This window comes from Nicotiana sylvestris, chromosome 7, assembly GCF_000393655.2.
Source record: "Nicotiana sylvestris chromosome 7, ASM39365v2, whole genome shotgun sequence".
Taxonomy (NCBI): Eukaryota; Viridiplantae; Streptophyta; class Magnoliopsida; order Solanales; family Solanaceae; genus Nicotiana; species Nicotiana sylvestris.
The window spans coordinates 116,693,038-116,765,126 of record NC_091063.1 but is presented as its reverse complement, the minus strand read 5'-3'; the positions used below and the strand labels follow the sequence as shown (position 1 = coordinate 116,765,126).

At 36.9% G+C, this 72,089-nt stretch overlaps 3 protein-coding genes across 5 annotated transcripts in view; 2 read left to right on the top strand and 1 right to left on the bottom strand.

Moving 5' to 3' along the window:
- LOC138873663 (uncharacterized) overlaps window positions 1–23,045 on the top strand; it is a 24,131-nt gene extending 1,086 nt beyond the window's left edge. Inside the window, exons 2-4 of the mRNA XM_070152139.1 lie at window positions 2,192–2,298; window positions 21,936–22,112; window positions 22,614–23,045. Coding sequence (XP_070008240.1) covers window positions 2,192–2,298; window positions 21,936–22,112; window positions 22,614–23,045 — 716 coding nt within the window. The remainder of the gene's footprint in view (window positions 1–2,191; window positions 2,299–21,935; window positions 22,113–22,613) is intronic.
- A 23,645-nt stretch (window positions 23,046–46,690) lies between these two features.
- Window positions 46,691–48,534, top strand: LOC104244083 (short-chain dehydrogenase reductase ATA1). 3 transcript variants are annotated; one of them, XM_009799390.1, is made up of 4 exons: window positions 46,691–46,810; window positions 46,950–47,323; window positions 47,432–47,884; window positions 48,187–48,534. In XM_009799390.1, exons 1-3 carry the CDS (start codon window positions 46,749–46,751, stop codon window positions 47,854–47,856), a joined length of 861 nt encoding a protein of 286 aa, XP_009797692.1. In that variant the 5' UTR covers window positions 46,691–46,748; the 3' UTR covers window positions 47,857–47,884; window positions 48,187–48,534. The 3 variants fall into 3 exon arrangements, with proteins under 3 accessions (XP_009797692.1, XP_009797694.1, XP_009797691.1); XM_009799392.1 differs by having other exon boundaries at window positions 48,242–48,533; XM_009799389.2 differs by lacking the exon at window positions 48,187–48,534 and having other exon boundaries at window positions 47,432–48,166.
- A 13,561-nt stretch (window positions 48,535–62,095) lies between these two features.
- Window positions 62,096–70,353, bottom strand: LOC138873661 (uncharacterized). The gene is made up of 5 exons (XM_070152138.1): window positions 69,662–70,353; window positions 68,868–69,188; window positions 68,670–68,754; window positions 68,441–68,576; window positions 62,096–62,430 (listed from the first exon to the last, which is right to left on the bottom strand). Exons 1-5 carry the CDS (start codon window positions 70,351–70,353, stop codon window positions 62,096–62,098), a joined length of 1,569 nt encoding a protein of 522 aa, XP_070008239.1.
- Between the last annotated feature and the right edge of the window lie 1,736 nt (window positions 70,354–72,089).

The following is a 72,089-nucleotide window of genomic DNA, read 5'->3' as shown; positions in this document are numbered from 1 at the left end:
TTTGTTCGTCTATATGTTTATGTGGATTTGTCCGTCTAAATGTTGATTTGAATTTATCCGTCTATATGGTGATATGGATTTGTCCGTCTATATAGTAATACGGTTTGTCCGTCTATATGTTGATATGAATTTGTCTGTCTATATGGTGATCTGGATTTATTCGTCTACATGGTGATATGGATTTATCCGTCTGTATAGTGATATGGATTTAGCCGTCTATATGTTGAGGTGGATTTATCCGTCTATATGATGATGTGGATTTATCGCCTATATATTGAGATGTATTTGTCCTTCTATATGTTACCTTCTATATGTTGTTGTAGATTTGATCATTTATATACCATCAAGAATTTATCTTTCTTGCTTGACCTAAAAAAAAAATGAAAGGAAGGCATAGGAAAAAAACTTTACCTGTCAGAGACGAATTCGAGCAGGTTTGCAAGTTACAAATTGATGCTTATTGCTTAATAAACGGATAAGCATAGGTTTATATAGATGATAAAAAACCGTTGTTGAGAGCTAAATATCGATGTGGGATGCTGCTATAATCGTCTTCTAAAAAGGATAGGACTCTATCGAGAAGGAAAACTTGTGAAAGTATCGTTCATAGTTCTAGTAGAATAAGGAAACGATTTTTGTTGATTGGCGTGGAGGAAATCAATTCCTTCTCTGACTTAAAGTCTTTTGACAATTGAATTACATGAAAGGCATCATTAATTTCACCAACTATTTGAAGTCCTTTGTATTTTCAAAGGTTATATATGTGATAAGGTTTATAACGTGTCTCCAAAATGGAGGACAACCAAGGAAAAAGACATAATATGATACATTGAAGCAAATTAACCAAGTATGTCAAAAGATCTTAACTAGTCATGATGATAATTGACTGCTATCCAATTTCCACGTGCTATTCAAATTTAGTTGAAGTTTGAAATGGAATTAGGAAAATGGATTTCTCGGAAAATGTCATACAGAAGGGGCGGACGCTAGAAGTATTATTGATTTTTGGTACCAATCTATTCGGCATTATAAGAATCAAAATTCAGTCACAAGAGTGTACACAGAAAGTCTCAAGGAAATATCCGAGGTGTGCTCAAGTCGTTTTATTTTACTTATACTTCAAGCCTCGTCTTTGAAACTCAACAAATTTATACTTCGACAGGTCTTGAAGTAGGGGCATTTGTAGGCATACAAAATTTATTAAATTTAAATTCAATAAAATAATTTAGACTATATTTTAAATTCAAGATATATTAGTTTAAATAAATATTATGGGCTAATATAATTGAATTAATTATATAAGTCCAATATATATGGGTTAAATAAAGGGAATTTTTCATAAAGCACCATCTTTTTGGTCTAATTAGCCATTTATAGATACCCTTTGCTATATTACGTGTTATAGATACCTTTTATATTTTTATACAATGTATTTCATGTATTTAAGTTGTTGTATTCATTAATACAACCAAAAATATAGGCGTAAAATCTGGAATTCCAGCTAAGTTTGACATGTATTTAGCTGTATTCAAGCGACATTAACATTAAATACAGTAACGTATTTGCGTTAAAAACGGAAGGAAATAAAATCACATGATATTCTCCTAATTTAACTCAATGAACTAAAACGATCCCTCATTAATCTGTATTTGAAAGATACATAATAAAGATTATAGCTGAATAAAGAGAAATGCATATGAATAATACAGTTGAATACAACAAAATACACCTTAATTCATCTGAATAAAACACTTGAATACAACAAAAATACAACTGAATACAGCTGAATAAACTCTTGAATGCAACAAAATACAACTAACTTCTGCTGAATAAAATAGTTGAATATAACTAACTACAACTGAATACAGTTGTATAAAACACTTGAATACAACTAACTACTGCTGAATAAAATAGTTAAATACAACTGATTAAACCTGAATACAAGTGAATACAGCTGAAGAATACATTCGAATACAACTGAATACAAATAGGCGATTTGGGCGATCTAGAGAGAGAAACAGGCCTATGGCTTCGCCGGCCGGCGGCCATCCATTAATTCCGGCTGGTCAGCCCCGTAACACATCTACAAAAACCCTTTGTTGGGTTTAGGTTTTCAAGGGACATCTACAAAAACCCTTTGTTGGGTTTAGGTTTTCAAGGGACATCTACAAAAACCCTTTGTTGGGTTTAGGTTTTCAAGGGATGCATAAAGCATTGGAAGGCTTTCTCAAAATGGAACCCGTCGGACAGTGGCCTATCCTCTTTTCCCTTTCTGCTTCTGCAGCTATGGCGTCTACAGTAAGTCGTAGATTTACAAACAAACTTCTTAAAAATCCTTCTTTTTTTCTTCTCCACTTTCATTCCTCAGCCTTGTTATGACTTATTTAAGGTTTTCTGATGATAACGTTGGTGACACGGAGCAGAAAATTGAGAATTTGGGTGGGAGAAGAGTTAAGAAACTAGCGTTTGTGGGAGAAGAGAGTCTGGTTGTATGCAAACAGAGAGAGATTGTATTGGGGTTTGCAGATACGCAATAATTATGTGAGAGAAAATACAAAAAGGGAGAGAGAAAAATAATATTTAGCATATATGGTGCCTTAATTGTAGGATGTAACTATATTTAGATTTTTTGCTATAAAGGATAAAAGGTATTTATAGGATGTAATATTTTAAAATGGTATTTATTTAAAATAAATAGGGTACTAAGGTTTTCTATAGGGTGTAAAAATTCCTTAAATAAATAAGTCCAAATCTATTGGGCTAGCCCATTTAATTAGGCTACAAGTGATGAGCCCATTTTATTAGGCCAAATATGCCATCTTCGTAGAGGCCCAATTTGGTGTCACGTGTCAAATGACGTGGCACACCAAGTCAAACGGGAAAAGCTAATAGGATCATGCCACGTGTCAAAATGACAAGGCATGCTAAGTCACATAAAAAGGCCAATGAAATCGCGCCACATGTGCAAGTGACATGTTCTGGCTAATCAAATGCGACCTTGTCATGCCTCAATCTGATTGGTCGGAAAGAGCTTGTTCTCATCATAACTCTTCCCTTCCACAACTATAAATAGGGGTCTTCATAACTCAGAAAAGATACCAGACGTTATAACAAGAAGCAAGAGACAGCTCGTGGATCAAACGCCGCAAATTTCTCTTCAAGTTTCAGGCTTCAAGCAACCAAGTTCAAGTTCAAGAACGAAGAACAAATGAAGTTCAAGTTCAAGAACGAAGAACAATTCAAGTATTCAAGATCAAGAACGAAGTCAAATCAAATACAAGGCCTTCAAGATCAAGGCTACTTGTTCGTGATAAATTCGTGGCAACAATCAAAGTGTTCACGACGGATAAATCAAATTCAAATTCAAGATCAAGCTCGAAGGCCCTTGAATTTATACTAGAAAAGTAGAATCAGAGGAATCATAGAGATTGTAACACTTAAATATTTGAAATAAAATACTATGATTGTTGCAATATTTTTCTGTCTTGATTTTATTTTCTGACGCAATTTTATTGTCTACAAGTACTTCTTCTTTGAAAAATTTATCAATAATTACTAAAAATAGTATGTCTTCTTTTAATAATACCATTCTTAAACATATTTATCAAAATTTTCCACAAGGATCCAAATATCCAGATCATAGGAGAAAATGCGGTGAAAAGCAAAGTGGATGAACTCTTTGATTCTCAAATACTGGTGAATCAGTGTATTAATGGTCAAAGACATGACCAGAAAGTACATGTCATATATAAATGACGCATCAAAGCAATGGAAGAAAGTGATAAAACCAGGTTCTACTTTCTTTACTTTTCTTTAATTATCAATCATCTCTTATTTATAAAATTTAATATCTGACTGTTCGGATAGTGGTCATGATCTCATAATTATTTTGTATCTTTCATATATGTTATGGTTAGGGATAATAAAGGTTTTTTTTTTTGGTAACGAAGATATTTATTCCGCTCTATTTTAAGAGTTATTACAAATTGGAACCTTTTTAGGATCAAAGTTCCTAGCTTGTCCAGTTCAAAAGTAGAAACAACAAAAGGGTCCGGGGAGAAGTACAACATAAGATTTCCAAAAAAGTTCGATTTGCTTCCATGTTTTGCCATAGCGTCAGCCACTCCATTCACTTCTCTGAAGACTTGAGTGACTTGAGGCTCGCCTGCTCTAGTAAGCATCCATCTGCAATCAATAATCAAATTTTGATACAGACCATTGTCATTAGTAAGCATGTTAACTAAGATATTGCAATATGTTTCAACCACTAGTCGCCTAATGTTTTGTTGTATTGCTATTTTTAGACCCTGTATAAGTGCAAGGCCTTCCATGTATATGTTTGTAGCGTGGGGGATGGACATGTTAAAGCCTATAATCCAGTTTCTTTCCCAGTCTCTGATAACCCCTCCATTGCCACCCCTCCCAGGGTTGTCTAAGCTAGATCCATCTATGTTTAATTTATAAATTCTCCGATCAGGTGGCTTCCATTTTATGTAGATGGTCATCCTGGGGTTAGGACTGTGGAAAGACTCTGTTAACAACTTAAATTCCGTTGCACTCTTAACGATGTTTTTTAAGGATAGGGGAGATTTTTTGTTGTTAAAGATGAAATTGTTTCTGTGAATCCAGATGTGCCAAAAGGTAAAGGGAAGGATATCTGCCTTAGATAAGAATCTATTGAAAGAGGATTTATTGTGGCAAAGGGGTTTTAACCAGTTATGCATAGTAAGATCATTGCGAGGTTGATCCGGGTATTTGTAAGAAATTTCCAATTGGTCCTAAATAGGTTTTGAGTGCCCGCAATTAAAGAACATATGTTCCATGTTTTCTTCTTCGTTTTGGCAAATATTGCAAATGCTAGAGGTAATGATTTTCCTATTATGTAACATTTTGGAGGTGGGTAACCTGTTGTGGACAACTGTCCAGAAGAATGACTTTATTTTGCTTAAGGTATCAAGCTTCCATAACTACGAAAAGTCAGTTCAGTTTCCTTCTTCTTTAGACTGGGCTTTGATAATGTTGTAGGCAGCCTTCATCGAGAAGGAACCATTAGGTCCCTCTTCCCAAGCAAATTTATCTATTGCCGGCACACTTTGTTTAATAAAGTGCTAAAAAATTTCCTACGGATGGTTTCATGTAGTTCGAAAGAGAGGGTATTGATATTGAAAGATCTCTCCACTAGAATAGAACTAAGGGATAGATTTAATTCGTTGAGGGGCAGAGGCCCCTGAATGAGGGAATGTAGGGGCCCCGAGTCTATGATCCAGGCATCATGCCAGAGGTTGATGGATTCCTCATTCCCTACTTCCCAGTGTATGCCCTTTTCACAGATTTCTCCTCCAATATAGATATTTTTCCAGATGTGAGTTCCTCCTTTTTTCTCTAGATCCTTCCACCTGGAAGGATTCATATTGATGTTGTATCTGTTTTGAAGGACTTGAACCCAAAGAGATTGTTTTTCTCTTGCAAATCTCCATGCCAGAGTTGCATTGAATGATTGGTTCTTCCATTTGGCTTTATACAACCCCAGACCTCTTTCTTTTTTGTCCCTAGTTACTGTGTTCTAATTAATAAGGTGACATTTTCTCTTTTCAGATGTGCTCCCCCACAGGAAGTTTCTTTGCATTGTGTCGATAGTTTTTAGGGTAGATTTTGGGAGGCTATATATTTGCATGATATGGTTAGGGATTGCTACAAGAGTGGATTTTATTAGGGTAGTCCTACCTGCTATGGTCAGGAGATTTACTTTCCATCCTTGCAGTTTACTGTTAAGGCTATCAATGATAGGCTGGAAATCTTTTTTGGATGGGTTTGAGTTCAAGATTGGGAATCCTAGGTATTTCCCTATTTTATTCGAGGGTTTCATGGATAAATATTGGCTGATGTATTCCTTGTTTCTGGAGGAGGTATTTTTGGAGAACATAATTCTAGACTTATGAAAATTAATGGACTGTCCCGAATAGTTGTATAATTTATTAAGGGTATCTATTATTGAATTACTGATTTTCTGGTTGGCTTCTGCCATTAAGATTAAGTCATCTGCAAAGAACAGATGAGATAACTGTGGTCCTTTATTAGACAATTTGATGGGTGTCCATCTGTAGCAATCAATTTCATTATGTATCAGTCTAGATAGCATTTCCATGCAGATTATGAAAAGGTATGGGGATAGGGGATCCCCTTGTCTAATCCCCCTTGTTGGTCTAAAAAACTTCGTGCTAGACCCGTTTATCAGGATTGAAGTTTGAGTGGTCAAAATGTAGGACTTTATAATATCAATCATATCTTTGGGAAAATTTAAAGATATCAGAAAGAATCTTACGAAGGACCATTCTATTTTGTCGAAGGCTTTTTCCAGGTTTATTTTAATTAACATTTTCCCTTTCTTCCCTTTAGTTCTTTTGAAGTAGGACACTACTTCGTTCACAATGATGGCATTATCAGATGCTCTTCTCCCTTTTAGGAAGCTTGTTTGAGTGAGGTGTATGACTTTTGAGAGTAGACGTTTGATTCTATTAACCAAAATTTTTGTAATAATTTTGTAAGCAGTGTTGCAGAGGCTTATAGGTCTAAATTATTTTATTGTTTCCGGACTCTTACATTTTGGAATTAAACAGATATAAGTTTTGTTCATTTCCTCTGTCATTTATTTATTTCGAAAAGTCTCTTTACAAAAATTAATTAAGGCGTTTTTTGTTTCATTCTAGAACTTTTGGTAGAAGAAAGGGTGAAGGTCGTCCGGTCCTGACACTTTATAAGGTTTAAAAGAGAAGACTGCCTGTTTAATTTCCTATGAGTCAGGTTCTATGCTCAGTGCAAGGTGGTCCCTAATACTGAGAGTAGTATAGTGAGACATAGGCGTTTGGTTAGTTATGGAGGAAATATGACTAGTTGTAAAGAGATTTTGGAAAAATTCAGTAATTAACGGGATAATCTCCTTTTGGTCATAGAACCAGTTGCCCCCCTCATCTCTAAGGCTAAGGAATCTATTTTTTCTTCTACGTTGCATTGTGGTAATGTGGAAGAACTTTGTGCTTGCGTCCCCTTCATTTAGCCATTGTACTCTTGACTTAAGCTTCCAGAATTCCTCTTCTAGTTTTAAAAGACCATTAAGGTCTTCTGTTAAAGTTGATTCCAGGTCTCTTAGAAATTGACTAGTAGAGTATTTAGGAGATTTCTGAATCTCGTTGAGCCTAGCCAGCGTAACATTTTTTTTTATGGAAGATATTCCCAAATGTAGTTATGTTCCAATTTTTTACTTCTTTTGTGAAGTTTTCAATAGTCGTTAGAATAGAGTCATTGACGTTCCAATTAGCTTCTACAAGAGGTTTAAAGGTGGGGTGTGATAGCCACATTGATTCTATTCTAAAGACTTTATTATCACGGGGCATACTTTTTCTTAAATCGAGTTTTCTAGGGCAATGATCCGAGTATAGTCTGGTTAAGTGTGTTACTTGGGCTTCAGGGTATATATTGATCCAGTTGGTGTTTGCCATATACCTATCTAATCTTTCCATTATTATTGACTTTGATTTCTTTCTTTTATTGGACCAGGTGTACTTTGGACCTTTAAACCCTAGGTCTAGGAGTTCACAGTTGTCAATACAGTTTATGAAGTTGAAAACCCTATTATGTTGACAGGTAATCCTCCAAATTTTTCATTTGCCCCTGTCACTTCATTAAAGTCTCCCGTGATTAACCAGGGGCCTATAAAAGAGTTTGCTACTCTTTTTAGGTTGTTCCATAGGATACTTTTTTCCTCTAATAAACAACTAGCATAAATAACTGATAAAAGCCATTGGTGTGGAGAATCATTGTGCTTGCTACTTGATCTACTGTCACCTCTGCTTCATTCCACATCATAATCATTCCACCTGAGTTGCCATGAGCTGCAACTTGAGTCATTTTTGTGAACTCAAAGTCCACCATTAGAGCTTGGTGTTCCACTAATTTTGTTTCTAGGGCCACCAAAAAGGGTCTGTTATAGAAAACCTAGAAGAAGAACCCTAGTTCTTCTCTTAGACAACAAAGTTCCATTCCATCAACTACAGGGATAATAAAGGTTATTATTATACTAAGTATATCTTTTACCAAATGAAACTGATTCGTTAGTATATAATTTTGTATCACACATGAAAATATGTGAACGATTATATTCAAGTATATATATATACTTGAAAACTGTTACGACAATTTGAGATAACAATGCTTTAATTTGAGCATAACATATTAATGCTTTGGGCATTATAATAGTCCATAATATAATTTAGAGTTGCCCGTGAATATGGTACTTAAGATATTTAAAACACGAGGATATTAGGCTAATGATTAAAAATTAATATTGAAATTAGTGGCTAATATTATTTTGAAGAAGCAGAAGTATAACAAGATTAATAAAAATCTAAAGCAGAATATATATATATATATATATATATATATTATCTAGAGCTAGAACATGATATAGTGCTAAAAGTGAGAGGCCGCTTTTAATGAATTTAATGGCGAATTATAAAGTACTGGCTAAAACATGATAGTGCACGCTATATTGATTGGCGCCTCCATTACAAGAGAAGAATTTACGTACGATATGAATACAACAACAACAACAATAACAACAACCCAGTGTAATCCCACAAGTGGGGTCTGGGGAGGGTAATATGTGAATACTAAATTCCAAAATTTCAAGGCTTGATTAGCTACTTTTAGTTATGCATTATAAAAATATGCAATATTGTTCTTCCTTTAGTTTGACCCGCGGCATTAACTATTATTTATATTATTATAAAAGCACGGATATTCTACGCTAAATGTTGAATGACAAAAATAACCTTAAAATATTAGCCGCCTATTATGCTCTTCCATAATTAAATTATATCTTAAACGTTGCCTAGAAAAGTAAAAGCAATTCAAATATTGTAGAGTCCAAGTCAAGATATCTTTCTTAGACAGTGGCGGATCCAGGATCTTGTAGTGGTGGGTGCTCCGCCTCTTTATCTACAGTTGTTACGATCAGAGGCGGATGTAGTGTTCTATCGACAGGTAGGTTCAATTGAACCCTTAACTTTTTACGTAGAGTAAAAATTTATATGTAAACATTCAATAAAATTGCAAAAATAGTGGATATGAACCCATAACTTTAAAAATATATATAATGGGTTCAGTGCTCAAAACCTTAACAGTTAAACCCATAGAGTTTAAATCCTGGATCCGCCTCTGGTTACGGTCACAACATATAAGTGCACAACTACGTCTTATCCCACGATGGTAAAAATATTTAACAAATATACTAAAATTAATATTATAGTTAAAAGATTTAATTTATTCACGGTTATCCCTTGTGATTTTTATTTTTTAAATACACAATAAGCAAACAAATATCATTTTTTGCTTATTTTATGTTTATTTTCAGAATTAACCTTCAGTGCAAAACTATTAGCTTTAGATTGAACATAAATTGAATATTTTTAATTAATTACAACAAAGTTTAAACCATATTACCAATTTCCTTCTACAATCGTAAAAGATGAAGTTTCGTCAGCTTAAGTTTGATGGGGTTTGGGGGAAAGAAATTTAAAAAAGCAAAAGCACTTAAAAAGAAAAGAAAAATATGAAAAAGACCATTCATTTTTGGAGCCGAATGGGCCACGATATTGGGGAAGAACATAGAAAGAGAAAGAAGAAAAATTAAAATGAAGCAAATAAAATTAAAAGAGGAATACAAGTACCGAAGAGATTATTAATATCAAAATGGAAAAAATATTTTGAGGGATTCGATTATGCGACTGTTCCATTTAGAGATCTCTCAAGTGCACTTTCTAACCAAAGCATCCACCTGCTTATTTTGTTCCTGGGTGCTTACTAAAATTATTTGTTAATTTAATACTAATTGTTTACATAAAACAGTGGTTCCGTACCAAAAGCATTGAGTGCTAGAGCACCCATATGGCTCCACGTGCATGCGCCCATATTCTTAGAGTCCAGTTCGTAAAGGAAAGTATTTGTCCATTCATTATTTGAATGGAAATTAAATTCTATATTCATTAGCTATAGTTCTGTGCTATAAATATTAGACAATTGGGAAGTTGATTGTGGATTGGAACCAAAACAAGTCAAATATTAGATATATTTCAATTCTTCTGCAGAACCAAGTACAAAAATTACCACAAATAGCAATCTTTACACCTCAGTTATTAAAGTTAATTTATTACATGACATGATCATAAATTTTGAATATATCTTCTCCATAAGTTTTTGTTGCATTCTCGAAGTGATTTTAAATCTTTTAACATAACTCTCAAAATGTTCAGTTCCATTTTTACTTTGTAATTGTGTCAAAATTTTATTAGTGAGTTGGTTTCGATAATATATACTACTTTTTTAAACAGAATTATTGAACTTCATACATATTCAGTAATAAATGACGTCAAGTACTTATCGTAATAAAAAGTTTATTATTTCGATATGCATTTTATAATGTTTGACATAAAATATTTCATTGCCAAAACTTTTGTACAATATGATTTCTCCGTATGTTAAAACAAATGTGTTTTGGATGTGCGGTCAAGAAATTTAAAAAATTTAGACATAAAAATATATAATAGTTAAAACAAAGTAACTTCCAACGCAAAAAGAAAACATTAGGGCCACGAAGGCATGAAGTAGAGTTCAACACGCTTAACACATTAGACTTTCATAAAGCTCTAAGGTTTAACTAAAGTAAATTATCGCTTTACAAATAATAGTGAATAATATTGTATTTTACAGCTTTAATCACATAACATTGTGATTCTAAAATATTTTAATATATTAAGCCAAAAACGTTATTGATAACTTGATTTGAATTATATATTATATTACTTTTATTTTAAAAAATTGATTATTAAACTTCCTACTGTGTACATATTCAATAGTATAAGTAATTGAAAGTTTATTATTTTTAATACGTATTTTTCGTGCAACGCACGGGACTAGTTAAACAGTAAGTAGGCAACTGTTATACATGTAATAATATTTTTATAATTTAATTATGATAAAGGTACTTTAAAAAGGTGTCTTTTTCAAGTGCTGCAATGATTTCATTTGAACCAATCTTTTGAATTTTCCTTCAACAGTTAAGCGTTTTTAAAATCAAAAGATACATCTGTATAAAGGCGTTTTCCTCTACTAAGCAACACTGAGAGAGTCATTCATCAGAACAACTATTCTGCTAATATCTTCTTCTTCTCCTTCTTCATTCTTAAAAATAGTGGACGTTCCTTTTTCCTTCAATCTTCTATTTTAACTTCCAGACTTCTTGAGTTTTTGTGCTAGAAAAAATTTATAGTACAACTTTGGTTTTTTGAAAAGACACTGTGTTTGAGGGTACAATTTTATTTAACTATTTGCACCATATGGGAAAATTACTACCGTAAAAATAGAATTCTAGAAACACTTAGCGTACATTCACTTTATATTGTTTTAATAAAAATATCTTGAATCATTTTACTGTGATGACCCAAAAGGTCATCTCGTATTTTAGAACTCAATTCGTATTTTAGAACCCAATTCGTATTTTGACTGGATTCGGACCTTTGGTTGAAAAGTTAAAAGTTTTGAAACTCACTTGAAAATTTATGCAATTTGGTGTTAAATTCGTAGTTCTAGGTGTTATTTTAGCGATTTGATCGTCCGAGCAAGTTCATATGATGTGTTAAGACTTGTGGCATGTTTGGTTTGGAGCCCCGAGACTCGGGTGAGTTTCGGATAGGCTACGGGGTGTCTAGCCTTAGAGGAAGACATGGTGTTGAATAGTTGCATAAAATTGCAGGTCTCAGATCTTAGGAGTGTGGCCGCTTAGTAAAATTTGCGGACCGCGGTAGGAGAATGCGGCCGCGGTGGAGGTTTCGCGAACGCAGTAGGGTAAGGCCAAGGTTTCGCGCCCGCGCCCATAATTTCGCGAACCGCAATGAAGGTTCGCGGTCGCACCCGAAATTTAGCGGACCGTGTAGTGAGGATCCAGGGGTGCTATATAAACGGGACTTTTCATCCATTTTTTTCACTTTTTCAAAACCCTAAAATATAAGAGGCGATGTTTCAAATACTTTTTCTTCCCTGGATCATAAGTAAGTGATTCTTAACTCATTTCTTTCACTCTTTTACTTCTTTTTACAAGATTTCATCTTAGAATCTAGGGTTTTCATGGTGGAATTGGAGACTTTTGGGTAGAACTTAGGAATTTCGAAATTTGAAAATTTAGACCTCAAATTGAGGTCGGATTCCAAAACCAATTATATATCCGGGCTCGGGGCAAATGGGTAATCGAGTTTTAGTCCAAATTTTGAGTTTGGACCAAGCGGGCCTGGGTGTTGACTTTTGTTGACTTTTTTAAAAAATGACATAAATTGAATTCCTTGCTATCGTGGGTAGTTCCTAAGGCTTAAATTGAATCGTTTGGTTGGTAATTTGCTAGATTCTATTGGTCTGGAGACTTGTGTGAAAGGAAAAGCTCTGATTGAGCTTTGAGATCGGCTGTGGAATCGAGGTAAGCGTTGTGGCTAACCTTAGCTTGAAGGATTAGGTATTATTGCCATATTTACTACATGTTTAGTCGTGGAGTACGACGTATAGGTGAGGTGACAAGTATCTATACGTTGTTGTCAGGTCATAGCATGCGAGTGAGCCTTATACTTGTGACTGTTGTGTTTCTTTATACGTATTGTTCATGCTTAAACTTGTTATCCTTCATGTTAAACAAGTTTTATTATGTTTTCCTGGTATTGGATATTTGTTGAGTATTGACTCAAGTTGAGATTTATATTGTGAAGTTAAATGTTGAAACAAGGTTGTTTATTGATGATTCCCTTGTTGGGTTGTTATTGTTTTCTGTTGTTTGGATGAGGAAGAGTGTAAAGCACGAAGGGTGATACCGTGCAATGTTTTGTGAGTGAGTGATAAAGCACGAAGGGTGATGCTGTGCCATATTCTGTGAGTGTTAATGCACGAAAGGTGATGCCGTGCCATATTCCGATATTGATAATGCACGAAGGGTGATGTCGTGCCATATTATGAGAGAGTTAATGCACGAAGGGTAATGTCGTGTCGTTTCTACTGTTTTCTTATGGTGAGAATGAGAGTAAAAGCACGAAGGGTGATGCCGTGTACATGTTTTGCTATGTTATTACTTCCATTGGTGCAAAGTATAATAATTGTTGTGTTTCCTGTTGTACTACCTTCAGGATTTGATATTTCCCCTCAGCATGTTTCCCCTTCCCGTTAATATCCGCTAAATTTCTATTTATTGTTATTTCTCGTATATGATTTAACTGCACAGGTTCATGTTATTGTCATGTCCTAGCCTTATCACTACTTCGCCGATATCAGGCTCGACACTTACCAGTCCATGGGGTCGGTTGTACTGATACTGCACTCTGCACTTTCTGTACAGATCTCGGTACTGGACTGCACTAATCAGAGTAGGGTTGCTGCCTTCAATTCATCAGGAGACCCAAGGTAGATCTGCCGGCGTTCGCAGACCCTGGAGTCCCCTCCCATCTATCTTAGATTTCCTGTTTTCTTTCACTTCGAGAACAAATATATTTTCTTTAAACCAATATTTGTAGTAACTCTTAGACGTTTGTGGATTGCGATATCAGATCTTTTGGGTAGTCATGTATTAGTGTTTTAAACTGTTATAAACTTCTGTATTTTATTTAAATCGTTATGTTTTACATTATTGTCATTTAGTGGATTTCTTAAAGAAGTAGCGTATTTAATTTTTACATGTTGGCTTGCCTAGCAATGTTTTGGTTAGGTGCCATCACGATCCCGACAATGGAAAATCCGGATCGTGATATATATATATATATATATATATATATATATATATATATATATATATATACAATTATCCTAACCTCAACAAATAAATCACTGTACGGAGATTCATATTGATAAATAACCTTGTACTTTATTCTTTTATGTATAATTGTTAACTCAAAATTTTGTCTTAATACTATTGATATTATTTTAAAAAATTATTACTACATGACTCGACATACACGTGCAACGCACGTGCTGAGAAACTAGTATTTATATAAATGTCATAAGCAAAAATACAAATAGAAAAAGAAAAAGAAAAGGGCAAAAAGAAATTCAGATGTATAACACTTACAGATATCGATATACTAAGTTACTAAATTATAGATGGTTGTTCGAAAATAAATTCTACAAAAACAAAATAGAAATAGAGGTAAAATGTTCAAGCCCTATAAAAAACTGTGTTTCTTTAAGGAATTTAATCTCCTCACAGTTACCCAAGGTTATTGAATTAAATCCTCCTAGGATAGAAAATAACAACTATTTTGCAATATAAGTAATGGAACAGAACTTCGTCGAACTCAACAAACGGCAACCAACCACATTAACACTTATGTTTTTTCTTTAAAAATTATGCAATATGCAGAAGAGAGAGGGGAGAGTATTTTCAGATTTTTTTGTTGAAAAATGAGGCAAAGCCTCTAATTTATAGCATAAATATTTTATATTTCTATTATGTTTGAAAATAAGGCAGTGTTTGTTAGCCAAAATATTTTAGCAAATTTTTGTTATATTTTTGTTTGGTCTCCAACGGACCATTGGGAAAATTACTGCCGCGAATTTCTTTTTAAAATAAAATTTATCAATCAATTAGATCATTTGACCAAAGCCAAGACGAGCGACAATGACGATAACACAAAGCTTGATCTCTTTTTAACTTTTTTAGAACTAGAAGAGGTGCTTCTATATATAAGCACCTAATCTTTCTTTCCATTTCCAATGAGGGACAAAGTTACTTTGTAAAACTAAGCAATTCAAATTTTTATTTCCCTCCATTTCGTTTTCCTCCGTATTCCCATTCGTACTTCTCTTAAAAACGCAACATGGATTATAGAAGAAAAAGAAAATTATGTGATGCATTCAGATACTTAAAATTTTAAGGAAAAAAGTATCACGAGGCAGATAATCCAATTGATCGCTATTTTTTTTTTTAATAAAGAATGATAATAACAATTGATTGTTGTTTAGGGTTTGCTTCATATATGTTTGGTTTCCCAAGTTCACGCAAGTATACATTGGCGTCAAGTAATAAAGTTACTCGAAAGTCGAATGTCGAACCTACAGAGACTTATAGTAATTGTTAACTGATCAAACTAAAATCAATTTACTGTCCGAGATAATCAAGAGTGTTGTTTTCTATTAATCTAGTATTGTGAAAATTAAACAAGTAACAACTAATTTATCAAGAATGCAAATGTGTATGATGAGCTTTTAATCAGAGGAGATGAAGATTCCAGGGTTGTGGTTGGTTTATCAATCCTTTAAGTTCAATAATCACACTCGTTAATCCAGATTATCTATGGTTGCTAATTGACCAGATCATTTATATGAATAGCATGTTCCCAAAATATTATTTGCCTATCCACAATATATCATTCCTATATTCCTATGGTATTGAGTCTTTCATGAACAAATATAATACGGTATTCAACTAAGCAAGATTGTTAGGTATATTCCTATCCTAATCGCGAAATCATTCCCCGAGTCACGGGTTCAGAAACAAGTCTCTTTAATTCTACTCTAATCTAAATACGGCTTTTCCAAGAATAGCATAAATAGTAGGGTGAATTGGTAGCTACAACAAGTAACAAGTCAAAACTAGAATTAAAGAACAACTACAAGATGATAATCCGAATTAACGAAGATGTAGTTAGTAAACGTTAATAATCATGTCAACCACAACCTTAGAAACTACAGTGCTTAGGCACTCATATTCGTAGTAACAATTTTTCAAGTATTTTGCATAAACAAATTACAAAGAAAAGATGAAGGAAAGAAGAACTCGACGATTTTCTCCACCAAACGTTGTTCCACATGATGGTCTTGCCTCTAAATAATATTCAACCACTCAAAAATAGGTTTAGAACCCCTTTTATACATGTTGGGGGCATGTAGGGTTGAAATCCCCAAGTTCTAGTCTAATTAGGACAAATCCGCCCTTTGGCGTCTTGCGCCAACCTGGACAATAAACTTTTTTGGTCTTCTGTCAATGGCGTTTTGGTTGGTGCCTAGCGCCAATCTAGACAGTGAATATTTGTGTCTTTTGTCAATGGCGTTTTGGTTGGTGCCTAGTGTTGATACCCAATTTTTCCCTATATATTTGAAATATGCAAAATACTTTCAAAATAACATATAAAGGCATACATAAGCATGTCCAAGTGTTTTTATTTTTCCCGTAATTTTTAAAGGTATAAATTGATTTATTTCCTTTTTTCATCCATAAAATCCCAATAATTATGTCCAAAATTATTATTTTTTGATGGTTCATTTATTGGATATTTATACTTATGCCTAAATATGGCTAATGTAATTTTTACATATTTTTAAAATTTTATTGTATTTTTTTAAAGTTAACTGCATATGATTGCAATATTAGCCTTTTTAAGATTTAATTGTGTTTTATATTCATAAAATTAAGCCCTATATTTTTAAATTGTTATTTACATGTTGTGAATAATTTTAGCACTTTCAATTTATTTTCAGAAATTTATTTACTATTTTTTATAATTTAAAAGGGGGAAAATTAGCTATTTAAATAATAGCCCATTTGTATTTCAATTATAGCCTAAATTGAACCCCAATTTCCCAGCCCAATTCTGAACTCGACCCTATCCCAATTTTAACCCTACCCAAACCCGGATTCCCTACCTACCCTTTTAATCTAGGCCGTTGATCATTCAGATCAACGACCACCATTCACCTACCCCTTAACCTAATTCATTTATCACCACCCGCCGCCCTTGAATCCCTCTCATCTCAATTCTCTCTACATCCTCACATAAACCCTAGCCGCCGCCACCCAATTCCACCCTAATTCCTTTCAATCCCTGCCTAATCCATGGACTCTTATGGCCGTTTGAGATGTATACCAGCCTCCTACATCTTTCGGTGGCCCATTTGTGTGATTTCATGGACAGATCTCGAAGAGATCTGGTCCAGTCCTTGCTCAACCTCTATCTCTGGTCTTTCTCCGGCCATCCATGGCCTTTCAAGTCAGATCCTTGACTTTTCTGGATAGATCGGTAACTTTCAAAGTCTTTCTCACTTTTTTTGGGCTCTCTGAAACCCTAGCTTTAAGGTCTTTTAATTTTCTTTCAGATTTATCTTAGATATGTGCTTATCATGAACTTCTTAAATGTTTTCTCGAAGGTTCTTCGATTTTCTTTCAAAAATACTCTTCATATTTCAACGATTAGGGTTTTCTCTTAACCTCTTTTAAAAGATCTCTTTTCTGATTTTTTGGTGTTGTTTCATGATTTTTACTATGTTCAAACGACTTGGTTATGCTTTTCTTCTATTTGATTCATCGTGTTGAAAACCCTAGGTCTTTTTTGGTCTTATCCGAGTTCTGAAACTGTTTGTTTGAATGTATACTTGTTCGATTAAGTTCTTTGTTTCTAACTCTCTTTTCTTTGTTTGACTTATTTGATTCTGAGTTCTTATCATCTCTTAAACTCGACTATTGTTAAAACCCCAATTTCTTAAAAGGTTTTCCTCACTTGTGACTGTGAGATCTTTACTTGTTTCTGACTCTCTTTACCTGTTGGACTAGTTTCTTCACTTTGGCTCTACGTGTGAGCCCTGACTATTTGACTTGGTTGACTACTGAGCCCTAGCTTACTCTTGTTACTGCTGCATGTTTGTATGCATCCAGTTGTTTCTTTTGCCAATGCGTTTGGCCTTGCATGTCTGATATTTCTGTTCGTTCTATTTATATGCTGAAGTGCAGAGTCATGATTCTTTCTTGATTATTCTTGATTTCCTCAATATTACGATTGATTGCAAAGGGTTCTCTTATAAACCCTAATTTTTACTCATTTGTTTAAAATTGATTGATTCCCTTCCTTAATTACTGTGATGTTTTACCTTGCCGAATCCTTTCCCAAAATTAAGCATATTTTGTACTTAGACTCAATTATTTACTTCATACTTTTACTGCCCCCTTATATGGCAAGAATCAATCCGTCCCAAACTGATTTCTTTCCTTTATTTGACCCAATTAGTATCCATTTGAGGAGTAATTCCCTGATTAAAGGGAAGTACTTGTATTGATTGATTCTGATTGTGATTGTTCCCATGTCTGTATTAAAACCTTACTTTTTACCTTATTCTTTACTCGTTTTTAAAAACTATAAATACCCTACTATTTTTCTTTAAACACACGAATAATTTGTGTTCACAAACACACACTTACACTCAAAACTCTCTCTTTCTCAACTACTACTTATGCCATTGCTTTATTTAGCCGGCTGAAAGCTAAGGCTAGACTGTAGAATCCTTATTACTTTTCCTTTTTGCACTTTGCTTCTCTACTGGTATGTCCTAGTTAATTTTTCAAGCCTCTACAACAACATGCTTCTTTAATTGTTTCAGTTTCCCTCATTCTTGTCTACTTCTATTTGTGGTTCTGCAGTCAAGTTACATTACTAGCATGTTGTAATATGTCCCCTTTCCCCTTAGATTAATGCTTCCCCTATGTGTGTTTTGAAGCATAATCTGTCAGTCACTTGTTGTGTACTTGCTGTCTTATGAAGCTCAAACCATATCCCCTCTATATGTTTGTGTTTCTTTGGCTGGTTTGTGGCCATGCCAACATCAGCTATTGCTGGGCATGACCAAACTAGACCCCTACTGGGGTCATGTGCTTACAGACAAACGTATCCCCAAATCCCTTGACCCCCTTTGAATGACTACTGATTTTGTGTAATTTTGAGTTTTACTGCAACTGATTTCAATCACCTCTGTTACTAATTGCTTTCAAAATAAATGGACTATCAGTCCAACTTTTTAAATAAATCTCTTTCAACATGGGTTCTGCACTTCCATCATATTCTTAGAATTTATGTTTTGCCCCTCTTGTGTGAGCCTTGCCTTGGGACCCTTGAACTCCCTCTGAACTTGGACACATAAGGGTTGTCCCTTCCACACTACACTCATTCTGTTTGGTTATGCAAATTTGGATGTGAGCACTGCCCAGGATCCCTTGAGGTCCTTAGGGGACTTTGACACACCAAGGAATAAGAAAGGCTTTGAAATATTGGCATTGAAGTGGTTCATTACATAACTCAGAAAGGAAGTAAAGATCAACCTTCCTTTGGTTGTAATTTCTTATTTCTGCACTTCTTTTGTGATTCAATCATTTGCTCCGTAATAATTTGCCACAATATCGGGATGATTAGTAAAAAGGGGTGGGTAGTTGTATGTTATGAGTAAATTGGGTAGATAACATGCCTATAGGGTTTATTTTGATTCCAAACATGGCCTGTTAGAAATCATGCCTATAGGATCTGCTCTGGTTTAAAATAAGTTCTACATGTTTTACTTTTACACAATTAGAAAACATGTCTATAGGATCTAAATGACTTTAATAATAGAGATCATGCCTATAGGGTTAAAATTAGCTTTATAATTAGATATCATGCCTATAGGGTGTAAAGTAATTGAAGTTCAGTTTTCATTATTCAGATTTGTCTCCCTAGAAATCATGCCTATTAGTCCAAAGTCAGCTTTTAATACCGTTAGAAAGCATGCCCATACGATCACATGTTGTCCGTTTAAAATTAATCACTGCTCTACTGCATTCTTAATCAATATAGATATCATGCTCATAGGACATCACTATTACGCCTAGGCAAGGCTTAGGTACTACTTAAATAAAACCGGAATTGCCTTTGTTAATTACCAATTGCTACAACCAACAGGCATGCCTGATTCGGACTTCTTTTCTGAGTTATATAATGAATCTGGTTCTGACTCAAACTCCTTGCTTTAGGATTTTAAAATTCAGACCTTAATTGTGTTTGGGTCGTGCTATTCATATGCATTATTTGCGGAGGTATACATGAGCCTTATAATTGCTTACATGTTTTCCTCTAAATTAAGTCCTACGTGTTTTTTTGTATGTCGCCTTAGCCTTTTACCTTTAAACCTAAGAGTCAACCTAAAACCTCCCTCATGCAATAGAGGTCGAGACCAATCCGCGCTTTAGTACCTTAACAGGGTAGAGAGGGTAGATATGGATATGATGACCAGTGCGCTAATACCACGTGTACCCCCTCTTCTGAGGAGTGTCATACTGGGTATCGCATTAATGTGATCCATATTACAAACAAACATAGGACCCCCTTTATTTTTACAAGCATGTTTAGCGTATAACTCTTTCAAACCTTGCCCTTCAATAATTGTTTTCAAACGCTTGTGTATTTAACTTAAATCCCCTCCTACTTGAGCCTTATTTGATTACTTGCTAATTGCACAAATTCACAAAAACTATCTGGTCGGGAACCACACTAGTGGATCCTGAGGGGTGCCTAACACCTTCCCCTCGGGATTATTTCAAGCCCTTACCCAATCTCTGGTTATCAACACAGTTGTAAATGAACTCTATAGGTGTCCTAATGCACCTTAATTCATTAGGTGGCGACTCTTCAAAATACTCAATTCCCAAAAGAAAATGAGTCATTACATCCCATGAATGTCGAAACCTGGAAACTCCTCTCTGACTGGAAGGAAGGGGAAAAAAGGGGGCGCGACAACGTGGCGACTCTGCTGGGGATATTTAGGCTTTTACCACTTTAGATTGTTCTTGTGAATTTGTACCTTTCTTATGTGCAATTGCTTGTTTAAATTTCTTCAAGCATTTAATTTCTTTTTCAACTGCAAAACTGACACATCTTCTTTGTTTTCTTCCTTTATTACTGCTTTAAATGATGAAACTGATGTATTTATCGCTTTCTTAACGTGCAAATACGTGCCAACATGCTTTTAATTATTGCATAATCATGCTCAACATCATAGTCCACTCGTGCCAAACAAATACCATAGCAACACTTTTAATGAGTGGTTGCGCTCTTCCTATATCATTACCCCCTAAATTCGAAAAGACATATTTGCGGTAAAACTAGTCGATCAGCGGTGCAGTCGACAGTTCCGTGCCTTCCCCCTTGAGTTGTTCGCTCAAAGGTACCAGTCTAAAACCCCATAGAAACCTTACTTTGTTCAAATTGTGCATGCATCATGGTCAAACCTAGTCGGATCAGTTATGTTGTCCACGTAATGATCCTTTAAGATAGCCTTGTCCAAAGGTCCACTGGGTTTCCCTAAACCCAAACGGACATCATCACGTTCTGTGCATTTATTTGGAAAACTAAATGCTTCATGCTAATTGATGTTAATAAATAGTCGAGTCTGGTAGGGGTAGGGTTTAACCCTTTTGTTTTGTAGAAAATGAGGCACGAGGTCCACAGTTTCAGTATGATTAGCACATCCCCACTCTTGCTAGACTAGTGGAGTAGTCTTCCATCAAATGACCAAATCAATGAGTGAAAAGAGAGGGCGGCCAAAGCTAGCAAAAAGTTGGAATATCTGGAATACAGTCTGCTGGAATTTGAAGGAAAAGTGAGGAAAAGATTCACCGACTGCCAGAACGATGAGGGAAACAAAGGAGAACACCTGGCAAAGGCATTTTTACTGGTGAACCTACGCGAAATGGAGGATCTGATCAATGAGAACATTCAACTTGAGGAAGGTCCTTCTGGGACCAAATAGATAGGAATTTACTTTTTCGCTTTATGAATGTAATAAGGCCAATGGCCATTAGTGACTTTTATTTCTTCCTTATTTAGTGCCGTTTTGAGATTCACCTTTCTTTATCAATAAAATGAGTCATTTAGCATTCTAAGTTCTCCAAATCAATTTGTCGCTAGTCCTACCTCAGGCACAAAGAGGTTCCCAAATTAGGACACGATTTACATTCCCGCACTATGTGTTTGAATATTGCAATACTTTTTATAATCCTCACTGACTTGATTAACTTTTGTTTTTATTTTGTTTTCTTTCTTTTATTGTTCCCCTCTCCAAAGGTTAGTTCGTGCACTCTGTCATCATCATCTTATTCCACGAGATCCAGGGGCCCTCTACGCACTCCTCCTCTTAGTCCTGTCAAGAACAAGAACAAAGGCAAGATGAAAGATTTGAACAACGTCAGGAAGGAGAACCCAACTGAATGGGTAGAGGCCACTAATGGCCATGGTACTCAGGTTCCTAAGGAGAATATGTCACAACTGGAACAGAAGTTGCTGAAGTTCCAAGAAGAGCTCGATCAGGTTCGGAATCTGGCAATCCTGTCATTTTCCCTCAGCACCCCAGATATCAATTTCCCCAACACTCAAAACCCTACACCTCCTCAAAATATCCTAAAGCAGCAGAATCATCCCGCTCCTCACCATCACACTGTTCCACCAAAGACCCAATGCAACACCTGCCATATCCCAAACAACACTCCACTACTCATCCCAGAACCTCAAAACTCCACAAATGACCATTTCCACACCCACACCCCAGGACACCGTAACACTCCTATCTACATGGAGACCATGCTATACTCCACCCAACCTATATCAAGCCCATCTGAGTCTGATGAAAAGGATCTGTTTATCAGGAACCTGGCTGAGGAACTTAAGAAATTGACTAGCCGGATTCAGGGCGTTGAGGGAAGTAAAGGAATCGAGGGGCTAAACTATGAGAATCTTTGCATACAGCCTGATGTCGAACTACCCGAGGGGTACAAACCTCCTAAGTTCAAAATATTTGATGGTATGGGTGATCCAAGGGTTTATCTAAGGACATACTGTGACAAGTTGGTTGGAGTAGGGAAAGACGAGAGAATTCGCATGAAGTTGTTCATAAGGAGTTTGAAAGGAGATGTGTTATCTTGGTACATCGGCCAAGATCCCAAAAAGTGGTCAAGCTGGGTAGACATGGCGTCCGACTTTATGGACAGATTCAGGTTTAATACAGAGAATGCACTAGATATGTTCTATATACAGAATCTGAAGAAAAAGCCCACAGAGACGTTTCACGAGTATGCTACTCGCTGGAGTTTCGAAGCTGCTAAGGTCAAACTTGCCTTAGAAGAGGAGCAAATGAACAAGTTCTTTGTTCAGGCTCAAGACCCGCAATATTATGAATGACTGATGATAATTGAGAACCACAAATTCTCCGACATTATCAAATTGAGGGAAAGAATTAAAGAAGGTATCAAAAGCGGTATGGTTACAAACTTCGAGGCCTTGCAAGCTACAAATAAGGTCTTACAGTCTGGTGGTATGTCTAAGAAGAGGGATGTAGGGGCCGTGATGGTTGCACAAAGGACCAAATCTCCCCTCAAATACCAAACTTACCCAACATCCCTACTCATATATCAGCCAACCCCAAATTACCAAGCACCTTCACCCTCATACCAAGCTCCGCCACCAACTTATCAGTCACCTCCACCTCCTACATATCAACTTACCTCACTCAGATACTCCCAACCCGTTCATGTATACCAAACCTATAATGCTCAACTGTCCCATTATCAATCACCCCCTGCACGCCAAAACTTCCCTAGACCTTGACCTAATTTTGATCGCAGACCTCCAAAACAATATACAGCCATCACTGAACCCATTGACCAACTGTACGAGAGACTCAAAGCTGTTGGTTATGTCACCCCATCCCTGCTGCAACCCCTGAGAATCCTTCTCAGTGGGTTAACCCAAACAAATCCTGTGCGTACCACTCTGGCATGAAAGGGCACACCATCGATGAGTGTCGCTCCTTGAAGGACAAGATATAGTCCTTGATTGATAACAAGATTATCGTGGCGAAGGAACCCGCTCCAAATGTCCGCAACAACCCTTTGCCAGACCATAAGGGTGGAGGTATCCACATGATTGAAATAGAAGATGAATGGGATCCCGAGGGATCAATCGGGTTGATCGCAGAAGGTGATAACCCAAAGAAACCAACAATTACTCTCAATCCAATCATAGTCCAGATTCAACCATCTGAGGACGCTGAGGTGAATATCTCTGTACCACTTGAGTTTGAAGCAACATCCTCCGTAAAGATACCGGCACCAATTGAGGTTGAATTCATGTCCCTAGCAAATGCACCCGCACCATTTGAGGTTGCAGTTTTGCCACCCAAGGCACATGTTCCATTCAGAGTAAGGATAGACACGCCAATCCCAGTAGCAATGTCGACCATGATACCATTCCATACAAAGGTTGTACCTTGGGACTATACAGCTGAGGAGAGGAGTAAAGGCAAGGTCAGGTTCGAAGAGACTATTGCAGCGCAGGGTATGACAAGAACTGGTAGAGTCTATACCCCTGAACATCTAGTTGAGTCAAGCAAGCAGGCTTCCAAGCGGCCACCCATCATTGAGACAGGTCTAGATGACCTTTGGAGGAAAATACAGGCCAAGGAGTATTCGGTCATCGACCAGTTAAACAAGACGCCAGCACAAATCTTCATTCTCTCTTTGCTGCAAAATTCTGAGGCGCACAAGAATGCTCTACTAATAGTGCTGAGTGAAGCATACATACCAAGCAACATCACTGGCGGGTAAATGGCTAACATGGTAGGACAAGTGCTGGAGAGCCATAAGATCACCTTTCATGAGGACGAGCTGCCACCTAAAGGGTTTGGGCACAACAAGGCGCTGCACATCACCGTGCAATGCGAAGACTATTTTATAACCAGAATCCTGATCGATGGAGGTTCTAGTCTCAATATTTGTCCGCTGGTAACACTCAAGAAGTTAGGTAAAGGACTACACTAGATAAAAGATGGATCTATCAATGTGAAAGCCTTCGATGGTTCCCAGAGGTCCACCATTGGTAAGATTATTTTATGCTTGCAGATGAGACCAACATGGTTCGATGTCGATTTCCAGGTGATAGACGTGCTAGCACCTTACAACTTACTACTGGGACAAACATGGATTAATGCCGCTGGGGCCGTAGCATCAATACTGCATCAGGAAGTAAAGTACGAATGGAATCACTAGGAAGTGATCATTCACGGTGACGGTAGCAACCCTATATACAGTCGCCAGACCATTCCGGCAATCAAGGGAAGAAGGAAGTTAGGTGGAAAAACTTACCAACATATTGAACGGGTCAATACTATCGATAAAGGCAAGTGGTGGGATAATAAAATCGAGAGTATACTAAACTGTAGAGGTTACAAACCTGCCAAGGGACTCGGCAAGAACCTCCAAGGAATCATTAAGCCCATAAAACTCAAGAATCATGGCACGATTTGGGATATGATTACACTTGAGAGGAATTCAACAACTGGTCGCCACCATGGTGCGGTCCTTACTATCTGCTAGAGCAGCCAATACCTCATCTGGAGCAGACTTTCCAACAGGCTGACATTGTTTATGGGTCAGACGAAGAAGAATCACTGGCAGCGGTGAAGAACTTGTTCCTAGAAGACAATGATATGGATTGTTTTGTTATTCTCGAGGAGGATGGGGAGGAAGGCTCTTCCATACAGGCTATAAGCATAGGGTCACGCCTAAATAATTGGACCATCGGGACAACCAAAGGCCGACGAGCCTCGGGGTAGCAAGGCTAAAACGAGCATTATCCATTGTTTTTACTAAATGATTTTCTTCTCGCATTTTAATTCCTGCAATAAGATCTTCAATGTTCAAATCAGTTATGCAATTTATCAAAACATTTTGACTTTTCTTATGGATCAACACTCATTATCATTTTCTCTCATTACTTTACTTATACAACATTACTATTACTTATCTTGATGTACCAATGACTGTGACATGCGATGAGACAACGCAACAAACGGACATTGATTCAGAAGAGGATGACATACCTGACGAGATTGTTAGAGAAGTTGAGAACAGACCTAAATCCAACCTGGACAAGACCGAAATTGTCAACCTGGGAGATGCAGAAAACGTCAAGGAAACATGTATCAGCGTTCACCTATCGCCATCAGAAAAGAAAGAATACACAAATTTTATAAAGGATTACGAGGACATATTCGCCTGGTCATATGATGACATGACTAGTTTGAGTACGTTTATTGTGGCTCATAAACTGCCAACTGATCTAATGTGTCCACCGGTAAAGCAAAAGCTCAGAAAGTTCAAGCCTGATATGAGTTTGAAAATTAAGAAGGAGGTCAATAAGCAAATCAAATCTAAGGTTCTTAGGGTAGTGGAGTACCCGACATGCTTATCCAACATAGTGCCAGTGCCAAAAAAAGATGGGAAGGTCAGAGTCTGTGTCGACTACTGGGATCTCAACCGGGCCAGTCCGAAAGACGATTTCCCTTAATCGAACATATATATCCTAATTGGCAATTGTGCTAAGCATGAGCTGCAGTCATTAGTAGATTGCTTCGCTGGTTATCGTCGGATCTGGATGGATGAAGAAGATGCTAAGAAAATGACTTTCATTACGTCGTGGGGAATGTACTGTTACAAGATGATGTCGTTCGATCTGAAGAATGCAGGGGCCACCTACATGAGGGCCATGACTACCATTTTCCATGATATGATACACAAGGAGATAAAGGTATATGTAGATGATGTTATCATCAAGTCCAAGAAGGCCACTGATCGCATGGAAGATTTGAGGAATTTTTTCAATAGATTGCGAAGGTACAATCTGAAACTGAATCCTGCAAAGTGCGCATTTGGGGTTCCTGCTGGGAAATTGCTTGGGTTTATTGTGAGTCGCCGGGGAATAGAACTAGATACATCAAAGGTCAAATCCATTCAAGAACTACCACCGCTAAAGAACAAGAAGGATGTGATGAGTTTCTTGGGAAGGCTCAACTATATCAACCAGGGCAACCCCCAATATGCTTGTCTACGGTACAGAGGCTGTCATTCCTGCTGAAGTAGAAATTCCTTCCCTAAAAATCATACAAGAGGCTAAGCTCGACGACGCAGAGTGGATAAAAGGTCATTATGAGCAACTAGCCCTTATAGACGGAAAGAGAATGAATGCAGTCTGTCATGGTCAACTCTATCAGAACAGAATGTCTAGAGCTTTCAACAAGAAAGTCAAGCCAAGACAGTTCACACCGGGGCAGCTGATGTTAAAGAAAATTTTTCCGCATCAAGACGAAGCCAAAAGGAAGTTCTCTCTCAACTGGCAGGGTCCATACATGGTTTACCGAGTTCTAACAGGAGGAGCCCTCATACTTGCAGAAATGGATGGAGAAGTCTGGCCAAAGCCAATTAATTCAGATGCAGTCAAGCGTTACTATGTGTAATTTTTATGCTTCCCTTATATGATGTAATTTGAATTACGCCTGACCTGATTCCCATTTAAGAGGGGATACGTAAACAGCCTATGGGTTCGATCACAATTCAATAAAATTTTCATTTCCCCCTCCCCCCCCCCCGTAATTGGAAAATGGGGCAGAATTTTGAGGAGGACCCTCAAAATTCCGAAGTAATTTCAACCGATCGTCGCACAAGCAACAATCAAAAGCATCAACCCATTAAAATGGGGCAGAATTTTGAGGAGGACCCTCAAAATTCCATAGCAAGAGGGATTACAATGTCCCAAACCACGTCATAGTCGTCGGTTCATCTAAAAGCTATTTTTAATTATACACTTATGTCATACTTTTACAAAATCATGCATGTTTATTATCGAAACTTCTTTGTTTAGAAACGCTACCCCAATGACAGAGACAATATCACCAGATCAAAGCCGAGCAAGTCAAGCAAAGCCAGCAGGGATACGAACTGACCTTCCCCCTTACAAAACTCACGATTTTTCTTTGGATGCAGGCACTAGGATTGCGAAATCATCAAACATACTATACAACCATGGGACAAATATTATTGAGGAATACAACTCTCAGAACCGTTGCACTTACCAACATTTGCTATCCGCACACACCAGTGATGTTCCGTCTGTCATAATGCTCCCAATAATCACAATATCGCAATTTGCTATCAACTAAGAAAGCTCTACTATCATTCGTTTTGCATAAGGCTACCATTCTGCCTTCCAAGACTAAATTGTCTTCATCTGCATCTTGCATAAGGCTACTATTCTGCCTTTCGAGACTAAACGATGTCTCCATCTGCATTTGCATTGCATAAGGCTACCATTCTACTTTCTGAGACTAAACGTTGTCTCCATCTGTATCTTGCATAAGGCTACCTTCTGTCTTCCGAGACTAAATGTTGTCTCTATTTGCATTCTTGTATAAGGCTACTATTCTGCCTTCCAATCTGCATAAGGCTACCTTTCTGCCTTTCGAGACTAAATGATGTCTCCATCTGCATTCTTGCATAAGGCTACTATTCTGCCTTCCAACCTGCATATAGCTACCTTTCTGCCTTCCGAGACTAAACACTGTCTCCATCTGCATCTTGCATAAGGTTACCATTCTGCCTTCCGAGACTAAACGTTGTCTCCATCTGCATTTGTATTGCATAAGGCTACCATTTTGCCTTCCGAGACTAAATGTTGTCTCCATCTATATCTTGCATAAGGCTACCATTCTTCCTTTCGAGGTTAAGCTCTACCTCCATCTGCATTCGCATCTTTGCATAAGGCTATCATTCTACCTTCCGAGGCTAAGCTCTGCCTCCAATTTTCTTCGACAGTAAGAACTATCTCAAGCATCGTTTATTTCGTTTCTCTTACGGGCTAAGCTCTGCCCTTCAATTTGCAAGACTAAGTTCTGTCTTGTCCGCATCATACTATTACATTTTTCATGGGCTAAAATATCGCCAACTCATCCGAAGGCATCATCGTTCGGAGGCACCATCTTCATATCCCAAGAACACCATGTCATGGCCTAAGGATCCCTTTCAATCTTTTGCATATCATTATTCAAAGGCAACATGGTTCGGAGGCACCATCTTCATAGCCCGAGAACACCATGTCATGGCCTAAGGATCCATTTCAATCTTTTGCATATCATTATTCAAAGGCATCATGGTTCGGAGGCACCATCCTCATTGCCCGAGAGAATCATTTCATGGCCTGCGAATCTTTTATCATACACTTCATGGCCCAGGACATCATGGTCTAAGGACGTCATCCTAACCGTCCAAAGGCAACATTCATGGTCCGACGGGAATCTGCATCATGTTTAAATTTATGCATAGTATACGCTTGTATTGCTCCTAATTGCAGGTAAACCGGCAAGTAACGGCCATCCCGGTGGGAGCGATTCCATTCTAGTTCCCACAGCCATATCAAACCTTAATCATCCCCGTAAACCTGTCACTCACCCTACCCTGGATATTGCGTCCGTTCTCGAAAAGTCTCCATCGGCATACTCCACCTACAGATCCTGAACTACATACGGCCTGATTCCTGTAAAACCAGGGATATGTAGGAAGCTCAGAAGCCAGGGTGCGGCATAAATCTTCTTCAAACCGTTTCGCTCGATCAAAATATGGCCATCATATCTTTACCCGACAACTCTTTCATCCTTCCCGGGTAAAGAGGGGCATATGTTGATATCCAATTTTTCTCTATATATTTGCAATATACAAAATACTTTCAAAATAGCATCTAAAGGCATACATAAGCATGTCCAAGTGTTTTTATTTTCCCCGTAATTTTTAAAGGTTTAAATTGATTTATTTCCTTTTTTTCATCCATAAAATCCCAATAATTATGTCCAAAATTATTATTTTTTGATGATTCATTTATTGGATTTATATACTTATGCCAAAATATGGCTAATGTAATTTTTACAATTTTATTTAGTATTTTTTAAAGCTAATTGCATATGATTGCAATACTAGCCTTTTTAAGATTTTATTATGTTTTATATTCATAAAATTAAGCCCTATATTTTTAAATTATTACTTACATGTTGTTAATAATTTTAGCACTTTCAATTTATTTTCAGAAATTTATTTACTATTTTTTATAATTTAAAAGTGGAAAAATTGGCTATTTAATAATAGCCCATTTGTATTTCAATTCTAGCCTAAATTGAACCCCAATTCCCCAGCCCAATTCTGAATTAAACCTGACCCTAGCCCAATTTTAACCCTACCCAAACCCGGATTCCCCACCTACTCTTTTAATCTAGGCAGTTGATCATTCAGATCAACGGCCACCATCACCCTTCCATAATTAAACCCAAATGACCCCTTAACCTAATTCATTTCTCACCACCTGCCGCCCTTGAATCCCTCTCATCTCAATTCTCTCTGCAGTCTCACATAAACCCTAACCACCGCCACCCAATTCCACTCTAATTCCTTTCAATCCTTGCCTAATCTATGGACTCCCATGGTCGTTCGAGATGTATACCGGCCTCCTACATCTTCGGGTGGCCCGTTTGTGTGATTTCATGGACAGATCTCGAACAGATCTAGTCCAGTCCTTGCTCAACCCTTATCTCTAGTCTTTCTCCGGCCATCCATGGCCGTTCAAGTCAGATCCTTGACTTTTCTGGCTAGATCGGTAACTTTCAAAGTCTTTCTCACATTTTCTGGGCTCTCTAAAACCCTAGCTTTAAGGTCTTTAAATTTTCTTTCAGATCTATCTTAGATTTGTGCTTATCATGAACTTCTTAAGTGTTTTCTCGAAGGTTCTTCGATTTTCTTTCAAAAATGACTCTTCATTTTTCAACGATTAAGGTTTTCTCTTAACCTCTTTTAAAAGATCTCTTTTCTGATTTTTTGGTGTTGTTTCATGATTTTTTCTATGTTCAAACGACTTGGTTATGCTTTTCTTCAATTTGATTCATCATGTTGAAAACCCTAGGTCTTTTTTGGTCTTGTCCGAGTTCTGAAACTGTTTGTTTGAATGTATACTTGTTCGATTAAGTTCTTTGTTTTTGACTCTCTTTTCTTTTGTTTGACTTAGCTGATTCTGAGTTCTTATCATCTCTTAAACTCGACTATTGTTAAAACACTAATTTCTTAAAAGGTTTTCCTTACTTGTTACTGTAAGATATTTACTTGTTTCTGACTCTCTTTACCTGTTGGACTGGTTTCTTCACTTTGGCTCTACGTGTGAGCCCTGACTATTTGACTTGGTTGGCTACTGAGTCCTAGCTTACTCTTGTTACTGCTGCATGTTTGTATGCATCCAGTTGTTTCTTTTGCCAATGCATTTGGCCTTGCATGTCTGATATTTTTGTTCGTTCTATTTATATGCTGAAGTGTAGAGTCATGATTCTTTCTTGATTATTCTTGATTTCCTCAATATTACGATTGATTGCAAAGGGTTCTCTTATAAACCCTAATTTTTACTCATTTGTTTAAAATTGATTGATTCCCTTCCTTAATTATTGTGATGTTTTACCTTGCTTAATCCTTTCCCAAAATTAAGCATATTTTGTATTTAGACTCAATTATTTACTTCATACTTTTACTGCCCCCTTATATGGAAAGAATCAATCCATCCCAAACTGATTTCTTTCCTTTATTTGACCCTGTTAGTATCCATTTGAGGAGTAATTCCCAGATTAAAGGGAAGTACTTGTATTGATTGATTCTGATTGTGATTGTTCCCATGTCTGTATTAAAACCTTACTTTTTACCTTATTCTTTACTCGTTTTCAAAAATTATAAATACCCTGATCTTTTTCTTGAAACACACGAACAATTTGAGTTCACAAACACACACTTACACTCAAAACTCTCTCTTTCTCAACTACTACTTATGCCACTGCTTTGTCTAGCCGGCTGAAAGCCAAGGCTAGACTGTGGAATCCTTATTACTTTTCCTTTTTGCACTGTGCTTCTCTACTGGTATGTCCTAGTTAATTTTTCAAGCCTCAACAACAACATGCTTCTTTAATTGTTTCAGTTTTCCTCATTCTTGTCTACTTCTATTTGTGGTTCTGCATCAACTTACATTACTAGCATGCTGTAATATGTCCCCTTTCGCCTTAGATTAATGCTTCCCTTATGTGTGTTTTGAAACATACTTTGTCAGTCACTTGTTGTATACTTGCTTTCTTATGAAGCTCAAACCCCCATATCCCTTCTATGTGTTTGCGTTCCTTTGGCTGGTTTGTGGCCATGCCAGCATCAGCTATTGCTGGGCATGACCAAACCAGACCCCTACTGGGGTCATGTGCTTACAGACAGACGTATCCCCAAATCCCTTGACCCCCTTTGAATGACTAATGATTCTGTGTAGTTTTGAGTTTTACTGCAACTGATTTCAATCACCTATGTTACTAATTGCTTTAAAAAAATGGACTATCAGTCCAACTTTTTAAATAAATATCTTTCAACATGTGTTCTGCACTTCCACCATATTTTTAGAATCTAGGTTATGCCCCTCTTGTGTGAGCCTTACCTTGGGACCCTTGAGCTCCCTCTGAACTTGGACACATAAGGGTTGGCCCTTCCACACTGCACTCATTCTGTCTGGTTATGCAAATCTGGGTGTGAGCACTGCCCAGGATCCCTTGAGGTCCTTAGGGAACTTTGACACACCTAGGAATGAGAAAGGCTTTGAAATATTGGCATTGAAGTGGTTCATTACATAACTCAGAGAGGAAGTCAAGATCGGACTTCCTTTGGTTGTAATTTCTTATTTCTGCACTTCTTTTGTGATTCAATCATTTGGTTTGTAATAATTTGTAACAATATCGGGGTGATTAGTAAAAAAGGGTGGGTATTGTATGTTGTGAGTAAATTAGGTAGATAACATGCCTATAAGGTTTATTTTAATTCCAAACATGGCTTGTTAAATATCATGCCTATAGGATCTGCTCTGGTTTAAAATAAATTCTGCATGTTTTACTTTTACACAATTAGAAACCATGTCTATAGTATCTAAATAACTTTAATAATAGAGATCATGCCTATAGGGTTAAAATCAACTTTATAATTAGATATCATGCCTATAGGGTGTAAAGTAATTGAAGTTTAGTTTTCATTATTCATATTCGTCTCCCTAGAAATCATGCCTATAAGTCCAAAGTCAGCTTTTAATACCGTAAGAAAGCATGCCTATAGGGTCACAAGTTGTCCGTTTAAAATTAATCACTGGTCTACTGCATTCTTAATCAATATAGATATCATGCTCATAGGACATCACTATTATGCCTATGTAAGCCTTAGGTACTACTTAAATAAAACTGCAATTGCCTTTGTTAATTACCAATTGCTACAACCAGCAAGCAGGCCTGATTCAGACTTCTTTTCTGAATTAGTTAATGAATCTGGTTCTGACTCAACCTCCCTGCTTTAGTATTTTAAAATTTAGACCTTAATTGTGTTTGGGTCGTGCTATTCACATGCATTTTTTGCGGAGGTATACATGAGCCTTATAATTTCTTACATGTTTCCCTTTAAATAAAGTCCTACGTATTTTTTTTGTATGTCGCCTTAACCTTTTACCTTTAAACCTAAAAGTTAGCCTAAAACCTCCCTCTTATACGAATAATAGTCCTAAATTCCTCCGGGGCTGATAGGAATGGGACGGTAATACCACACAATAGAGGTCGAGACCAATCCGCGCTTTAGTACCTTAACGGAGTGAGGAGGGTAGATATGGATATGATGACTGGTGCGCTAATACCACATGTATCCCCCCTTCTGAGGAGTGTCATACCGGGTATCGCATTGATGTGGTCCATATTACAAACAAGCCTAGGACCCCCTTTATTTTTACAAGCATGCTTAGCGTATAACTCTTTCAAACCTTGCCCTTCAATAATTGTTTTCAAATGCTTGTGTGTTTAACTTAAATCCCCTCCTACTTGAGCCTTATTTGATTACTTGCTAATTGCACAAATTCACAAAAAACTATCTGGTCGGGAACTACACTAGTGGATCCTGTGGGGTGCCTAACACCTTCTCCTCGGGATAATTTCAAGCCCTTACCCTATCTCTGGTTATCAACACAGTTATAAATGAACTTTGTAGGTGTCCTAATACGCCTTAAATCATTAGGTGACGACTCTTCAAAATACCCAATTCCCAAAAGGAAATGAGTCATTACAACCCATGAAGGTCGAAACCCGGAAACTCCTCTCCGATTGGAAGGAAGGGGAAAAAAGGGGGGCGCGACACCTAGCACCAACCTGGGTACCAACTTATACTTCCTCTAAATTCTTCCTTTTTTGACGTCAATTTGCATGCAAACTCCCCAAATCAAGGCATAATGCAAGGCACATTACATGCAAAAACATGAAATTTTAGCCAAACATCACCACTCTACACTTAAGCTCTTACTCGTCCTTGAGCAACTGACAATTAACACTATTCTTGAGCACTTTATATTTATACATTTGAAGCACACTATACCAATGACCATGGTTGATAGTAACAATTAAACTGTAGCATATGCAATTACTTACACTTCCATTTTCTTATGTCATTCGTCAAAAATATTCACAATAAAGACGACATGCTTATAACAATCCTAGCCTTAATAACTGACTCAATGTCACCATGTACTCACGGCTTGAACACCCAACATCATAGAGAAGTATAATTATGTTACCTATCCCTCGTGAAACCATATGCCCTCACAACAAAAACAAGAGAGTAAGTTGAGTCCATACATTCAAATAAAATTCTCAAATATATTTTAAGGACTCATATATATATCAAAGAAAATCGCTCACTCTCACAAAAGAAGTCATATCCATGCACATGGGACCATAGGCTTGTCCTTAATGTAAATATCTAGTAATGTAGACTCGCTCGATCTAAAATTAATTCGGACTTTTTTATGGTTGTAATGTGGGCTAAGGGACAGGTAGGATATATTTAGGAATAGTGGCTAACCATCTTAAGCACTTTTACACATCACAAAATTAACTTTAAGCGCAAATTCTTCAATCCCAACTTTAATTTCACAACTAAAATAATCTCTAACAACGTTCCCTCTTTCTTAAGGAACTACTTTAATTCATACCCACTAGCAAGAACAAGATGTCAATTCATTCATCTATATTTTTTTCCTTCTCTATTTTTTTCCAGATTTTTTTTACAATTTTTGCTAGTGGTGTATTCTTTTATTAAACAAATGCATCTTTCTTTCTTTCATTGTTTCCACTCGAAAGCCACCCAAATTCCCTCCTTACATCGCTCATTTCATAATTAAAGTTCTTTAAAAGGTAAAAGGATCAAAACAATATCAATTAAGAATAAAAAGGGTATAGGCTCGTAATACGAGTGCCAAATAAAAGGTCTACAAGCTCAAAATGGTTTACTAGGGACCGATTTTATTTATGATAAGCAATTAAGCTCAAAAAGATCAAAGAAGGCCTAAAATTATTTTTCAAACTGAGCATCACCTCAAATTTCGTTTCGACTCACATACCGAAAAAGTTCTAGACACAATTACAATGACATGGACTACACAAAAATCTCACTTCACACATGGCACATGACTCACTAAAGGACGATCTCATTCCGACTCTCAAACTAATGCAAGTATTCACGGAGCCACAAGATATTCAGCACAAAATGAACATAAGTCAAGAATACGAGACATAGGCGTCACGAGACATTCCATCCAATTTATAAAGGCATCATGATCAATTTCAAAAAATAGGGAAGATACTACACATACAAAAGCCTAAATATGCTACTATCAAACAAGTCAAAGGCGCCTAGGACTCTCTTCTTTCTTCCTCCATTTTCTCCTTAGTCCTACAGCAAAAAAAAAAACTACTACCCGATTCAAACTACATCCCATGGAAAAAAAATGGGGCACAAAAAAAAACCATATGGGATTATTACTATCTAAAGGAAACTAAAAGACATATTTTTGTATATTTTTGTTTAGACTTTAATCCCTCAAGAAAACTGTCTAGGAGATCCATCGTGGGGAAAGTCCAATTTTTTGACTTCTTTTTTTTCCGATTTTTCTTTTTAAAAAATAATTAAGCTACTAAAATACTACACTACTACGAAAATAGAAAATAAGAAGCTAAAATCAAAATAAGAAGTTAACATTTTTACTAACATACTACTACTAATTATGTAGAGGAATTCTCTCATCCCACACATAAAAGAGTGCAGTGTCCCCAATGCACAAATAAAGCAAAACAATAATGAGGGTGGACAAGAAACTCCCTGAAAGGCCAAAGACCGAAGCAATCACGGCTCACGGGGTACTCAGACTTCCTTCAGGCATGGTCTTTTGTATAGGCACCCCAAACTTATCCCTCACCATCTAGCTCGATTTTGCACTCATCTAATAACTTTGCTTCCTATGCTTGTGATCCTACAAAATAGAAACAAATAATACAAAAATAAAAATAAAAGAAAGTAGTAAAGCTGGGTTGCCTCCCAACAAGCACCTGATTTAACGTCGCGGCACAACGCAGAATCTCGCCTAATCGTTGGCTAATAAGACCTTCCACTTCTGACGATCAAAGTCACCTCCATAATAGTTATTTACTCTTTGTCCGTTCAAAAAAATGTTCTCTCACCACCTACGACGCGCAACTCAATTGCACCATGTGGAGTGACTCTTACAACCTCAAATGGGCCCGACCATCTCAATTTGAGCTCTCCCGGAAAGAGTCTCAACCCCGAATTGAACAAGAGAACCAATTGGCCCGCTTTGAACTCGCGATTGTGGATATTATGTCATACCAGCGCTTTGTCTTTTCTTTATATACTTAGGCATTCTAATACGCGTGCAAGCGAAACTCATCAAACTTGTTCAATTGCATCAACCAGTTTTCACCCGCTAATTTTTCATCAAAGTTCAGTTTCTTTATCATCCAATAGGCCTTGTGCTCGAGTTCCACCGGTAAATGGAATGCCTTCCCATAAAACAACTTGTAAGGGGAGGCTTCGATTGGAGTTTTGTAGGCAGTCTGGTATGCCCATAGGGCATTATCAAGCTTTGCGGCCCAATCTTTCCTACTTGCACTAACCGTCTTCTCCAGAATCTGCTTTATCTCTCTATTTGGCACTTCGACTTGTCCACTAGGCGGTTGCAACCTTATGTTTGACCCCGTATTTTTCTAAGACATTGTCCAATAGCTTGTTACAGAAATGGGTGTCCCCATCACTTATAATCACTCTCGGAGTGCCGAACTTTGTAAAGATATGCTTTTTCACAAAGTTAACTACAACCTTGGCATCATTGGTAGGAATAAAAATGGCCTCCAGCCACTTCGACACATAGACAATGGCTACTAAAATGTACTTGCATCCATTGGACGAGGGAAGTAGACCCATAAAATCAATTCCCCACACATCAAAAATTTCAACCTCCATAATACCATGCAATGGCATCTCATGCCTTTTCGTAATTGTTCCCATTCTCTGGCACCTATCACACCTCCTCACGAACTCATGGGCATCTTTAAACAACCTAGGCCAATTGAAACCTGATTGCAACACCTTGGCTGCTGTTTTGTCACCCGCATGATGACCACCATAAGGTGATGCATGACAGTCATGTAAGATAACATTTATTTTAGATCCGGACACACATCTTCTCATTAACTGATCGTTACAATATTTGAATAGAAACGGCTCATCCTACACATATGATCCCACATTTCGCAAGAAATTCTTTTTAGCATGAGGTTCAAGGTCAGGCAACATTTCTCCACTTGCTAGATAGTTCACAAAGTCTATATACCATGGCACCTCCCCAGCAGTAACGGCCAATAATTGCTCATCCGGGAAGGTTTCCTTGATGACATCTCCCTCAGTTATATGATTTTGAGTTTCTAACCTGGACAAGTGATCAGCCACTTGATTCTCTATTTCTTTATGATCTCGGTTCTCCAATTCAAATTACTGCAAGAGTAAATCCCAATGGATTAGCCTTAGTTTAGCAGCTTTATTTTTTATCAAATACCTGATGGTTGCATGGACTATGTAGACGATGACTTTGGTGCCAACCAAATAGGCCCGAAATTTATCAAACACCCGCACTACAACAACCAACTCCTTTTTAGTCATAGTATAATTTATTTGAGCAAGAGTGAGTGTCTTGCTTGCCTAGTAAATGAAGTGAAATATTTTGCTCCTCCAATGGCCTAATATGGCCCCAATTGCACCATCACTAGCATCACACATCAGCTCGAATGGCTCGTTCCAGTTAGGAGCCACTATGATTGATGCACTCACTAACTTTTTTTTCAGCTTCTTGAATGCTTTCAGACAAGCATCTTCAAACTTGAATGGCATATCCTTCTTTATAACCTGCACAAAGGAGAGGAAATTTTTGAGAAATCCTTTATAAATCAGCAATAAAAACCTGCATGTCCCAGAATACTCCGAACTCTTTTCACTGAAATTGGCGGTGGCAACTTTTCAATTGTTTCCACCTTAGCTTGTCAACTTCCAGTCCATCTTTGGACACCTTGTGCCCCAGCACTATACCTTCACGTACCATAAAATGGCATTTTCCCAGTTCCGTACGAGATTAGTCTCCTCGCACCTAACAAGCACTTTAGCAAGATTGGTCAAGCATTCATCAAAAGAGGGAACAAACACAGAAAAATAATCCATAAAGACCTCCATAAATCATTTCACCATATCGATGAAAATAACCATCATACACCTTTGAAAGGTCGCAGGTGCATTACATAACCCGAATGACATTCTCTTAAGTGCATAAGTGCCATAAGGGCATGTATATATGGCCTTTCTTGATCTCCCAGGGCAATTGCAATCTGATTATACCCCGAATAGCCATCAAGGAAACAATAGTATTCATGTTCGGCTAACCTGTCAAGCATTTGATCAATGAAGGAGAGATAGAAGTGATCTTTTCGTGTGAAATTATTCAACTTCCTATAATCTATGCATATTCTCCAACTGGTCATAGTCCTAGTTGGGATTAATTCATTTTGTTCATTCACTATAACAGTCATGCCCCCCTTTTAGGTACATATTGGACAAGGCTTACCCACTTACTATAGGAGATAGGAAATACTATACCTGCGTCGAGCCACTTAATCACTTATTTTCTTTTCTTTGGCACAGAATCATGCCAAAGAAAAGAAAGGTAAAACCTTACATACCTCAAAATATCTCGCCCATTCCTCAAACTAACTTCACCTACAGCCCCTGTGTCTACAAGCAATAAATAATACTTTTGTCACAATACGAATGTCATAATTTATCGCATTTGAACGATACACTTTATTCTACGATAAAACGGACAACTCTTCCCCTGTTTATATGATTTCCCACAAGTTACAACAACCAACAACAACCCAAACAATATTCATAATAATCCTTCAAAATAGTTTAACAATCCCGATGAGCGGCAAGCTCGGTTTGTGACTAAATAACTATAGTTTTAAACCCCTTCTTCCTTCCAGAATTTATCAATAATATTAAATCCCACATATTGAATTATCCCTACTAATTTTCAGCCACAATACAACTTTAAAATGACCTCATAACAGTCCCACAAGTTCAGCAACTCAAAACTTATTTTTCAGATTACTAAAACACGTTTCCGACTTGTCTTTTCTTTCAAATCGAGAAACACAAAAAATAGTACATAATTAATACTCTTCTCATATAAATAGCCATGAATTCAACTTAAAATTAAGTTTTCAACCAGCCAATAGTGACGCCACAACAAACTGCATACTACTCTTTCGAAACTCGCAAGTTCTAGTCTTTACGATCGAGCTACAACTCGTAAAAGCTTAGATAAGGGAAAGAGAAGCATAAATGTACCTTGGACTGAGTGGAACCCATGAAACCTAGTCACTCTTCATCCAAAACCAGTCCCCAGCACATCTACAAGAAGGAGAAAGTGAAATTAGCAAGTTGTCCGGATTTTTCGTCACTAGAATCACTTCTTATCACTCGAAATCACCTAGGGCTTGTGTGGGATTTTTAGGGGAAGAATTGCAGCGTTTCAATCTGAAGCTTTTAGTCTGAAATATGAGTGAAATAAATAATTTAATTCATCCCTTAAAAGGCCCCCTGGTCTCCTCGTTTTGGGGATTTATTTGGTCCCTTCATTTAACAAGTAGGTGACACGCCTAGTTGTCACCTACCAGTCTGTGCAGTCTTGAAAAAATGCGAATATCTCTCTATTAGGATATCGTATCAATAAAATCTTTAGCAAGTTAGAAACTAGACTCATAGACCTTCAATTTGGAGGGTGGATCACTCCATAACACCAAGTGTATTGGTAGAAAAACTCAGTGATATTAGACCAAAAGTTCAGCACAATTTATGAACGTAACTTGTGACGACTTTCGTCGACTTTTGTTTCACAACTCGCCCGACTTAAAAACTAAAAACACGACTATCATAAGACTAAACTACCTTATAAAATCACTGTCTTATTATACTAGGCATCCTCGTCTCATCCCAAAAGTACGGGTTATAATTCTCAACTTGTCAACTTTTAACGAAACTTATTTTCTTCGATTCATTTAGTTTCTAAACCTTCTAACCTTCTTGGTACTTGATGTTCATGATCTTAAATATTTGTAACCTCCAATGTAACATGATTAACTTACTTTATATACTTTCAAAGAGGATCTCATTTTCGAGCTTACATCAATTGACTTACGACATACTTTTACATACGAAAATATGGGGTGTAACATATATTCCCCATTTCTTGCTAATAAATGTGGTAAAGAGCCTAAATTATTACATTAGTTTTTTGAAGTTTCCATTTCCGTAGGTGATTCCATAATATTTACACCGATATACTGAGATTGTGATGTGATGATTCATAATTGTCTTACCTTAGATGATTTGGATGAATAAGAGATGATGAAATTTGACGTCATTATGGGGATGGACCGGTTGGCTTCGTGTTATGCCAATGTGTATTGTTGGGTGAAAGTTGTTCACTTTGATTTTCTAGGATAACTCGTTATGGACCAGTTGGCTTCGTGTTATGCCAACATGGATTGTTGGGTGAAAGTTGTTTTCTTTGATTTTTCTAGGAGAACCCGTTATTGAATGGAAGGGTAATGTTGCAGCCAAGAGGGAGGTTTATTTCATACCTTAAGGCTCGGAGGATGATTTCGAAAGGGTATAGATATTTGATACAAATGCATGATTTCTAGTTGTTAGTGAATTCCCCGATGTATTTCTTGATGAGATCCCGGATGTCCCTCCCGAGAGAGAGATCAAGTTTGCCATCAATGTACCACCTGATACGCAACCGATATCTATTCCTATGGATAGGATGGCTCCTACCGAATTGAAGGAGTTGAAAGCTCAATTGAAAAATCTTTTAGACAAGGGCTTCATTCGACCTAGTACTTCCCCGTGAGGAGCTCCAATGCTATTTGTTCAAAGAAAGATGGTTCGTTGAGGATGTGCATTGACTATCGACAGCTGAACAAGGTAACCATTAAGAACAAGTACCCGCTCCCAAGGATCAATGATTTGTTTGACCAATTGCAAGGCATTAAGTATTTTTTGAAGATTGACCTCAGAACTAGGTATCATCAGTTAAGAATCAAGGAAAAAGATATTCCAAAAATTGCCTTTTGGGCCAGATATGTCTATTACGAATTTCTCGTTATGTTCTTTAGCATAACCAACGCACCTGTAGTTTTTATGGATCTGATGAATCGAGTGTTCAAATCATTTTTGGATATCTTTGTGACAGTGTTCATAGACAATATTTTGGTGTACTCTCAATCAGAAGTAGAGCATGCAGCGTATTTGCGAAAGGTTCTAAGCACATTCTGGGATCACAAGTTATATGCCAAGTTTCTAATTGCGAGTTCTGGCTGAACTCAATAGCTTTTCTTTGGCATATAGTAGCATGTGAGGGCATAAAAGGTTATAGTAAAAAGGTTGAAACAATTAAGAATTGTCTAAGGCCCACAACCCCTACTGAGATACGCAACTTTTGGGGCTTAGTCGGTTACTATCGAAGGTTTTTGGAAAATTTCTCATCTATAGTTGCTCCATTAACATAGTTGACGCATAAGGTAGTGAAATTCCGGTGGACTGATGTCTACAAGAAGAGCTTCCAAGAGTTAAAAGAAAGGTTCACATATGCGCCCATTCTAACTCTTCCTGAAGGACCTGAGGGGTACGTTATATATTGTGATGCCTCTAGAGTAGGCTTGGGCAGTGCTCTAATGCAACACAGGAAGGTTTTTGCTTATGCTTTTAGGCAACTAAGAAAACACGAGCAGCATTACCCCACTGATGACCTGGAACCATCAACTATTATATTTTCCTTGAAAGTATAGTGTCACTATCTGTATAGAGTTCATATAGACATATTCACCGATCACAAGAGTTTGCAGTACATATTCAAGCAAAATGAATTAAATCTAAGGCAATAGAGATGGCTTGAATTGTTAAAGGATTATGGTGTTGATATTTTATACCACCCCAGAAAGGCAAATATTGTGGCTGACGCGCTAAGTCAGAAATCCACGGGCATCATATGACATGTGGAAGATTATAAGTTTTAAATGACTAAAGACTTATACCAGTTAGCTAATTTAAGTATACGATTTCTAGGCACCGGTAGCGGAGGAGCCATAATTCAAAATGTTGCTGATTCCTCATTAGTAGCCAAAGTAAAAGCACGACAATTTGAAGATCCAACCTTGGTGAAAATAAGATAAAGCATTCCTTTACAAAAGAAGGAAGTGTTCGAGCTATCCGAGGATGGAGTCCTTAGATACAAGGACCGATTGTGTGTGCCTGATGTCGGGGGACTCCGAGAGTAGATCATGATGAATATTCATTAATCCTAGTATTCTATTCATCCGTAGTCAACCAAGATATATCACTATTTGCGACAGCTATACTGGTGGAATGGCATAAAGAGGAACATTGCTGAATATGTCGCACAATGTCTAAATTGCTAAAAAGTTAAGGTTGAACACCAGAAACCAGGAAGATTTCTTCAGAATGTGGAATTCTGACCTGGAAGGAGAGATGATCAACATGGATTTTGTTATGGGGTTACCGGGATTGCCCCGAAGATTTGATTCCATATGGGTCATCATGGATCGACTCACCAAATCAGCTCATTTCCTACTAGTTAAGACTACCTTCTCAACTGAATATTATGCTAAGCTATACATTAAGGAAATACTTCGACCCCATGGAGTTCCAATTGCTATCATATCGGACAAGGGTGCCCATTAATGGCTAACTTCCGGAGATCGTTTCAGAGAGTATTGGGTACCAGGATCAACCTTAGCACGACTTTCCATCTAAAAATAGATGGCCAGGCTTAACGAACCATTCAGATGCTCTAGGACATGCTATGAGCCTATGTTTGAGACTTCAATGAAAGTTAGGAAGATCATCTACCGCTCATCAAATTTGCTTACAACAACGGATACCTTACTAACATTCGGATGGCACCATATGAAGCACTATATAGACGGAAGTGCATATCTCCTATCAGAAGGTTCGAAGTTGGTGAAACAAAGTTATTGGGTTTTGAATTGGTACAACGAGCAGTAGAAAAGGTGAAAAAAATTCAAAGTCGATTATTGACTGCTCAAAGGAGGAAAAAATCTTATCTCGATAATCGACGACGAGATATAAAGTTCGCTATGGGAGACTAGGTATTCTTAAAGGTGTCGCCTATGAAGGGCGTGATGAGATTCGGTCAGAGAGGAAAACTCGGTCCCCGATATATTGGACAGTTTCAAATTATTTAGAGAGTCGGTCAAGTTGCTTATAAGCTTGAGCTGCCCCTGGAGTTGGAAGTAGTGCATTCAGTATTCCATGTGTCACTGCTTCGGAAGTTCTTAAGTGATCCATCTTGTACTACCCCTATTGAATATATTCAAGTTACGGAGGACCTATCGTATGAAGAAGTTTTGGTGGCTATCCTAGATCGTCAAGTGTATAAGTTACGAACCAAGGAGGTAGCTTAAGTTAAAGTACTTGGGAGGAACAATAATATAGAAGAAATAACCTAGGAAGCTAAAGAAGACATGACATCTAAATACCCACATTTATTCCATGCAAAGGAAGGCAATAATGAGACTACCAAGGAAGGCACAACCCAAAATGACTAAAGAAGTTTGCAAGAAGTGACTATAGGTGATGTTACACCCCACACATGGAAATTAAAGATTGTTAAGTTTGACTTCTAGCGCGGCCAATCGCCTGGAAATATGTAGGGGGGACAAAGAGGATTACATATTTCATTAGGCTTACGCCAGTTATCCCACAGGGTGCTATAACCGGGGTGGAACGATCCATTTTGCATATGGAGCAGGAGAATTTTCTAGGCTTGATATGGCATAAAAAGACAGTGTAGATCTTTCCTTTTCATTCTAGGAAGATATACCCAATATTAATTATCCCAAAATGCTCTCAAACCCCATTTAGAATTCCCTAAACAGTTTAAGGCTAAATCGAAGGTGAATCTAGCAGGATTTAGCGTGAGGAAGCTTTAAACGTCATTTTATTGTCTTGTCGTATTGACTCTGGAGATTCAGGGGAGTCAGAGTTAACTACCATAGAAGTGTAGCTAGATCTTCAATAGGGTATGTAGGACAACTTTCTTTCTTTGCATGACTTGTTGTAAACATCATTCTCTCTAAAAGATTTCTATGTTATAAGATTGGTTTGTTCTAAGTCCTTCCCAGTAACGTTGCTTCTGTTCTTATATGTATATTCTTACCAATAACGGTACGTTTCTCTCAAGTTGAAGTGTTTTTAAATAGTATTCCGAAGTCAGAAAGTATGATTCATTATGAGTTGATCTATTCGTGGTTATAGCGGTGTATGTCCCTGTTGGCTTGTCTACGGTATCGAGGTTAAACTTTTCTTATGTTATGCCTTTGCTTTATGCACATTATCCATTCTACATACTCAGTACATCTTTTGTATTAATGCCCTTTTTTTTGGGTGTTGTGTTCATGCCTACAGGTGCAGATACACCCGATTACGTTCCTTCCTAGTAGGGTGTTTGTTCCAGCTATTGGTTATTTCATTCGAATTCTTCAAAGTAGCAGTTTAGAAGTCACTAGTTATCGAAGTGTATTTTTCAGTTTTTTTGGGTAAGGTGGGGCCCTGTCCCGATCAAGTTGCATACATATATGATGTGTTGATACTCCTAGAGGCTTGCAGACTAGACTAGTAGTTGGGTAATGTAAAAGATGATTGTGACTCTGATGGAAACAGATGTATATGTGTATGTGTAAATATATCAATACTAAAGTTTCCTTCACAGTCGAAGTGTACATTTTAAATTCTGGCATTATTACTTGGAGGCCTTGTTGGCCCAAATTCTATGTTAAAAGGGTCTAAGCATGGACGTCGGTTTGCACGGGCCTTCGGGCATCGTGTGTTGGTCGCATCTCCCAAGGTTGGGATGTGACACTCACGACTACTATTAATGTCTCGAAGCTTAGTTCGATGTTCGCTATCTTAGCATGCTACTAAATAACTATGAGAGATTCGGTTAACCAAGCATGACTAGAAATGCGAGTTGAATTCAAGTTGAGAGACTCGTGAAAAGAGGAAGATCATTGATGGAATCTCATTTTGTTTGTGTTTGTTGGTACCAGTCATGACTTATGGGTCATAATTGTAAACACAAGAAATTATGATACATGAAATCTAGCAGGATGTATCAATGTGATTCAAATTATTGAGGACACTAAGCATACTTCTTATGATCTACTTAAAGATTTTCATGACAATGATGAGAGGCTATATATTCCTAACAAATGTATAGGAACGTACTCTCATAGTAGGTTGGTCGCACGACCTATTTATCCAATATGAAATGACGCAAGAGAATTCAAAGGAGTGTATATTTTTCTTAGCTTGGTGGAGCTTGAGCACTCCATTTATGTGTGAGTGGGAGATGTTCGAAAAAACTATTGGGTCAGGTCCAACCATAAGGGGTACTAATTGGCATGTTATCTCATTAGTTATTCCTCCTTCTAAAGTATATATATATATATATATATATATATATATATATATATATATATATATAGACACACACCATTATAGGTGTTGGAAATACTATGCTTTTCCTTTCTAGATGATGATGACTAGGTTTATGAAGAAAACTCTTTGCATCTCTGAGGGGATATCTGGGTAGTGGAAATGAAGGAATTTTTTACTTTGTAATAATTCTTAGGTAATTCAGGTCGTAGTTGAAACATATAATCCGCTTTCGCGAGGAAAAATATGTAAGTCTCCTAACTAGTATTTATGGATTAAATACTATAGTTATGTTTGTCCTAAATTATCAAATAACTTCGTAAGTAGTTTACAAAATCTTTTCATTATGACTGCAAATAAAAAAAAAAATCTTTGTGAGTTGTGCAAGTCATTTTTGCTATATTTCTCTTTACTATTTTTACAAATTACTTGCTCCAACCAATGTATAAATAATTTTTCATTATTTGCTAGTCACAAGGCAGAATTATCAGTAAACAGATTAAGGTTTTATAAAATATTGTAAATCAACAAACGTTAGCAGGCCTTCTCAAAAGAACTCATTCTAAAGTGCTCCATGCGAGGTCAACAAACAAACAAAAGGACAGTAATTTTACAAATCATAGAATTAATTTCGCAACAACATTTTTATATAATAATACAAAAACAAATTAACCCAATCAAATGATTTTATACTCTGTTAAGTGTTATTCTAATTTTTAAACACTATATTAATGCCAATTTCTCACTCTTACGTGCTCTTGAATTCATCTTCATATATCTGTTTCTCATTAACAAAATATCAGAGGATATTAATTATCCCTTAACACTAACTTTTTTGCGCTAGGAGGGAAATGCATTTTTCCCTTATGTATAATATCCTCTAGGTAGGAAGTAGTTATAAAACGAGAAGTATGTGACAAACCTATTTATTCTAATTAAGGCATTCTCAGATTTCTTGACTCTTTTCATTGTGATTTTACATGCATTTCTTATTTATACATTGTATCTTTGACAAATTAAATTGCTGTCTTATATTTGGATGAATATGGATCACAATGGTGAAACAGTGGATACTTCGGTATCATTGTTATCCCCAAAGAGGTTAGTCTTATATAAGCTCAGAACCTGGTTAGCTTTGAGTTAGCCTTTAAGCTATATACGCCCATGGTATAATTATGTTACATATTTTTATTCCGTGAGACATAGAATAGAAGTTAAACTGTTTTGTTAATCTTGTCAGGTTGAGGGGAAAAGTTGCAGTTATAACGGGTGGTGCAAGAGGAATAGGAGCAGCAACTGCAAGAGTATTTGCTGAAAATGGAGCTCATGTTGTGATTGCAGATATACTGGATGAAGTAGGTGCAAGTCTAGCTGATTCTATTGAAGGTCGCTATGTGCACTGTGATGTCTCCAAAGAAGAAGAAGTGGAATCAGCTGTGAAACAAGCAGTGGAATGGAAAGGCAGATTAGACATCATGTTCAACAATGCTGGAATTGCAGGGTTTGGAGGGAGCATTACCAACATCAAAATGGATAAGATGATGACACTTCTTGCTATAAATCTGAACGGGGTCGTTCATGGGGTCAAGCATGCTGCACGGACAATGATAGCAGGCAAGTAGAGACGTACGGATCTAGAGCGAGTACAGTATGTGTGTGTGTATATATATATAGAGAGAGAGAGAGCTAGGCTCATTTTGACTGAATATAAATCCTTTACAGGCAAGCATGGAGGCACAATCATATGCTCATCAAGCTCGGCTGCTATCATGGGAGGCCTAGCATCTCATTCCTACACAATGTCAAAAGAGGCAATCCTAGGGCTTGCCCGAAGCACAGCATGTGAGTTGGGGGTTTACGGGATTCGAGTGAACTGTATTTCTCCTCATGGTGTCCCTTCCGAGATGCTTGTGAATGAATATCGGAAGTTTCTTGGTAATATGGAGCTTAGGCCTGATGAAGTAAGCTCAATAGTGGGGGAAAGAGGGAGTCTTCTGCATGGGAGAGGTGGAAGAATGGAAGATGTTGCACAAGCTGTGTTGTTTCTTGCCAGTGATGAATCTGGTTTTATAACTGGGCACAATCTGGTCATTGATGGGGGTTACACTTCTGCTTGTAGTCAAATGAGTTTCATATACCAAGACTGAAGGTCCAGTTACTGAAAAAGAAACAAAGGTAGTTTGTCTGCTGCTAATTTCTAAATGAGCACTCGGTGAACATCCTCACTTCAAGAAATTACAGTGTGATGACTAACAAATAAAATTATTTCTAAACTTTTATCATATATCTGTAGATTCATTTTCTATTATAATTAATAAGTTTAACACTATGGGATGGAGGTTCGCACAGACTTGCCTTTTAGTCATACATTTCTCTATATACTTTGTGGCCTTTTTTTTTTTTGTATTTTATAATTGTGGTATCCATGTCAACTTGCACGTAAGTCGATTAATTTCACGGGGAACATGCTTGTATAGGGTAAATTGGTTAGCGACAGTTGTATAAATGATGATATGACATGTGGAACTGAAGACAGGTAAAATATGAGTAAGCAAATAGTTGGCACCGGATACAAGCATGTGACCCGGTGCTAAGTGAATTCCGAAGGCATTGAAACTGAGAACAAAGATTTGAAAGGAAGACGTCGGTCGGGAAAGACAGCATTCAATGAGCAACCGTTACAAAGAATCTCTGTATTTATATCTAGCCATTGTGCAACCATCAATGACAGTTTTATTCTCATTCAAGAAGAACTTGATTTTGGGATCTTGTATCCCTAAATAGAGCTATAAATAAAAAAATTAGGGTCCATTGTAGGACACGAGAAATCATATGTATTTAAAGGCTATAATTTGGTCTTATTAAAAAGTTACTTGCTTTTCTTTTGCTCTTAAACGTTGTTCTTGTTATCATTTTCAGAGAGGCTCACCATACGATCATGCTTGTATTTCGTTTAAGTTATTTTCACAATCTTGATTCTATTCTTACTTATTTCGTTCAAATTAATTCATGTGTCTCTAAATCACCTTACAAATTCAATTGTACCGCTTTACGGGTAAACAGTTTGGCATCCACCATGGGGCATAGACAATTGTATACTCCCTCCGTTTCATATTAGATGAGGTTCTTTCCTTTTTAGTTTGTTCCAAAATAAATGACACATTTCTAAATTTGGAAATAATTCAACTTTAAACTCTTTCATTTTACCCATTTACCCTTAATGAGAAGCTTTTATAGCCACACAAATGTCATGGTCCAACAAACCTTTTACCCCTTAAGCTTTTAAGACCACAAGTTTCAAAAGTCTTATTCTTTTTTCTTAAACACTGTGCCGAGTCAAACTACCTCATCTAATATGAAACGGAGGAAGTAATTGATTTGATCCATTCATTTGTTACTAACAAATTTTGATTCCTAATTTGTTAGAAAAAGAAAAATAAGATATGAAAGCCAACAATGTGAACAATTCCTATAATGTTGAAGCTCACAACGAACGTGAGGATTTGTTCTAATATAATGATTAAACTAGTGAAACTCGCAATGAAAGGAGATGAAACAACTCCAGTTCGCAAAATCTTTGGCATGTAAGGATTCTAACTCATGATGATGCGGATGACGAACACGTTGTTGAAACGGTCAAAATCACCTCTCAAGGCTAGACCGGTGATGACAAAATTGAAGTAGGAGCTTTCAGTTGCTTCCAATAATTCCAATGGAGGAGTTCGGATTCCTCCCAGAGTCCCTGCAAATCAAACAGTTCGAAGAACCAGCAAAGATGTTCCAAGGGAGGAGTTCGGTTTTAACGAGGTAGGAGGTACCGGTAGTGGATCTGGGAAAGACGACAATGCTAATGATCCTTTCTAAACCAAACTCGTGAGATTCATGAGGGAAATTGAACAAATGGACCAAAATACAAAAGAATTTCATGCTCGGGCGGATCAAATCCCCAGAGCGCTGTCGGTGCTAAAGGGACCAGATCCCAAGAAGTATACTAATTACTGTCAAACCAAGTGCGTCCTCAGAGTTGATTCCGAAAAGGTTTAAGATACCGGATATTTCGAAGTTTGATGGGACTTCGGACCCACAAGAGCATATCACGACCTACACTATGGCTGTAAAGGGAAATGGCTTGGCTCAACATGAGATCAAAACTGTCTTGTTGAAGAAATTTGGCGAAACCCTGATCAAGGGTGCTTTAACTTGGTATTCTCTATTACCTGAGTATTCCATTGTTTCTTTTGAAATGCTTGCCGATTCTTTTATTAAAGCTCATGCTAGAGCAAGAAAGGTTCGAGCAAGGAAGGCAGATATATTCACAATAGCCCAAGGAGAATCTGAACTATTACGAGAGTTCGTGATCCAATTTCAGAAGAAAAGGATGTTGTTGTCGGTAGTACTGGATAAGTAGGTAGTGGAAGATTTTACAAAGGGTCTCAACCCATTGAGCTCCGATGCCTCCAGGAAACTGAAGGAATCCTAGGGTTTGCCCAAAGCACAGCATGTGAGTTAGGGGTTTACGAGATTCGAGTGAACTGTATTTCTCCTCATGGTGTCCCTCCTGATATGCTTGTGAATGAATATCGGAAGTTTCTTGGTAATATGGAGCTTAGGCCTGATGAAGCTCAATAGTGGGGGAAAGAGGGAGTCTTCTATTAGAAAAATTACAGAAGATTAAAAGAGAAATATAGCTTTGAGGCGTGAAATATCACTATCTTTCAAGAGATATTGCCCGTATATTTTTTAGGAGATTACAAGCAATTCTCTGTCATGATACAACAAAGCAAGAATTACACTTGCATTCTTGCTTGAATATCGCTGCTCCTGAAATCTCCTTGTATTTATAGAATTCAAGAGAAAAAATTTCAGAAAAGTCACACTCTTATATGAACAGTTATGTCTGTTCTATTTAAATTCAAATTAAAATCCGAATTTAAATAATCAAAAACTGCTCCAAGTCATTTATATATATATATATATATATATATATATATATATACACATACTTTTGGAAGTATGTTAAATACTCATTCTATATGACTTAGTGGACTTAGCCTTTTAAGGCCTCAAAAGTGACTTGAAGTCACCGATGTGGGAAACCCCCACATATACAAACTAACTATGTCTAACAATCCCCCACTAATTTGTATATGTATCATAATATCGTGTATAATGGAAGTATCTTGTGTAGATTTGAACTTTCCACTAGTGTAAATAACTTAAAGTTGGACGAAGTAATTGGTATCCTAAGATTTGAACCATAACTTCTTTTGTCAAACCGAAAGTATCACACACACAATATTATCAAGCAGCAAAACAATCCATTGTAGAGCTTTAGCACTTTTATGGCTATGTGCTACTCATGATTTCATAAATATTTATAAGACCAACCCTTTAAGTCTTATTCGAAGCGGCACCACTTCATATTCATATAGGTGGAATTTAGACTTTATGTCCTTGTTACTCAGACATTTGCTAATTCCATTAAGAATTAATTCAACCTGTTTAAAGTACCAGTTTGCACTTTCGAGTTTGTCATTGTACCCCTGTTATTACAGGCACTTAACAACTCTGTAGCTTCTCATATAACAGTAAGCAGTACAATAGAATTAAGGCTCCTAAGAGAATATCAGTGCTTAAACAACACAAATAACTTGTTATTACCCTTTGAACTTATATTATTAGAGTGTATACTAACTCAAAGTTGGGTTCCCATCACTTGTGTTTTAATTTAAGTGTTCAGCCCCATTCCTTCACTATTATGTTGTACAGCTTGTTTTGGCAATGCCTTAGTAAGTGGATCATCCAAATTTTTATTTGATCTCACATATATTATAGTTATAGTTTCATTGGTAATTAACTCTCTTATATAAGCATGTCTTAGGCTTATATGTCTTGATTTCCCATTATACATTTTATTATGAGCTACGCACATTGTAGTCTCACTATCACAGAATATAGAAATGGCTGACATAGGTTGTGGCCACAATTTAATGTCTAGTAACATGTTCTTCAGCCATTCCGCTTCTTTTCCAGCAGCTGCTAATACAATAAATTCAGATTCCATTGTAGAATCGGAAATACAAGTTTGTTTCTTGGATGCACAACTAATCACCACCTCCTAAAGTGAATATCCAACCTGAAGTAGCCTTGCTATCATTAACATTCGTAATCCAACTCGTATTAGAATATCCTTCCAATATGGTTGGAAAACCACTATAGCAAATACCAAAGTGCTTTGTTCTTTTCAAATACCCAAGTACTCTTATTATCGCTTTCCAATGATCATTACTTGGATTACTAGTAAACCTTGAAAGTTTACAAACTGCAAATGTTATATCAGGTCTAGTGCAATGCATTGCATACATCATACTGCCTATCGCACTTGCATACTCTATTTGAGCCACTGTTCTTCCTAAATTTTTAGTTAATTTGACACTTGAATTATACGGAGTGTTAGACTCTTTTATACTCAAATGATTAAACTTGCAAAGTATCTTGTCAATGTAATGGGCCTGTGATAAAGTCACTTTATTATCTGTCTTTGAACCTTGATACCTAAGATAGTATCAACTTCATTTAAGTCTTTCATCTTAAAAACAGAAGTTAAATACTTCTTAGTTTCATAAATTCCAAGCATATTCATACCAAATATCAACATGTCATCAACATAGAGACAAATGATAACTCCATATTCTTTAACAAATTTGGAGTAAATACATTTATCAGCATGATTATGTACGAATCCATTAGACAATATTATACTATCAAATCTTTCATGCCACTGCTTTGGTGCTTGTTTCAATCCATATAGAGACTTTATCAACTTACAAACTTTATGTTCATTTCCAGGAAGAACAAATCCTTCAGGTTGTTTCATATAAATCTCTTTGCTCAAGTTTCCATTTAAGAACGTAGTTTTAACATCCATTTGATGTACATACAGGCCATATATAGATGCCAAAGATAAAAGTACTCTAATAGATGTTATTCTAGCTACGGGAGCATATGTATCAAAGTAGTCAATGCCTTCTTTTTGCGTGAAGCCTTTTGCAACTAGTCTTGCTTTAAATATTTGTACAGAACCATCCGTGTTATATTTTCTCTTAAATACCCATTTACAACCTATAGGTTTAGACCCATGAGGCAAATCAACTAAAATCCATGTGTTATTGGACATTATTGAGTCCATTTCATCATTGATGGCCTCTTTCCAAAAAGCAACATCCCTCGAAGCCATAGCTCCTTGGAATTTTGTTGGGTCATCTTCAACATTAAACAAGATGGGCATTTTATAACTTACAAATGTTCTATCTCCTTCCACAAGAAAAACTATGGAATCTGAAGAAATAAAATCAGAATCGAGGTGTTTTTCATTTCTAATTCTTAGGCTTCTTCTAGGTTCTAATTGAGTATTGTCACTTTTCTCATTGTTAACAATTTCTAAGTATGACCTCTTACTCACACAAATATTACTTTGAAATGGTTTAACTAAATGCTCATCCGTAGTATCTTTTATAAACTTATTTTCTATAAATTCAACATGAATGGATTCAACAATAGTATTAGATTCCAAATCTAACAGTCTATATGCTTTTGAATGTTGTGCATATCTTACAAAAATACTTTTAATTCCTCCAGGCCCTAGTTTTGTTTTATGATGATCAGGAACCTTATAATAAGATATACACCCCCACACTTTGAAATAATTTAAATTTGATTTTCTACCATTCCAAATCCCATAAGATGAAATATGCATACTTTTTGAAGGCACTCTATTTAAAATATAACATGCAGTTAATAAAGCTTCACCCCATAAATTATGTGGTACGTGTGCATTTAAAATTATAGCATTAACCATATCCACTAAAGTTCTATATTTTCTTTCAGTCAATCCATTTTGTTGTGGCGTATAGGGAGCACTTGTTTGATGTATTAATCTATGCTCTTCACAGAATTAAATTCAGTAGGAAAATATTCTCCGCCCCTATCACTCCGAATTATTTTAATTTTCCTACCTTTTTGACTTTCTACAACTAACTTATATTCCTTAAACTTCTGAAAAGCCTCATCTTTTGTTCTAAGTAAATAAACATATGTAAATCTAGAGAAGTCATCTATAAAAGTAATAAAGTATCTTTTGCCTCCTCTATTTAATTCACCATTTAATTCACATATTCAGAGTGTACTAAATCTAATAATTCTGAAAATCTTTCAACTTTACGAAATGGTTTCTTTGTCATTTTTGCTTGTATGCAAATTTCACATTTCCCTACATGTTCCGTTTTACATGATATATAACCATTTCTAGACATATATTTTAAGGAACCAAAATTTAAATGACCTAATCTAGCATGCTACAAAATAGCATCAGACTCAACAATATAAGAAGAAATATAATTTATTTCATTGATACTCAATTTAAACATGTCATTACAATTTTATCCTTTTCCAACAAAGACACCATTCTTAGTTACTATTACATGATCAGATTCTATGACTATCTTGAAGCCTCTTTTCGACAGCAAACCAACGACATCAAGTTCTTCTTCATGTCGGGAACATGATATACATTTAGCAATGTTAACTTCTGTCCGGAAGTGAAATTTATCTCAACACTTCCCTTTCCTACAACATCAGCGGTCACATGGTTGCCCATCAGAACCTTCTCGGGTTCCTTTACTTCTGCATAGGTCTTGAACATGTTCTTTTCGTAACAGACATGAACTGTGGCACCAAAATCTAACCACCAGTCTTGACTTTGACTAACAGCAACAACCATGTTTAATTCTGTGTCCATACTATATGGTACTACAGAGACCATCGCAACCAAGCCTTGAGAAGAACTTTCCACCATGTTTGCTTTCTTGGACTTCCTTGAATTTCCAGAATTTCCGGAATTTCCAGAATTTCCAGAATTCCCATGGTTGAAGTTAATTCCTGCTTTCTTAAACCTGCAGTCATGAATCTTGTGTCCTTTCTTCCCATAATGATGACACTTCAAATCATTTTGTTTCTTAAAACGAGGCTTATTAGAAACTTTCAGATTTTTATTTCCATTTACTGTATCATTTTGACTAACAAAATTAACAGTAGAACTCGAAGGTTGGACTAAAGCGTCACGAGCACGAGTTTCACTTTCAATTTGAAGGTGAGTTCGAAATTGATCCACTGTTAATTTATCAGAAGAATGCAAGATTTTCTTTCTATAGTCATTCTAGGAAGAAGGCAATTTCGAGAGTATGGCACCTATCTGAAGTGAATCCGGAACTTTAACTTCAAGATCACTTAGTTTTGAATCTAAGATTTGTAGTTCATGAATCTGATCCATAATAGGCTTTGTCTCAACTATTTGAAATTCAAAGTATTGCAATGACAGAAATTTATCTATACCTCGCTTTTCATTTTTATATGCGATCTGCAATGTTGTCTAGATTTCTCTTGATGATTTCCGATTGGAGTACAAATCATAGAGTTGATCTGTCAAAGTGTTCAGAATGTGTCCTCGGTAGAGCAGTTCATCATCTTGGCGTTTCTTCCTCTCTGCTTTGGTATCTTCTAAATCTTCTTTAGCGGGCTCTGACATTGCAGGCAACATTGGATCAAGGTCATAAATATCTTTAGAGCAGTAAGCAAGAAGATCATCTTGTCCTTCTAGCGAGTGAAGTTCAATCCATCAAATCGATCTAGTTTGATGAACTCTTTTGGGTTCTCTACATCAGACATAAACTTCTCCATAGCAGAATATTTCTTGAAAATTGTTAGAAAAATTACAGAAGATTAAAAGAGAAGTATAGCTTTGAGGCGTGAAAGACCACTATATTTCAAGAGATATTGCTCGTATATTCTTTAGGGGATTACAAGCAATTCTCTGTCAGGATACAACAAAGCTAGAATTACACTTGCAAATTGAATATCGCTGCTCCTGGAGTCTCCTTGTATTTATAGAATTCAAGAGAAGACTTTTCCGAAAAGTCACACTCCTATATGAACAGTTATGTCTGTTCTATTTAAATTCAAATTTAAATAATCAGAAACTGCTCCAAAAAATAAATACAAAAATAAAACTTTTATATAAAGGTCCGCGCCGGCCCGCGCCCAAGCCCCAAGTCCAAGCCCAAGTCTTTTAGATATATATATATATATATATATATATATATATATATATATATATATATTACACATACTTTTAGAAGTATATTAAATACTCATTCTATATGACTTAGTGGGCTTAGCCTTTTAAGGCCTCAAAGTGACTTGAAGTCACCGATGTGGGAAACCCCCACATATACAAACTAACTATGTCTAACAATCCCCCACTAGTTTGTATATGTATCATAATATCGTGTATAATGGAAATATCTTGTGTAGATTTGAACTTTCCACTAGTGTAAATACCTTAAAGTTGGACGAAGTTATTGGTATCCTAAGATTTGAACCATAACTCCTTTTGTCAAACCGAAAGTATCACACACACAATATTATTAAGCAGCAAAATAATCCAGTGTAGAGCTTTAGCACTTTTATGGCCATGTGCCACTCCTGATTTCATGAATATTTATAAGACCAACCCTTTAAGTCTTATTCGAAGCGGCACCACTTCATATTCATATAGGTGAAATTTAGAGTTTATGTCCCTGTTACTAAGACATTTGCTAATTCCATTGAGAATTAATTCAACCTCTTCAAAGTAAGAGTTTGCACTTTCGAGTTTGTCATTGTAGTACATTAGATATATTACACATACTTTTAGAAATATGTTAAATACTCATTCTATATGACTTAGTGGGCTTAGCCTTTTTAGGCCTCAAAAGTGACTTGAAGTCACCGATGTGGGAAACCCCCACATATACAAACTAACTATGTCTAACATCTTCTGCATGGGAGAGGTGGAAGAATGGAAGATGTTGCACAAGCTGTGTTGTTTCTTGCCAGTGATGAATCTGGTTTTATAACTGGGCACAATCTGGTCATTGATGGGGGTTCTTCTGCTTGTAGTCAAATGAGTTTCATATACCAAGACTGAAGGTCCAGTTAAATGAGTTTCATATACCAAGACTGAAGGTCCAGTTACTGAAAAAGAAACAAAGGTAGTTTGTCTGCTGCTAATTTCTAAATGAGCACTCGGTGAACATCCTCACTTCAAGAAATTACAGTGTGATGACCAACAAATAAAATTATTTCGAAACTTTTATCATATATCTGTAGATTCATTTTCTATTATACGTAATAAGTTTAACACTATGGAATGGAGGTTCGCACACCGTTTTTTTTTTAGCAATCCACTAGGCAAGTGCCTGGGCTAATTTTTATGTATATATATATATATAAAGCAAAAACAAAGCAAAGTAATGTAGTGTCTTACAAGTTGTAGAGACATAACATATGTGAATTACATAGTCCCTAATACCAGAGTTGAGCATTGGATACTCAACTATGGAAGTACATTTTGAACAAATTGAGAAATGGTAAAGCAATCTTCTTGTGTAGTAATACTCATGAATAAAAACTAGCCCTATGAATGCAACGCTAGCATCAATTATCCACAGTACCCAGCACAGCGTTGCCTTTTAGTCATACAATTTTTTTCCCGCTAATATACCACTAGGCTGGTAGCCTAGTGGTGTTTTTTATTAAGATAATCAAAAATAAAACCACATGTATCTGGAAGTCTCACAAAATGTAAGTGCGTAAAAAATGAAAGTACATGGAACCTATTATCAAAGTCTTGTGTAAAACAATCCTTTGATAGTACAAAAGGAACTAGTATCCATAAACATTGAAGCAATTTAATTGATTTCAACGTGCAACAGCTCTTTGAAAGGACAACTTCCTTTGCGTTTGAAGTTGGGCAATTGTTCTTGATGTCTTGGTGATCTGGAGACTTCATGTGATGTCTACAACTAGTATTTAAACTTGACAATGCCTGCTTCTTGCCAAATTTGCCCGCAAAGCATTCTAGGATACCCGTCCAGTTCAATGCAGGAACGTTGTTGTGACTTTGTGTCCCAAATACCTGATCAAACCTAGACAATCTGGTAATAAACCTGTTATATATAAGTTACTTATGTGTAGTAGATGAACTATGTGCTTGGGGCTCTTCCGATTCTCACTGAAATAGCCCGCCCAAAGCTGTGAAATCCCATGGGCAACCATACCTAAACTGGGCAGTAGAGTATTGATGCGCGTAAAACTGATGTCACGACCCCGGTTCGCCCTCCGTGAACTATCGTGATGGCACCTAGTCTCTACGACTAGGTAAGCCTAACAATGCGAAAAATAAATCAATTTGCGGAAGAAAACAATTAAAAACCGAATAGTAAAATAAAACAACGTTTAAAAGTATCGTTCGGCATACACAATATCAACTCTCAAAAACGAATACATTTTCCAAAACCCGGAATTTCATGAACACAAGCCTTTGAATGTCTACCGGTATCTAACTCCAGAATATCTCACATGGAAAGAAAAAATACAGAAGGGTTAATACTTAAAAGGGAGAGTAGAAATGGACTCTTCGGTCTGCGGACGCGATAGATATACCTCGGAGTCTCTATAAATGCCTTGTCTCAAGCGTGATAAGTCTGCGTGGAGGTACCTGGATCTGCACATGAAAAACATGCAAAGAAAGGGCATGAGTACATCACAGCGATACTCAGTAAGTGCCAAGCCTAACCTCGGTCAGGTAGTGACGAGGAAGGTCAGGGCCCTACTGAGATTAAATAAAATATACGGTGTGACAGTATAAGATAAGACAGTACAGTTGAAAGATAACGATAAGAATTAAAACAGGATAATAAAGATAACTACAACTGAAACAGAGGAAAAAACAATCATAAGGAATACCACTCTTCACAAAGCAACTAACCGGGGGTCTCTCAGTATCCCGAGGATTTCGTAGTACCCTCAAGATGTGCCAGGGATCTCTTGGTATCCCGAGGATCTCTTGGTGTCCTCAATATATGCTAGCGATCTCTTTATATCCTTAGGATCTCTTGGTATCCTCAATATGCTAGGGATCTCCTGGTATCCCGAGGATCTCTTGGCATCCTTAATATACGTGCTAGGGATCTCTCAGTATCCCACACCTCAGCTCAAATCATAAATACGTACAAGGGATCTCCCGGAATGCCATCCTGTAGTCCCAAAATAAAAGCACAAAGAATACTCAACTAAGCTCAATTTCGTACCAAGTAAAATAGGTAATTCTAACCTAACATGCTTCACATAATACAATCATGACAATTTAAGCAATTAAGCCAATTAAACATGCTTTTCTAAGCTAACGGCAGGCTAAAATTTCAAGTAGAGTATGCAGGAAAGGAAAAACACAATTAAAGCTACTTTAGTGAAAATACGTTTTTCAATAATTAGCACAAGTATTCACTCGTCACCTCACGTACAAGGCATTTCAATTACCACAATACCAAATCTTAAGGGGAATGTCCCCCACACAAGGTTAAGCAAGCCACTTACTTCGAACCAGCTTAAAATCAACCCGAAACCACGTCTTTGCTACAAGTACTCGACTCCAAATGGCCCAAATCTATTCAATTCAATTGCATAATGTAAATAAAACTTCAAATAACTGATTCTACAATTAAATTCTAAGGTAATACGCGAAATTAGGTAAAATAACAAAAATGCCCCTCGGGCCCACGTCTCGGAATCGGGTGAAATTTATATTTTTAGAAACTTTGTACTCTCACGAGTCTATATATAACAAGAACATTGAAACCAGAGTTCAATTGACCCCTCAAATACCCATGTTAAGGTCTCTTAATCTCAAGCCCTAATTACCCATTTTTTCCAATTTTTTTACCACTAGTTAGGTCTTTAATCACATATAAAGGAGTTATGAAGTCAAAAATATTACCTCTAAGTGATTCCCCTTTGGTTTCCTCAAAAATATCCCTCGAAAGCTTCAGTCCCGTTCAAAAATGATGGAAAAATGAAGAAGGGTCGCGGATGGGCTATTTAAATACTGCCCAGATTTAACCCTATGCGATTGCATAAGATAACTTCCTCAAAGCAACGCGATCGTGACTAGCTCTATGCGATCGCTTAGAGTAATTACATCACCCCACTACCACACCAAGTCCTTCTACGCCAATGCAAAGGTCCTTATGCGAACGTAATGACCAACACTGCTCACCCTATGCGATCGCACACCTACCTTCGCGGTCACGATTCACAAAAATGCTTGACCTCAACTTACCCTACGCGATCGCGGATGGACTCATGCAATCGTAATGAACAATCACTGCTGCTAAAAATACTAGAAAGCTAGCAATCTCCCAAAGGCCAAAAGTGCCCGTTTGAGCATCCGAAATACACTCGAGGGCCCTGGGGCCTCAACCAAACCTACCAATATATCCCATAACATCATTCAAACTTGTCCCAACTTTCGTAATGCTCAAAACAACATCAAAACACCAATTTAGCATCATATTTGAGCCTAAGAACTTCAAAAACTCTCAAAATACACTTTCGGTCAAAAAGTCTATCAAACCTCATCCGAATGACCTGAAATTTTGCACACACGTTACATTCAACACTACGGAGCTACTCCAACTTCCGAAATTACATTCCAACCCTCAGATCAAAATCTCACTATCGAACCCGAAACTTCAAAAATTCAATTTTCGGCATTTTAAGCCTAAATTAGCTATGAACCTCCAAAACACAATTCGAACACGCTCCTAAATCTGAAATCACCCAACGGAGCTAACGGAACCATCAGAATTCCATTCCGATGCCGTCTTCATACTGTTCCAACTACAGTCGGATTTCCAAAACTTAAGCTCTCATTCAGGGATGTAGTGTCCTAAACTCTCCGAAACTCCAAGTAAACCCTCCCGGAAACTCACAATAGCAGAAAAAATATGGGAAAAGCAGTTAATAGGGGATCGGGGCGTAAATTCTTAAAATAACCGATCGGGTCGTTACAACTGGCCCTGGTAGCTTGAAGAACTATGCAACTTTTACCTAGTTTGATCCTCAGGAAGTAGTAGATGCAAAGGGATTTGCCTTCCATAGTGTAACATTTCCCGTTTCCTCCACACTGGACATAGATGTGGATCTTGAAGCATATGCTGGTGAGCAACCTTCTCTTTTTATTTTTTGAGAGAAGAATTGGGCTGACCTATGTAGTGATACACCTATAGGGATTGATTATTAAAGATACTAATACCACCATAATAGATTTGGCCAAAACATAGAGTCACACCCCCTCCAAAGTACCTGCAAAATTAACAAATATATTAGAGAAAAAAATCCTTCCTTCTCTCCTCCCTAAGGATTTGAGTTGGGTCATGTGATCTCCATCCCCTATTGCTTACCTCCTTTCTCCATGATACTTTCTCCTACTCTTCACTAGTATGATCTCCCCCCCCCCCCCGCACTCTCCATATCATCTAGCACCTTGATCAATTAGCATTTGACTTGGCAACTCTTACCCTCAAATAGGGTATTTGAAGTTTGTCATTGTTTAGTATCCTCCTCCCTTGTATGTCTAGTTCCTAAAATGAATGTACTGTTCTATATGTTGTTGGTCCAATGTCAAGTTAGCTAAATGATCAGCTAACTTGTTTCCTTCCCTCAGTACATGGACTAGCTAAAATACACCCCTAGACAGTAATGTTTTAATTTCATAAACCTGATTTGCTATGCTCCAAGGTGGTTCCCAAATTTCATCCAACACATTCTTCATAAGCAAAGAATCCGTTTCAATTATGCATGGAAGAAATTGTATTGGAGTAATATACCTCATGGCCTCCAGAATATCTTGTGCCTCAGCTATATTGTTTGTTGCATCCTCTACTGCATCTACCCGGGCATAGATGAGGTCTCCTATTCCATCCCTTATACAAAAACCATATGAAGCTCCTCCATTGTCTTCTCTACAGGCCCATCAATATTGCATTTTATCCAACCCACATGAGGTAATTGACACAACACCTTAGTATACATTAGTTTAGGAACATGATGTGCTAGCTTCTCATGTAGGTTTGGCCAGTTTGCTATGAAACCCTTGATGTCTGGTTTCCTCACTTTCAGCAGTATTTGATGAAGGGTTATAACCTATTAATTGATACATTTTTCCTATGCATTCTAAAATTCCTCTTCTTCCATAAGTGTCAGACAATCAAGTTTGACATTGCTTGGTATACTGCCTTCAAACCTATATTTTCAGATTTGTTTTACCATTTATTTATCAATTGTACAAGTTGCTTCCCTTGTGTTTTGATCCCTGCAGGTGCACTAAAGTAATTCCACACAAACCTGGCAGCTGGAGATGTCAAGAAGACATGAGGTAGTGTTTATTCTTTAGGATTCCTACAACACCAACATCTTGAAGTTCTGTAGTGCCCCAACCTTAAGAACCAATCATCTAAAGGCAGCTTTTCTTTTCACAACCTCCACATGAAGAAAGTTATCTTGAAAGGCAGTCCATGTACCCAAAAGAACTTGTAAAGCATTCTCTCCTCTTTTTTCTTCCTTATGTATTGCCAAGTAGACTTCACAGTAAATTGGCCATTTGTTTTCTAAATTCCACGTAGGCTTATCCTTTATTGAGTGATCTAAAGGTGGTGTGGTTATCTCTAGGATATGGTCAGCTAACTCCTCAGGCAGTAGCTCCCTCAATAATACTTCATTCCATGTCCCATTCTCCACCACATCTTCCACATACTTTATAGATTCATCACACCAATGATCTGGACCTGAAACATGGTAAAGAGCTCCAAGTCCAGTTCAATTATGGGTGGCAAAATGGGTAAAACAAAACAAGTAACCACCCATACTATCAGCTAAAATATGGGTTGGATAATGAACATTTTAAAAAAGAATTAAATACGGATATTACCCATATTATCCATATTTTAAATGGGTAACCACCAGTTATCCATGGGTAATAAAGTCAAAACCACCCCCTCCCCAAAAGCATCACTAAATCCAAAAGCATCACTCAGTCCTGCGTGCTATACAGAGGGGAGGTAGGCAACTTTTGAATTGAAAAGTAAATAGACATTGGTTGCCATGATTATAAAACGTAATAATTTCACTATAAAATTTGGTAGTATAAATTTTGGTTTGCTTATATTTTATTTTCGTTATAAAAGCTGGTAGATCCAATATAATTTTTTATATTAAAATTTTGTATCACATACGACGTGTGATAACAATCACGATTAATTAAAGTGAAAAATAAGTGAAATAAATAAAATTGTTCATATTCCAAAAGCCCTTTCTAGTTTTTTTCAGAAAAGATTAAGATTTAAATTAGAAATTAAAATTTATCTTGTTTAAGACTAAATGCATGTTCTAGAATATACACGTCATTTTTAATTTAATGCAATACATTAAATAAATTATAAGTACTAAGTAATGAGAAATTATTAATTTTAATATTACAAACAGGATATTATAAATTACAACATTATCATGTTTGCTAGTTGTAACTTGTATTTTCCTCCGTTTTGCTTGATGATCAACTCGGTCACTGAACAATGGAGGCTAATGTGAAGCCATGAACGGATAATACGGTTAACCATTTTATTCACCGGTTAACCCGTTTTTTATCCATATTAAATATGGTTTGGGTCGGATATTTTTTCCATTTTGCATTACCCGTTTTTTACCCGAACCGTATCTGATCCGACCCATCCGTTTGCCACCCCTAAGTCCAATTATCATACCAGAAGTAAGAGCTTCCATTCTTTAGTTGCCAACACAATTGATGCTCCACCTCATCTCTCATTTGTAGCCTTTTCCTCCACACATGGGATCCATTTCTCTAAGGATTTAGCACTTCATTAATCTTCTTACAATATTTGTTCCTCATAAATATAGACCATAATGTGTCTTTTGTTCTATAGTTCCACCAAATCTTGGCAATAATGCCTTAGACACGTCATGAAAGAATCTAAAGCCAAGACCTCCCTCACTTTTAGGCAAACATAAATTATCTATGAAGCCCAATATCTAGCCCTTCTGTTGCCTGAATTGCTCCAGTAAAACCTAGTAAACATCTTGTGTAATTGATTGATCACATATGCTGGTGGGTTCACAGCTGACAAAAGATAGCATGCTTACCAACACATGTGCAATCAAGATTGCCCTACCACCAATTTATAGTAACTTATCCTTCTATTATGATAACTTCTCTTGTACTTTGAAGATGATGCCCTTGTAGAAATGTTTTTGCCTCTTGCTATAAAATATAGGGCATTCCAAATATGTGAATGGAAAGGGATGTCTTTGAAACTCAGTAATCAAATGTACTATGTTAGCTTCATCTGCAGGTACACCTTCATGCATATAAAAGGAAGATTTTTCTTTGTTGCTCTTCTGACCTGAAGTTGCCTCATATTCCTCCAATACATTCATGGTAAGTTGAAATGCCCCGTAGTGAGGAGAACAAAAAATAATTTGTCACCCAAAACTCATACCTAGTCGTGATGGCGTCTTTCGTGAAGTCAAGGCCACAACACCCTTTTTAACCCTTTAATCATTAAAAGTCATTTTTAAGCCTTTAAATACACAAATGTTTCATAATATAAGTGTGAATGAATAGTGCAAAAATAACATACAAGCCCGATATCGGGGTGTCACTAGTCATGAGTATCGACTACAACTATTTAACTACATCAAGACCAATATGGTCGGGAAAAAGTCACAATTTATACATAAGGAAGAATAAAGAGGGAGAAAACAGAGCCGCGATCGCCAGGCAGCTACCTTGCTAACTCCCATGAAACTGCCACCAAGCTCAAAAATACATGAATCTGCACACAAGGTACAGGGAGTAATGTGAGTATTCCAACCTAGTAAGTAATAAAAGTAAATAAAGTCTGAGCAATAAGAAATCACAAATACCACATCATGACACCACAGAGGATACCGCATGTTTCCACAGACAGGATACAAATCAAATCACTTCGTTAAACTTTGATCCTCAGAAATATCCTTTGAAAAATATATTTCTAACCTTCCCATAGAGGTTTAATGAAATATACATATATAGTGAAAGTGATAAAAATCATAATCGGCCCCTCGGGCAAAACATAGCTCGTACACAGCCCTTCAGCATAACAGAAATTCACAACCATTTCATAATTTAAAAACTTCAGTTTAAATGAAAGTTATTTAAAACATTTGTTCAACATTTTCAATAGAGGCTCGGTCTAAAGATGATTGAAAGCAGTAACTAAATCAACATATTCAATAGAAACTCACTTTAAAGATGAGTGAAAAACAGTAAGTTCATAAACTAGCCCTTCAGGCAAAGCATCACTCATGTACATGTATATATATATATATATATATATATATATATATATATATATATATATATATATATAAAGGAATTCAAAGAGTTACATTACAAGCTGGATCAAGGGCGCACGATAAGAATTTAAGAATGTGAAGGTTTTCCTAAAGGTTCTGCAGCTTCCCGAGGATAAGTACAAACGTCTCCATATCGATCTGCGAGACTCTACTAAACCTGCTCATGACTCGTGAGACCTATGTAGCCAAGGCTCTGATACCAACTTGTCACGACCCAAAACTCAGACCTGGTCGTGATGGAGCCTTTCGTGAAGACAAGGCCAGCCAACACAACACCCTTTTTAACCCTTTAATCATTAAGAGTCATTTTTTAAGCCTTTAATTACACAAATGTTTCAGAATATAAGTCTGAATGGACAGTGCGAAAATAACATACAAGCCCAACATCGGGGTTTCACTAGTCATGAGCATCTACTACAACTGTCTAACTACATCAAGACCAATATGGTCGGGAAAAAGTCACAATTTATACATAAGAAAGAATAAAGAGGGAGAAAACAGAGCCACGATCGCCAAGCAGCTACCTTGCTAACTCCGATGAAACTTCCACCAAGCTCAGAAATACCTGAATCTGCACACAAGGTGCAAGGAGTAATGTGAGTACTCCAACCCAGTAAGTAATAAAAGTAAATAAAGTCTGAGCAGTAAGAAATTACATATACCACATCATGGCACCATAGAGGATACCGTATGTTTCCAAAGACAAGACACAAATCAAATCACTTCGTTAAACTTTCATCCTCAGAAATATCCTTTGAAAAATATCTTTCTAACCTTCCCCATAGAGGTTTAATGATATATATATATATATATATATATATATATATATATATATATATATATATATATATATATAATTAAATCAACATATTCAATAGAAACTCAATTTAAAGAGGAATGAAAAGCAGTAAGTTCATAAACTAGCCCCTCAGGCAAAGCATCACTCATGTACATGTATATATATATATAGCCCCTCGGGCAAGCCTCTCAGTTACTCATGACTCAACTCTTACCAATCAGTACTCACACTTAGCACTCACACTCAATAGGTACCATATAGTAACCACTGCAGCGTGCAACCCGATCCGAATATCGTTGCGGCGTGCAGCCCGATCCATAAATATAGTCGACTGCGCTCACTGGGGGTGTGTAGACTCTGGAGGAGCTCCTACAGCCCAAGCGCTATATCGATGTGGCGTGCAGCCCGATCCATATATATATATATATATATATATATATATATATATATGATCCGGCATGCAGCCCGATCCATAGATATATAAAATCCTCACAACCAGGCCCTCGACCTCTCTCAATCATTAACCTCACAATCAGACCCTCGGTCTATCTCAGTCATCAACCTCACAATCAGACCCTCAGTCTATCTTAGTCATCAACCTCACGATCACTCGGATCATCAGTAAAACAGGGAACTCAGCCCAAACAGTTTTCACATTTTAAGAAGTAAAGTGATAAAACCAGATTTAAATAACAAACAGGTAAAACATGACTGAGAATATGCTTTCAAAACAAATAGAGTGAGGAAAAATAGTGAAAGCGCCTCTAAGGGTCTCAACAGGTCGGCACAAGTCCCCAAACATGGCATACAACCCAAAATATAATATCAATCTCTAAAATATGGAATATCATAAGATTTCAAATCAAATATGAGACTTAACAGTCGTACAGGACGGACCAAGTCACAATCCTCAATGGTGCACGACTCCACACTCGTCCTCTAACCCTCAGGACAGTATTTACAATCATTATTTACCTCGATCATGTCCAAACTCTAGCCTGCGATGCCTTTGCCCTCACGAATTGACCTCCGGATGCTCCAAATCTAGCCACAATCAGTACATAACAATTAAAATATGCTAAGGAAACAAAGCCTACTAGATAATATCCAATTTACATCAACAATCCCGAAATTGCTCAAACCCGGCTCCCGGGCCCACGTCTCGGAATCTAATAAAAGTCATATCAATAGAATTCTCATCTTCTCATGAGTCTATACATATCAAGAACATCAAAATCGAACCTCAATTGCCCCTTCAAATTTCCAATTTGCACTCTCCAAATCTAAGCCCTAATTCCCCAATTTTTAAGCTTTAATTTCCACATTTTTCATGATTAAACAAGTAAGAATCAACATATGATCGAGTATTGAGATCAAAAATCTTACCTCCAGGTGTTATCTCTTGAATCCCTCTTCAAATCCTCTCAGAAAGCTCCAAAATCACCCAAATATGGTGAAAGTTAGCCCCAAAATCGCGGATAATGGCTATTTAAACATGCTACCTAGGAATCAAAAACCTTCTTCGCGAACGCGGTCAAAGCCTCGCGTTCGCGAAGCACAATCCAGCTTTGACCAAAATCCTTCTTCTCGATCACGTCTTGCCACTCGCGAATGCGATGCTTCCACAGACTAACCCTTCTCGATCGCGTATATGAATAAACACCCTGAAGCTCAGCTGCCCAATTCCTCTTACGCGAACGCGGTCCACTTCACGTGAACGCAATGACCAATCACACATCCCTTCATGAACACGGAGCCTGCCTCGCGAACGCAAAGGCTAAAATTCCAGCCTTCACCAGCTAGCCCTTCGCGAACACGAAGGCCATTTTCTCTGCAACATTGATCGACAATTTCTGCAATTTTAAATCATCATGAAATGGTCCGATTGACCACCCGAAACTCACCCGAGGCCCTCGGAACCTCAACCAAACATGCCAACATATCCCATAACCTCATTCAAACTTGTTCCAACCTTAGAAACACTCAAAACAACATTAAAACACCAAATTCGTATCGAATTCAAGCCTAAGAATTTCAAAATCCGAATTACGCTTTTGATAAAACAAAACCCAACCAAACCATGTCCGAATGACCTAAACTTTTGCACACACATCACAAATAGTACAACGGAGCTACTGCAACTTCCGAAATTTCATTCCAACCCCTATATCAAAATCTCACCTATCAACCGGGAAATGCCAAAATCTCAATTTCGCCAATTCAAGCCTAAACCTTCCACGGACTTTCAAAATGCATTCCGATCACGCTCCTAAGTCTCAAATCACCTAACTGATCTAACCAAGTCATAAAATTCTGATCCGAAATCATATACAAACAAGTCAAATCTTGGTCAAACATTTCAAATTTCAAGTTTCAAACTGAGAACTGTTCTTCCAAATTCATTCTGATTACCCTGAAAACCAAAATCAACAATTTACATAAGTCATAATATATCACACGGAGTAAGTCATGCCCGAGAATTGGCGAGCAAAGTGCAAAGGTTCAAAACGACCGGTCGAGTCGTTACATAATTATGTCATCTATAGAAGATAGGTAGTTGATGTTTTGACTCCACCTTGACATACCAAATCCTATGAAATCAGGATTGTCAAAAATGGCATCCAAGGCTCTCCCAAGCACTTCAGCTTCTAGAATGAACAATGTAGGAGAGAGAGGATCTCCTAGCTTAACTTCCCTTGAAGATTTATAAAATCCATTGGTCTGCCCATTCAAAAGAACTGAGTACCAATTATTGGACACTAATCTCAAGATCATGTCAATGAACATCTCTCCAAATCACATTTGTCTCAGCACCTTTGTCAAAAACAACCATAAGACTCTATCATAAGCCTTTGCCATGTCCAATTTGATTACCACATTAGATGGCTTCCCTCTCAATCTAATGTGTGAGTTATGATCTCTTCAGTTAATAAGATATTCTCCACTATGCTCCTTCCATTGACAAAACCTGCCTGATTCAAAGAGATTAAAGAACGCAGTAGATCTACTAACCTCTCAAGAACAACTCTGGATATGATTTTGTTTGAAAAATTGCTCAAACTGATTGGCCTCATATTAGAAAACGTAGCAACATTCTTCTTCTTGGGAAGCAATACAAGATTTGTGTGGGTGATGAACTTTGGAAGTTCAGCACCATAATAGAAAGCCTTGACCATGTTGAGAACATTATCACATATTATCTCCCAACTCGCATGATAAAATTGGCCAGTGAATCTAACTGGACCACTGACACTATTACCATTTAAGCCAAAAACTGCTACCTTAACTTCTTCCATTGTAGGTTCTGCCCACAACCTTTCATTTTGCTCATCACTAATCATTTTAAGAACATCCTGAATGATATCAAAGTCCACTCGAACTCTTTATTCTATGAACTGGGCTTGAAAGAAGTCAACTACCTCCTTATCCCCTCTTGTGATTATATCCAATTGTCATTATCATCCAGTATCCGAGTGACCTGCAGCCTTCTCCTTTTGCCTCTAACATGAGAATGGAAGAATTTAGAGCCCGTTTGGACATAAGAAATTTTTTCCTTTTTTTGATTTCGAAATCAGCGTTTGTTCATAAAATTTTTAATTTTCACTTAAAATGCATTTTGGAATTTTTCGAAAATTTGAAAAACTCCAAAAAGTTATTTTTCAAATTTTCCCTCAGATCACTCATAAAACTTCAAAAACAATCCAAAATTATATTCATGTCCAAAAACAACTCTAATTTTCAAATATTATTTTCACTTGAAATTTATTTTTATTTTTTTTGGAATTTTACAATTCTTATGTCCATACGCCCGCTTATTGTTTCTATATCCATCTTTAAACCATTGCATACCAGCCTTTTGTCTCCAAAATTCCTCTTCAAGATGATAGTACCTTGTAAGATTAGCTTCTACCTTGTGTAGTTTAGCTCTATTTTGTATTGTTGGATTCAATTCAAACTCCACCTTATGAACCTTAATAACATCCTCCAGGGATGCAATTTTCTTAAATATGTCTCCAAAGGTCTCCTTACTCCATACTGTCAATGTTGCCTTTACCTTCTTCAGCTTGTTTTGAAATAAGATAAATGGATTTCCCATGCCATCAGTCACCCAATTCTCCTTTACCACATCCAGAAATGTTTCATGCTTAGCCCAAAAGTTAAGAAATTTGAAGAGTTTCTTCACCTGTACTGTATCAATGTTACAGGATAATAGAAGAGGAGCATGGTCTAAACCATACTTGATCAAGTGCTCAACTTCTAGTGCTGGGAATAGATCAAGGAACTGTTGATTTAAAAAGAATAATATGCAATCAATATCAGACCTCCCATTCCACCAAGTGTACAAACTCCCCTTAAATCCTAGATCATACAATTCACATGTGTCTACACAATGTGCAAAGTCTTCTACTTCCCTCACATAAACAGGCAGGCCTCCATATTTCTCCTCCTCAGATAGAATTACATTGAAATCTCCTCTAACAAGCCAAGGAGATTCCATATCTGAAGCTAAGTGATACATTGAGTCCCAAAGCTCAATTCATTCTATAACATCACATTTGACATAAACTAATGTCACATATAATTCCTTATTCAGATTTCTATGGAACAATTTTAGTGTCATTTGTTGTTCCATGTCCATCACAATGTCAACATCAATATCTTCATAAAAAAAACCCATATCTTGCCATTCATGTTAGCATAAGTATAATGAATCCCCAACTTCCTTATATACTCCTCTAGCTTGTTAATATCTTTCCAAGGTTCCATCAATCCAATCAAATAAAAGTTGTACTTTCTATTTAGGTTAAGCAACCTATTGAAAGCTTTTTGTGTGTAATCGACCTCACATTCCAAACTAGAGCATTATCCATTAGGTTATTTGGAATTAGAGATCACAATCCTCTTTGGTTGCACCCTTAAAGGTACACTATATTTGTTGTCTTTCTTTTGCCTCCTTGCAGGTTTGTCAGCTGATTTCTTTGTGTCCACACTCTTAGGTGAGATGTCTCCAACTCTAGCTACTTGTTGAAAGTTTGCATCTAACGAGTCTTTTTCAAAATCTTCACCCAAATCCTCTTGATCTCCTTTGACATCATCTATCACTTGAAGAGCTGACAACTTTGGTTCATGGTTTTTGGTAATCATTCCAAGCTTCTCTTGACCCCTGTTGTTAATGAGAACTCCCTTTGCCAATATTCCACTAGTGACACTAAATGTTTTCCTAGCTGACAGTCCAAGATCATCTATTGTAGGTGCAGCAATTTGAATTGCATTATTGTTATGCCCAGTTTCAGAAATTCCCTTCTTAGCTAGAAAATAAATTTGAGCATGACCCTATTCGTGGCATCCTTCAACACCCCAACATTGAGCTCCTTAGTACGCATAGCCTCCTGAATTGCTTTGAACTGTAGGGTATACACATCACCCAAATTAGGGTTCTCAGAAATCATTGTAGCTTGTTTCCTAGTTTTTACTGTTCAATTAGGATCAGTAGTCCTTCCTTGAGTTGTTTATTGATTTTCCATCATCGTATCTTTTATAATATTTTCATCAACCTTATTAACCTTTCCCTGCCCCAAAATCTCCAATAGGACACTTCTAGTCTGATCAAACACCCGAACAATTTCTGTAGGAGTTACTATTCCATTGGTTTTCTTCCTAGCTGAAGCTTCTCCAACTGATCCAATTGTGTAACAAGATTATTTATATGTTACATGACCTTCTCCAATCATTGGATTAGTTAATGATTGGTATTCCCCTTCTCCATCTTCATCCCTAGTTTCTGAATGTCTAGGGTTTACTATAGATATTGGGCTTATAGTTGTTGCTGCTTTAGAAAGAATTATGCCTCTTTCTCCCTTGCTTCTGGTACTAATATTTGTTGTATTTTAAGCCTCCATAATCTCAGCTTCATCACTCTATAAAACTCTATCAAAACTGACCTCAATGTTAGCTTCATTCCCCTTTGAACCATCATAGGTTTTGTCACACCTCCTTTTTCCGTACCTGAGAGGGTACAAGGGAGTTTTTCCCAATTAAAGAACAATCGAAACGGGATTTGCTTATTTATTTCAGAGTCGCCACTTGGGAGATTTAGGGTGTCCCAAGTCACCAATTTTAATCCCGAATCGAGGAAAAGAATGACTCCATATTACAGTCTGCGCACCAGAAATCCGGATAAGGAATTCTGTTAACCCGGGAGAAGGTGTTAGGCATTCCCGAGTTCCGTGGTTC

Excerpts from the sequence above, each read along its gene's own strand:
- LOC104244083 (XM_009799390.1), top strand. The coding sequence starts at position 46,749 with ATGAATATGGATCACAATGGTGAAACAGTGGATACTTCGGTATCATTG. Across the intron at positions 46,811-46,949 it reads TCATTGTTATCCCCAAAGAG|GTTGAGGGGAAAAGTTGCAG; the intron begins GTTAGTCTTATA and ends TAATCTTGTCAG. Across the intron at positions 47,324-47,431 it reads TGCACGGACAATGATAGCAG|GCAAGCATGGAGGCACAATC; the intron begins GCAAGTAGAGAC and ends AATCCTTTACAG.
- LOC138873661 (XM_070152138.1), bottom strand. The coding sequence starts at position 70,353 with ATGGAATCTCCTTGGCTTGTTAGAGGAGATTTCAATGTAATTCTATCT. Across the intron at positions 69,189-69,661 it reads TATAGAAACAATAAGCGGGC|TGATGAGCAAAATGAAAGGT; the intron begins GTATGGACATAA and ends TAAAATGATTAG. Across the intron at positions 62,431-68,440 it reads TCCTGATTTCATAGGATTTG|GTCCAGATCATTGGTGTGAT; the intron begins GTATGTCAAGGT and ends ACCATGTTTCAG.